A 55,661-nucleotide genomic window follows, 5' to 3' on the forward strand; every position below is an offset into this window, starting at 1 on the left:
CCATGGTAGATACTAGTGGCACTTAAGTGATACTTATAAATGCCACTACACCATGATAGTTTTGAGATCTTTTGTGAAATTTACAAGTGCCATTATTTTTTATTTATTTTTTGTATGAAAACCACTCAAGATTATTTCTCATTTGAGAACAGGATTTTTTAGTAATTTTTTGACTAAAATATGATGTAAAAAAAATTAGTATATTTGGGATAACTTTTTAATTTTTTACGAAAATATGTATAAAAGTTAGAGAGAAAAAGAAATCTTTGACTTTTTAGTATAAGTCGTTGACTTTTTAATTTTTTTAATGACTTTTTGACTTTTTAACTAAAAAAAGTCACTTATCAAACGAGGTCTTAGTAGATACTAGAATAGCACCATTAGTGGCAATTGTGGCTGCCACTGAAGATTAAAAAAAGTATTATATATATAATATTTGGAACACTGCTGATCAAAAAAAAAAAAAAATTGGAACACTAATATGCAAATCTTGTTCTTTTAGAAACTAAATAAATAAAAGTTGATTTATAAAATATAAATACAACATCCATGAAACTAACAACATAAACTCATAAAATTAATTGTAATCTGACTTACATATCCCAAATCAAAAAAATATAAAATAAAAGTTACAATGACATCTACTTTAGACAACTCAGTTGCTTCATATATCTTGAACAAGTGGATGTATATCAATCCCATTTGGTTCAACCCAGCCCCAAAAAATAAATATTGATTTCCTTTCACTGTTTACTCTGTTTGCTTTTCTGGCACGATTGAAAGAGTTTCATACTTCCAAAGCATGTACAAACATAATGTCCATTAGTAGTTCTACTTTCGCAATTGCACTTTATTGATGATTATACTCAAATAATTTTGTTTCCTTATGCAAGAACTCAAATTCATCCTTCAATTAGTTAAAAGATTAATATATTTCAAAAGCACATGGCAATGGATTTATTGTGTTCAGTAACAAATTGATTAATAAGAAATAAATCAAGTAATAAGAAACAAGTACCTCAAGATCATTGAAGAATTTTTGAAGTAACACTCTGAGCAATAGTTCCAAGACAGTCAATGAGCTCCTCTTTGGTCATTCCAATACTAGTATGTTTTTATGAACAAATAAATCCATTTTAAGGAGGCACTTTTGTTATCCATAAAGTAAGAAATAGAAAATATGCTAGGAAAAAAAAAGGGTCAGCAATAACAAAAGAAATCACCATACATTATAGCGATTGTCATATTATCTATGATGAATGTTTGATGTAAATCTCTGGTTTCCCAACATCCCCACATTCAGAGTTTACTATTTTATTGAGTTAAACTTTGCTGTATATGAATCTTTAATGTTGTATTTGATTGGAGGATTTGGAGAGGGATTTGAAAAAAGAAAGGGAAAATGTGTGTGAAACTAGGTGAAATGTATTTATATTTTATTTACATTTCACCTAATTTTTCCCTTTCCCTTTCCAATTCTTTTCACAAATCCCTCAACCAAACACGGCGTAAAAGATTGGTTGATTAAATCTAAACCATTTGAACTAGTTGAAAACACAGAGTTGAGTGTCACAACAAAGATAAATGTAGATGGTACATTGCACACTCCCTTTCCTAGATTTAAAAGACTTAACTACCTTGCACACACTCTCACATTGACACTACAACATCAATTAAGGATATTCTCTAATGATAGGACAACGTTTTTTCTTTTAAGGACTTAAACCCCGTGTACATTATCCATTGTATATGTTTTAAGAATATAAAATATTTTGTATGTTGTATCACTTTTGGGAGCATTGTATATGTCGTGTAAATTAAAGAAAAAAAAAACTTGAATTTTGATTAAAAATTGCATATGATTTGGAAAAATATAAATTGTATATCCAGCATTGAGGCATTGTTTACCTTATTGTTGAGAATGGATGACCGGTGAATGGGTCATGGTGATGGAATTGAATGGTTATCGTTGTCATAATCAGTTTTAATTGTATTTTAAAACTTGATTTGAAATTTTGGAGACGAAATTCTTTAAAGAGGGGAGGCTATAGCGTTCCTAGTTTTGACCCAACACTTGTGGTAGTCAGAACTTGGGTTTATAGTTTCTGAATGTTGTTCATTATCGTTTTCCCCTTAATCCTCTTTAAATTTGGTTATTGGATTGTTGTTGTGCATTTCAAACAGGTTGCTTGCTTGTTTTTCCAAACCTTTGTTGTCTAGATTTTTATTCTTCTGCTTGAGCGAGCTTTGCAATTTTGCTCCTCCGCTCGAACGGCACTTCTCGTGCTCAAACGGCACTTCTCGCACTCGAGCGGGCTTTGTAAACTCTCAGTACTTTGCAGGTCTGCAAAATTACTGAGAGAGTGTTTTCTACGCTCGAGTGGCATTTCCTACGCTCGAGCATTAGTCTGTTGTTTGCAAAACTACTGGATGTGTGTTTTCTATGCTCAAACGGCCTTTCTTTCGCTCGAGCAGTGAGCGTCTTGTTCATTGTGTCTTGGAGATCGAGCAGCCTTTCTTGCGCTCGAGCGGAACAATTTTTTTGTGTCTGACGCTCGAGCGTCAACTCTTGTGCTTGAGCGGACTGTACGTATATCAAATCGTGAAAATAACTTTTTATCTCACCTTTTCATATCTTTTTTTCCAAAAACCCTAAAGTGAGACACTCTTTCTCGCTACATTTTCTCCTAGATCCGTTGATCTCTCCGCCGTAGTGTCTTTGGGAAAAGGGTAGAGCATCTCGAGAGTTCCATTTTGATCCGATTGGAGTTTGGTTTCCGCGTCGTTAATTTTCGTCCTTTCTCCATTGATCTTCTAAACTTGAGGTAAGGACTCTCTATACCTTAATATGAGTTTTAAATTGGTTATAGGTTGTTGTGTGAAAATGGTGAGATTTGGAGATGTTTTGAGCAAACCTAGGGTTTGGGTTTAAGTTTGAAAAGAGGGGTTTCTATGTAAGTGTTATGTAAATGATTACAGGGTTTGGATATGAAGTCATCTTGTGTTAAAATAGTTTGGGTTAATATTTGGAAAATGAGGAGCTTTATCCTAAAATGTCTTAAATAATTATTTTGTATAAATAATGAAATTTGTATGAAAAATATGAAACTGGGAGAATGTATACATGAATGATGTTGTTGGATTTGTTTAATCTCTCACCTGTGGAAATTTGATGATTTATCTGTTATAGAGATTGTATATCTGTTTAGAAATATCTGTTTTGGACTATCGGTGGAGGATAGTCATGATTGTTGTAGACATCGCATGTGGATTAGGCGAATTGAAACTAATCCCCTAACCATTATCATTGAATATGATTATAAATGATATACATTGTATATGTATGATATTTTGGAGAAGAAAGGAGATGTACTCCATGTTTTGAGGAGAAGAAAATGGATGGACTCCATTGAACTAAGTTGGCCTGTGTGTTCAGGGTGAAAGTCCCGAAAACCATTTGTATACATGGGTGTCGATTTCCGCAGACAAAATTTCATAAAATGGTAACTAAAAGTGAATGTATTTGTATAATGATTTTATGTGTTGGAAACTTTTGAGGTGTAACCTCTGTTGATGGGTTAAATGCAGTGGAGGTGTCTATTGAACCAAAATGAATGAATTGAGATGCGAGTTTGGCATAACATGGTTTTGGAAAGAATTATAAAGATTTTGTCGTAGGACAATGAACACGTGCATCATACTTATATCTTGTTAATTCTTATATATTGTGTTAGTATGTTTCTAGTAGGCTTTGGCTCACCCTACTTGGGAACCATTTTCAGGTGTTGGAGACACTACAAGAAAAAACACCTTTAGTGACCACCTATTTTTAGTTGGTCACAAAAAGTATAGTAATCTGCCACCAAAATTTATTTTGGTCACGGATGATGGTGTTTTAGTGACCAACATTTTTTTGGTGGCTAATAGTTAAGTATTTGTGACCAAATAGAAAATGTGGTCGCCAAAAGTGATGGCGGGAGCGCGAAAAAAAAAGGCGGGACATCAAATCTTTTGGCTACCAGAGATGTTGGTCGCGAAAAGAAAAAAAACTACGTCGTTTGAAAAAAAAATAAATAAAAAATGTTTCCTGACCCTTGATCTTCCCTCATTGTTGCCCTCTTCCTTAATAAAAAAAAGTTTCTTCCTTAATAAAAAAAAGTTTCCTATTTCCTTGAGCTTCCGATCGGTTCATCAAACCCTACCCACCATCTCCTCACTTCGTCCCTTGGGTTTGCCGCTCTTCATCTTCGCCTCCGCCTTGTACTTACCAGGTTAGTGTCTCTCTCTCTCTCAATCTCTCTCTCTGTTCATGTATATATATATATATATAATCGATCGATTTATGGTCCCCTGTGTTCCTGTTTTTCATCGTTGCAACTCCATCTTTGGTTTTTTTAACAATTCCACTTCGGTCAATTCTGAAAATCCCAAAAAATTGTGCATAATTATACATTGGTAAAAGAAAAACATTTTCAAAATTCATTTGGGGTCAATTGATCACACTCACCTCCTTGTAGCTCCGCCCATGTCTATATGTAGTCTCTTTATTATCATATTATTATTTTTGGTTACTTTATGTGGTTTACAAGCAGATTACTGCTTTTACACATCCTTTAATTAGTCATATAAATATGGTAACCGTGGATGCCTGTAAGTTGCAAAATTTTCTTTTGTTGCTAAGTATTGTTTTAAACCTAGTCTGTTTATTTGTCAGCCTTAAAGGAGGCTTGTAATTGATGGTCAATCTGGTCCAGTTGAATATTCTAATGGAATTCTATTACTACTATGAGTACACAAAAGGAATTATCCACATTTTCTGCTAAATTTTGCATTGATACACAATTGTTACATTAATAGTGTTATGTAGTTGACAAGATATTATGGAAATTTTTAATAGAAAGCAGTCGTAGTCTTTTTGGTCCAGTGTTAAGGCTTGAGTCAGATCTTTTGAATGTATGTTTGTACTTGAACTTTTAGATTTAGCAAGACGCAATGCCATGGAAATTTATTGGTCATGCTTTATTCTCATTAATCATGGACATCTTCATTATCATTTTTTAAAATTATTGTTTCTAAAAAGTTTGTTATTAACTTATTACAGAGCTCTTGACCAGGCTTTCCTTGTAGTTGTTAAAGCTGCTGTTGTTACATGCCTTCGTTGATTTAGTTGGTTTCCCTTAGTGCCAGGACGCCCAAAATTACCTACAACTTTGGCTAGTGATTTGGTATTCATCGGGACCAACTTGTTTCAATTACAAGGGATCGTGATTTTTCTGTTCTGGAGCAATTTGGAGGGGCAAGTCTATTAGCAGCTCATTGTTTTCTTTTTCTTTTTTATTTTATTTTTTATTGTTAGTTCTTAGATCATTTCCTATGCTTCTTTTGCATATCTGAATGTTTGTACTACCCCATCAGGTTAAAGGAATTGCTGATATTTTACAAGCAGATGAACAGAAGGGATTACTTGGAGATGATGATGATTTATTGAAACGAAGGAATGCATTTGGATCCAACACATATCCTCAAAAAAAAGGACGGAGTTTTTGGGTATACATTGCCAAGATTACAACTTTTATGGTCATTGTTATATTCTTGTTGATTTTTCACTGTGTGTGAAAATGGAAAAGGTGCTGCTATACTATTTTTGTGCCTATGTCTTGCAGAACTTTGTTTGGGATGCTTTCCATGATATAACCCTGCTCATCTTGATCATAGCGGTAGCTGCTTCTTTGTGCCTGGGTGTAAATTCAGAGGTGAGCATAGAGTGGAGCTTATCATTATATAAATCGTTTCAAGACTGCAATTGTAGTAGAATCTTGTACCCACTCTAGAATTCTGTGCTTCATCATACTATTTAAATTATTGATATGTGAATCCCCCATATTTCCTTGCCTTTCTCTTAAATCGTAAAGAAAAATGACGGCGGTGTATGTTGAACGGTATATATGCTTAGTTGTCTAAACTGGGTTTTAAGCCTTGAGACTGACAAGCAGTTGCTTGAAATTTATAGTGATTACCTAATGTATCTGCTGCATGTTTTAGATAGTTTAGTATATATAGATAATCTAAAATGAATAAATTAAACTTAATATGGGCATGATTTTTTTTTTTTAAATTGCATAAATTAAGCCTTGAGACTGACAAATATGGGTTGTTTATCCATCCTTTTAGGGAAGTTTTAACTGAGTCCATTCTCAATCTTGTTTCATCGAATGCTCTCTGCAATTTGTCAACTCACTGCCCTCATTTCTATTTCTAGTGAAGAATCCATATCTATGTCTATGTCTATATCTATATCTCTATCATTTGAGTTTCATACATACTTTCTGATTTTTTTTTTTTTTAATATCTATCATTTGATTTTCATACATAGACTTTTAACAATTTAATAATTACATGTTTTTAATTTATTTAACTTATTCTTACCTCCTATGTTGTAAAAAAAATTATCACTTCGATAATTCCTTTAAAAAAAAAAACAAATAATCCTATAAATTGTACACAACAAATAATTTATTTGACAAATCTATAAGATGAAGATATGGTTCATTGAATATATCTGTACACTTTATTAAAAAGCATTCCCACCATTCCTTTCTTATGTATATATTGGATATTCTCTTTTCTCTCTCCCTATTGGATATCCATAGTGTTGGTCCTAGGTGATCTATTCTCTTTTCTCTATTCTCTTTTTTCTTTTCAAATAATCCATATCTATTCTCTTTTCTCTTTTCAGTTAATATAATTTGGTTCTTTGTGCTGTAGCAGCAGCTTCATGCTGCAGCAGCAACTTCCTGTTGGTTCTTAATATTTTTTTTCTTCTTTTCTTGGCAGCAGCATTAGTGTTCAATATTATGCTTATTAAATACTAAAACAACCATAATGGAATCAATAACTATTATAGTTGAATAATATAGGAAGGAATGTGAGATTTGATGCTTGCCTAAAGCGTATAAATAACTTTTTCACCTTATAACAAAATTAACCTCCAAAATAGGAATAAAATTCATTTTTAGTTAATTGGTTTTTGCTTTATTCACCTAACATAATCTTCACTTTGTAGGTCACCAAATATGGACAAGAGTTGGATGTCAATTAGGAATAGATTGAGTTCGGAGTATAGAGAAGGGGTTAAGTCATTTCTCCAATTTGCAATGACAAATGTTGGCGTAGATAATAGAATTCGTTGTCTGTGTATGGATTGCCTAAATTTTGAACATCATACCTTTAAGGATGTGGAATATCATTTGATCCGAAAAGGGATATCACTTTCATACAAGACTTGGGTGCACCATGGGGAAACTGTTTCTGTCAATCAACCTCGTGTGTGGAATAATGACAATGACATTGAAGGTGTTGGTGATGAAGGGACAACCAATGAATGCCTTCACGTGGAAGATGAATTGTATGATATGTTAGATGACTGTCACATGGCGTATATTTTTGATGATGATGAAGAGGGTGAGCAGAATGATAATGAGCAAAGAGAAGATGGACGAAACTTTGATAAATTGTTAGAGGATGATTGTGCTCTTTTTTGGAAGGAAAATGCAAATTTAGAAAATTGTTCGATTTGTAAGGAGCCTAGATACAAAATGAATGATGGCAAAGGTAAGAAGATACCTCATAAAATTTTGAGATATTTTCCGTTGACACCAAGGTTGCAAAGATTATACATGTCGAGAAAAACAACTGGAGATATGCGATGGCATAAAGAAAAACGTGTTGATGATGGCATCTTAAGGCATCCAGCCGATGGTGAGGCGTGGAAGGATTTTGATAGGCAACATGTTGTGTTTGCCCAAGAACCACGTAATGTGAGGTTAGGGTTGGCCACCGATGGTTTCAACCCTATTCCGAATGATGTGTTCCAGCAGGACGAGACCACTGAAATTGTCCAAATCAACATTGCAAATTCCATTAGCAACACTTTACGTAGGACTGATATTGCACCTGATATTATTCCAAGTCAAGTGGTTCTGCAATCTAGTACAAGTGTACATGTAGAGGGTCCAAACAGAGATGATTTTATCTGTGATGATAATGATCAACATTCAAATGATCCTAGTGATGATGAAGATGAATTTCATAGTCATAGTAACTCGGATACAGATGATGATATAGAGCCTTGATTGTAATATCCTTTATTTTTTGCATTATCAAGTCATTTTCATTGTAATGCTCTGGATTGTAATGGCATGCACTTGTTAATGAAGACATGTTTAGTTACAACAAGTTTGGAATGTTGTACCTATTGCTTCATTGTGGTCCATTTGGAAACATCGGAATCTGTCTGAATCTATTTGAAGCTGTGTTTGTTCTACTGTCTCCTCTGTGTGCTGCTGCTGAAGTGCTCTATGTTTTTTTTTCTCTTCTGTTTGGTGATGCTGCTGAATCTGTCTGAATCTGTGTATTAATCTGAATCTGCTGAATCTGTTTTGAATCTGCTGGTGTAATGCTGAAATGCGGCTGCTGCTTGAATCTGTTTTTTATGCTTCCTGCTGGTTTCTCCTCTGTTTTCCTGTTGGTTTCTCACCAACGGTTATATTACTAGCGGATGTTTGGGCTAGCTCATTGGCACCAAGTTTGTTTGGTTTTAATAGCTATGCTCCTCATGTATTTGTGTTCATTATATATAATCTTATTTTGTTTGTTGATAAAAAAAAATTGAAGACATGTTTAGTGATGATTCAAATTGTAATGAATTTTTTTGTTGATAATTTCTTGACTTGTAATGTGGTTCTAATATTACACTATTAGGTTATCTTATAATTTCATAAATTGTCATGCATTTTAAATTTTTACTTTTGGTTGCTTACAATTCATTTGTTAGATACAAAGACTACACAGATGCCACCTGGGCAAGCCACTAAGAGGAGGTCGACGACCTCAATGTCAGAGGCAAACCTGGTTGAGCTCCCAGCTGCATCTCCTGTGGATGCATTTGCAAGTCTATCTCTTGTGGATGAATCTCCATCTTCGCAAACAATTGATATTGGTAAGTGTTTCATCCTTTGTATAGAACAATTTGTTTTTTGCTCCTGAAACTGTAATCAATGTTGAGTAGTTACTACATGCTTACTCTTTTTTGAGTGATTATGATTAAAAATTTGTTAGTATTGAAGTATGACTCTGTGAGAGACAATCTGTGAGAGACAATGAAAAAAGAGATCTTTGAAGTCACAAACGGCACCTAAAAGATAAAGTGAGAGACAATTAGTCAATAAAGAGTGCAAGGCATTTATTGTTTAGTAATCCAGACAGTGTATCTTCAACTGGTTGTCAGCTGGTGCTGTCCTTTTTGTAAATTAACGAAACTCATTTCAACTATGTGTCATATAATGTATATAGGTTGCTGCTACTGCTGCTATATCATGCACGTGTTGCTAACAGACTGTATTGTTATCATTAGGCAAAATGCAAAAATAAAAAACTGACTACTTACAGATGTATACGTACACATGTAATGACCAACAGGAGTATTAAGATAAGTACAGTTACCTGACCATCAAAGTAAGCAACCAGTATTGTTGATGATCCTGGAGATTGTGCTTCAAGAGCACTTTGATTAAGAACTTCCACAGGATTACTTAAGGGAATACTATTGCACCGTGAGACAATCTTTCGACAATTCTCCATCAGTTCTTGGGCATAAACTCCTGGGTTAATCCCTGAAAAATGAATGAAAAATGACTAACTCATCTAAAATCTTAACCTAACTAAACACAGGAATAAATAAAATATTTATGTTTTCAACATGCTCCCATATATTTGGCCAATCTCTCCACCACTAGTGGACCAAACACATGCATGCATTTTAGTAGTATTATATGAATATTATAAAGAAAATTTTATAATAAAACGATGCTAAGGGGGTGCCACTTGTATATAGAAGAGAAAGTATTACAATTATATCGGGTAGGTGGTGATGTTCGAACACAGATAACTATTGCCTACAATGATACTATGTTTGATAATTAATGACCTAAAACTTGTGCTGCTAAGAGATGTGAAACTTAAATATTTATATTCTCAACATGTAGAACAAACCAACTATGCCTGCACAAAACCTAGATATGTCAAGATTGTATTTTTGGAAGAGAAAAATTAGGAAGAAAATAAAGAAAAACAAAGATGAAGATACAGGTCTGTATCAAACAACTGCAGATTATTGCCTATTGGGATATCTAAAAGTTGACTTAGGAACAGTTGTTGATTGAATAGGTGTACATGTGCATCTATTAAGATATTAAACAACAAAATAAAGATTGCACACTATAGGTAAAACCATCCACACACACAAAGAAATGGGAAAATATAAGTTGACATGGACACCTAGGAATAGAAAGTGTAGATTGGTATGCACACTGCACAAAATTATATGAAAAAAAGGGTTACCTTCTAGTGACCACTGACCAACTCCATCAGCCACACCTAACCACTGGGTAGCAACAAACTTGAGAGTTCCATGAGAGTTCCATGAAATGAGTTCCATGATGCTTTAAACTTGAGAGTTCTTAAAATCTACAGCAACCTATATAGCAGCAGCAGCAGCAACCTATATACATTATATGACACATAGTAATCTTCATTCACATATGCTATTTAAAGAGAGTTCTTAAAATCTGCTCTGTATATACAGCAACAGAAGTTTATTTAGCAGCAGCCTATAATAGTGTTTCATTTTGTGTTTATAATATAGGTCCATCTGTAAAGCGAGTACGAGGTCCAACTAGGGGTAAGAACAGTAGTCGACTCATCAGCCAACATGGTGGGAAGAAGCTTTTTGTTGGAGTTTCTATTGAGAGGAGGACATTTGTGGGGCGTAATGCCACCAAGGCCGCTAACGAATTGGGGGCACAAATTCGATTGCAAGCCCCATTGCAAGGAACAAAAAATTGGGAGGACGTTCCACCAGTCATTCGAGCAGCTATTGTACAATCCTTGCGGATAATTTAATTTTTATAGTTGTTGAGATTGAAGTAATTAATATATAAGATGTTTAATTTTCATTTTATGTTTAATTGGGACAGAATAAGTTTGAGATTGAAGGATATGATGAGAGTCCACTTCCACAAGAAATCATTGACACAAAGGCCACACATTTGTTTAAAGGCTGGCGATATCATATGCATGAACATTACAAAGAGTTGGTGAAAGAAGGTACAGATCCTTATAGTAAACCATTTGTTGGGGTGAGCGAAAAAGATTGGAGATACATGATTGATGAAGTGTTTCTTGGTGACACACACAAGGTAATTAACTTAACAGTCATGGATGTTTCTTTTAATTGCACTACAATGAATAACTCAAAGGTCCCAAGTTTCTTTGAAATTCAAATAATATACAATTATATATGAGACAAAGTAAGGAAATTGCAGAGATGGAGGGAAAGCTATAGGAACCATGCTTGGATATTGATTTTTAAGTTAATATTTCTATTGCATTGTAGGAACGGTCAACGAGAAATATAGCCAACAGGAAAAAGTTACCCTATAATCACACCATGGGTTCAAGGTCATTTTCAGCAGCAATCTCAATTGAGGTAACATATTTTTTGTTTTAAAACTTATAGTTAATGCTGCAATTTTTTTATTAACAATATTACTAAGCTTGCATTTTATATGTTTCATGTAGGGAATTGAAACTGGGAAGGAGCCTCACATTGTAGATTTTTTCAAGACCTCACATTGGAGTAAGAAAAAAAAAGATTGGATTGAACTAGTTTGTGCGGAGTTATATGTAAGTATACCTTCATTATATTTGTTATTCATAGTCCTATATAATGCTTAACTAGTTAGTGTACTTGTAAAATAGGATAACTGTTGATCCTTTTTCTTTTTTTTTTTTTCTTTTCTTTTCTTTTTTTAACACAAACAGGAAAAGATGGACCAACTTCGCGAGGAATCTTCACAGCCTGGAGCAACCCCGCTAACACAGGAGGAAATTACTGTTCAAGTCCTTGGGAAGCGTTCAGGGTATTTGAGAGGTTTCGGGGTTGGTCCAAAGCCGTCTTCTGCATTCAATTCTACAACTAGGTCACAAGCACGTGATGAAGAGGTTAAGGGCCTTAAAGAAGAGGTAGCATCACTGAAAGGGATAATTCAATCATATGAAGGACGCTTTGAGCAGTTTGAACACCTTATGAGACAAATGCAGGGCAATGGTAGTGGATACGACTCTTTTGATGAGTAAGTACTATTGCTTTTGATGGTTTGTGAATACTTCTGGGATTTGCTTTAATTTATCAGCTCATAGATCTTATTTTGACAGTTGATCTATGACTGTCGTGTTGGCATCCATTCATATGATGGTCTAATATTGATTTGATTGGTTTCATAGGTTAATTTCATTCGGATTTAGGTACATAGTTGGATGGTTGGGGGACATAGGTTAAGGTGCCTTATTTTCAGTACATGACTTGGTATTAAATTATTGGATTTAGGTACATAGTTACATAGTTACATAGTTACATTTCTATGACTGTCTTGTTAGCTTGTTTGGTTCAAGAGGCTTTATCTTGTTAAAGGCTACTTTATGTAAAGGTAAAGTTAAGAGGTACTATGTGTATAAAGGAGTAGGTGCTGTTTGCAGATGATGGTGTGTTTTTCTAATATTAGTTTATTGGTTTGTGTTGCTTTGGATTGCTGGTTGTTTGTTTTTTTTTTCTCTGTTGGTTTCTCACCAACTATTGAAGCTTGTGTTGGGAAAAGACATGGCTGAGAATCCTGAATATCCACACACAAATAAATAAATACATTGTATCTCTCCTGAAAATTTGAGAAATTATAATTTACTCTCAATGTTTGGCAAAATTACACTATGTTTTCATAATATTTTGATTCACATTACAGTTGTCCCCACAATGTTGGCTTAACAGAATATTCTATTTACAATATATACATGGATAATAATTCTATTTACATAGTTAGGGATTGAACTAGTGATGGAGGAGATAATACACGAACTGTAAGGATGGTAATAATGTGGTGGTGTTGTGGTTTTTTTTTTTTTTTTTTTTATTTAGAAATGTAAACAAATATATTATTATTAACAACGCTTTCTTCAAATTTTTTTTTTTATTGCAGGTAGCTAGCTAGAGGCGTAGTCATGCATGTTTATGGATCTGAGTTTGCCGATGCATTAATTCTAAGTTGTGCATATATATATGTGGAGTTTTTGAGATACTTCGCATCGGACAAATATGACATGCATTTGAAATCTTTGATGTTTTGTTAAATATTTTTTGATGTGGTGAATTTATTGTAAGGATGGATGGTTATTTTGGACGTGTAATGTGTTGATATTGACAGGTGGTTGTAAATATATTAATTATTATTTTGACTTTATAATTGATGGTTTTTTTTATTTTTGATGTGGTGAATTTATTGTAAGGATGGATGGTTATTTTGGGCATGTAATATGTTGATATTGACAGCTGGTTGTAAATATATTAATTATTATTTTGACTTTATAATTGATGGTTTTTTTTTTTTTTTTTAGATTGGATTGGTATATTAAAATTGATTGGATGGACATGAATTATGTATTAATTGCAAATGTATTATAGGTATTACAAAAAATTTAGCATTATATAAAAGAATCAATTTTGAAATTAAAAGTTTTTTTGCGACCAATATGTTTTTAGTCGCAAAAAGGTTCTAGGAATTGCTAATACACCCTTTCTGTGACCAACAAAAATCTGGTCGCCAAAAGTCCACTTTTCGCGACCAAAAACTTCGTCGCCAATGCTCACTTTCTGCGACTAGAATTATTCTGGTCGCCAAAAGTCCATTTTTCGCGACCAAGAACTTGGTCGCCAATGCTCACTTTCTGCAACTAGAATTATTCTGGTCGCCAAAAGTCCATTTTTCGCGACCAAGAACTTCGTCGCCAATGCTCACTTTCTGCGACTAGAATTATTCTGGTAGCTAAAAGTCTACTTTCTGCGACCAAATTCTTAGTCGCAATAGGATCAATTTTGACAAATTCAAGTCCCCTTCGGCGACCAAAGAATGTTGTCGCAAATGATGATTTTCCGCGACCAACTTCACTTTTGGTCTCCAAAAACCTTCTGTGACGGACTTTTGGCGACCAAATTGCGACCAACTTTTTTTGGTCGCTAAAAACTATTAGCGACCAGATTTGACCTTTTTGCGACCAGAAATGTTGGTCACGAAAAGTGTTTTTTCCTGTAGTGAGACATGCTTTCGCCGAAACAGTAGTTTGAGGAGACTTGGAGCAAGAGCTTCCTTTTATTTTATTTATTTTGTATAGCAAAGGGCTAAGTTGTATTGAGTTAGACTCTTCCTTTTGTTGTAACCAAGCAATATCTTGGAAAGATGTAAGCCTGTAAGGTATTTATTTTGTTGATTACTAACTGGTATTACATGTTATAAATTCATGATGAACATTTATGAATGTATATTGCATGTGTTATCTTTTGTAATGCGAACTCTGATGAATGAAAGTATATCAATTCTATCATACTCACTTCTCTTATGAGTTGGATTAGTTGCATTTATTTTGGGGCGTTACGTCCCAAATTATGGAATGTTTTTTCTTATGCACCATTTGATCCTATTTTGTTGGTAAGGAATATTTTAAATTGGTAGGGTGTGGATGGAGTTTACTTTTTTACCCATTGTGGCAGATTTTGGGAGATTCTGTTAAATGATGTTTGGGTATCAATGTGGAAGATAAGTTTTGACATTTCCATTTCACTCGCTCAATCGTATCAACTACTCTCTCAACAAAACCTACAAAAACATATATATAAATATTAAGTTCAACACTTACAATTTGGTTTCCTAACTAGAAGATGCTATTTTCTGCTAAAATCAACAATGGTAATTTTGCTTAGACATTCAACTCCTTATTTTACTAAGAACCATCATATTAGCTACAGCACTCGGCCCCAACAACAATTCTGAACACCATACAGGTACAACCAAGTCAAATTTCTAAATCCATATGCCAAGACTCATTAGCAAAAAATTAACAATTTAAGTTCCAATAAAGTTTGGACCTCTAGAAAAAGAAAAAGAAAAAAAAAACAGATATCAAAAAAAATAATACATGAGTATATCTCAACCTCAAATCCTAAATTCATATATGGACCCAAAAAAAAGATTACATAAATTAATCATGGCAAGATTACATAAATCAAAGAAATGCAAGAATTTTTTTTAGAAAGGGGAAAAAAAAGTTTCAGAGGACTCAGAATCAATCTGCTACCATGTGATATACTCGACAAAAATTGGTAGATGACAAGAGGATCTATTTTGAATGTAAATATCACCCAATTCTCTTTTAGAAAGCGGATTGAAAGCATATATATTTTGCAAACATTGTTTTATGGAGCATGGGTCAGACATCTCCACTAAGAAAATAGCATCTTGAATTTAATGTACAAAGACACTAATTGTGCAGATATTTGTCATGTAATTTTTTGATAAGTGTATTCGTCATCCATCCATGGGACAAAACAAATCTAACACCCATCCATCAAAATGTTAACTTCCCTGTCAATCCCCATAGTTTTCCATCTCCACCTAAGTCATTCTCCACAAAGCTAGTAAAAATAACAAGTGCTATATCTAAACATCGTTGTAAAGAAAGATACTAGTGAAAGTACAAAAAGCCAAAGGTGAAAATGGGAAAGAATGAGCAACTGAAAGGTGAATCAGTAATACAGCAAACTCAGAGCAAGCTAAACAAATGAGGATATTTTAGGACATGAAAGGTTACCACAGTTGCCTATCATAGTGCCAACTGCATCCTGATGACATCAGTGGCACAAACACTGTCGTTCTGAACTGGTTAATCCGCAGGAGAAATCCTCTTCCCTCTCAAGGGCATTCCTTCACTGTGAAACATGTTGCATTCTTTCAAATCAGCTGATGGTATGGTGCTGGGTTTACCTGAACATCTAAAATGATGCATCCTTGGACTTTCTATGACCACATGAGAACCAGCTGCACCATACAGTAAAGGCTAGTTCCTCTCAAAATTGATCTTCTTCCTAGAGCCATCACGTAGAAATGTGAACTGGAAAGAAATTACGAACATAAAAAAATAAAATAGGTGATAAAGGTGTCATGGTTAAGAATGAAACACAACTAGGAAAAAACCTATGTGACAATGGAAGGAAACAATATGCCACATATTAAATGAAGTCATTTAAGTGCCTAACCTGGTCAGAAGAATAACCAGCATTGACAGGCAGTTGCTTGGATGGATTAGAATCAATTGTGTTCTATTCTGAACGCTAGGATGGCATACCCAGGGAATGGTGTAACTGCTTAATGAATGATGCTTCCAAAGCATCAAGATATGAATTATGCTTCTCATCCGTCCATGTCGTGTGTTGTCCCAGCATGAATTAACCAGTATAAGAAATTTAGAATTTTCAGGAAAATAAAGAAAGAAGATGTGAAGAACAACTTATGTAGCATAAACAAATAAGTGTTCAGAATTTGTCAAACAAATTTATAAATAAATTTTTTTCGAACAATCATAAAACTTACTATTCTCTTGATAATAAATTTTTAACAAGGAACTTGCCGTTTAGTTTTACCATCTTTCCCAATAATTTGTTTAATTATTTCAATCTAGCTGTGAGGGTGTTTATAGCTCAAAGGCATGCTTTATCCAAGGTCCGTGATATGACCTCCAGAGGAAATTACCTGTTAAGCTAGTACACAAAACATGGAGAGGACCTACAGGAAATTTGATAAGACGGTAAAATTAAAGCTCATTATTTGAAATATAGTAATTTCATAAATAGCTATGAAGAGATCTCCATTGTGGAATTGAACAAGAACCTGCATACCCACCTACAGTGATGTCCATATACTTCCAAGGGAAGGAGAAGGGGAAGGGCCGAAACAGGGATAGACATTCTCCACTACAGAACCGCAGCATTGCCAATTGAAGGAAAAGCAAACCTCTAACACATTATATGTAACATGGAAACACAGAGAGGTATATATATAAAGAGACAAACACATGTTAATATTAATCTTAGAAATGGAGACAAATTTTGTAAGCATGAAAATTTATAAGACTTGCGACACAGAGAGACTTTATTTGGTTCTATAACATCTAAGTATTAAGCACCAGGTCCATTGATCTCATCCTAGCTCTTTTTAGTTCCTGAGATGTTCAAAATCCAACAAGCCACCTTAGTATACAGCAATAGAAGGGTAAGATAAAATGTTGGACTAAATGTACAAACCTTGAACTCTTTTTTACACCATGAGTTTTGGCCCCACTCATCTGCCACCTTCAAAAGAATGACAACATATGGTGTGTGTTTATGGACAACAAAATCAGGCACTTTCAAGTCAATTGTTTCAGCAAAGCTATCGTTGGTAAACATGCAATCAGCTTTTCACTTAAGATATAAGCTGTTAAAAAAGAAAGAAAGCAAAGCAGCTAATTAATATGAATGTTATCATAGTAATAATACTCAAACCAAGTAAACTTTGTATAAGTCTCTCCATACAACATTGGTTCAACCTTCCAATACAAATGCATTAGAAACCTGAAAAATCAAACAAGTACCTTTTAGTAAAAGTTCTAACTAGGGTAAGGTACTATTGCCCCCTTTTCTTCATGAATATATATATATATATGTGTGTGTGTGTGTGTGTGTGTGTGTGTGTGTGTTGGGAGGGGGGGGGGGAAGGGGTTGAAAAGTTTAATACTATTTTTAATGATTCATTTCCTTGTATTGAGAATAGGGTCTGAATTTTGTATGCTGGTTCAATTTCCATTTCGGTTGCAATTTCTATCTAAGAAAAATTACTAAACAGATTTTGACAAAAACAAAGGGGTCTTGAACTATATACCAAGAGAAAGGAGTATCTGAAAACTCTAAGCTTTCTACTTTGCTCTGTTTTAAACTTGATTCAAGCTTTCTCTGCTTCAATTTAACAAACCTGAACTGAAAATCCCAAAAGCACTAGAACAACTATAGAGAGAGGAGGGTGAGAAAAACCCAAAAATAAAGAAAATGAATTTAGGATGGAACCTAGGTTCTTAAATTACATGTCTGATATATCATATGCCTTGTCCAAATTATATCTAAAAAATGCTAACTGGACTTACATGTAGAAGAGCATTTGCAATCATAGGCTTCAATACATTAAGCTCAAAATGGAAATTTCATCCACCCATTGTAGTGACCACATGGTTTCTCACTACTAGGTTCTCCAATTAATGTCTATCATCGAAGTAAACTAGAATAAGACAGTAAACCTTACCTGAGTGCAAACCATAGTAAAGGCCTCACATTGATTAGGGTTCACTTTCCCCTCAAATAGAGTGCTCAAACAAAATAAGATTTATCAGGTAAAGAAATAGGACTTCAATCCTGAAGTAGTGTGCAAACTATTGTCTTAATCCAGCTTTACTTAAATTCTTTAGATTCTAAATTCTCTATCCACAATACTATTACAAAGTTTACTCATCTTACATCATCAACTAAAACTATACAGTCTACAAATAATACGATCTTAAATGTTCCTAATAGATTCATTTATAATTTATAACTAATGCAAAAAGATAAGGACTTAGTATTGATTTTTTGATGTCAACAACTTTATTGCGTATTTTTTTTTTTTTTAAAAGGACTTTGAAGCCATTATCACTCATCTATTGACTTCATAAAAAGTTAAATATTCATTTAACAACACAAAACATCGTAATCAAACAGCATACTCATACAATTTGATAAGGTTTATAAGAGATCCCATTCTCTTCTACCAATCAAATCACATTAAAAACAGAATCCTAAATTGACATCCTCATTGGATGTTCAAAACACAAAAAAAGAAAACGAAAAAGAAAAAAACAGCCTAATTAGGTATCCAAAACACAAAGCAAAGCACTAATTCATAACAATTAGGATTGGAGTGATAATGAGGTTAGATCTGTGAAAATATGGTTGGTTGGGGAAATTGATAAGTGGATTATTAGTCTAGCCGAATTGATAATCCCCCTATGCAACCAGATTAACAAAGTTGAAGTAGACATGAGATTGAAAAAATAGTGAGGACATTAAATGCTATTTTATTATTTTTATTTTTGTTTTTTCACTAAAGTGCAACTTGTTATTTGTAAAATAAAAATATATTCGTTTTAGAATTTTTTTAATACATTTTTTTTTATATAAAAATAATTTAACAATCTCATCACTAATCATCACTCGCACTATCATTAAAACAAACACCCTTTTACTTAATCCCCTCACTAACAATCTCCATATTAACAATTTTTTCACTAACAATTTCATCAAACCTAATCCGCCAAATAAACGTAGCCTTAGAATCAACTCATTACTAAAATTGCTTGATTATTGTATACATATAAGTTGTTTGATAAAATACTTATACGAGCCGTCCTTTTGGAGCTAGAATTATTGGCCGTGTGGTGATTTAAAATTAGGTGGAATAGCAATCAGATTGCTTGTTTTTATTTTTCAAAAAACACTTTTCAAAAAATTTTACATTTTTATTTTTCGTGTTTTTTTGTTTTTACTGAATTTTTTTAATATTTTAAGCAATTTTTTTTATTTTTTAGACCCACTAACATAAATACAGCTAAAAAGTAAAAAAATTGTAAAAAAAATCTTTTAAAAATTCACTAAATACCAAAAATATAAAAAAATACAAGAATTCAGTACATTTTTTATATTTTTATGTATTTATTAATTTTTTAAAATATTTTTTCACAATTTTTTTATTTTTTAGATACATCTAACTAAGATGCATCTAAAAAAGAAAAAAAAATGTTTAAAATTTAAAAAATATTCACTAAAAATAAAAGAATACGAAAACCCAAAAACTCAATTTTCAAAAAATTTAATTTAAAAAACTCAAACCAAACACACTGAAACTCTGTACCGAAGTTGTAATTGTTGTCCATTCATACTACATCCTTTGTAATTTGCTAAATTTGAATAAATATGGAACTAATTATTAAAGTGCAACATTTTTTTTTTCCCCCTTCCAAATACAATCTAAGAGACTAATTAGCACAAAAGTACTAAAAATTAATGGTGAAATTTTTAGGAAATGTAGTCATGCACTCCCCTTTTATCTTGAGAAAAATTATGGTGTGTTTGGTTTGTATTTATAGAGTAATTTTTGAGATAAAAAGTATAAAAAGTTGTTTGATTTGTCTTTTTTTAAAAATAATTTTAAAAAATTATTTTAGAAAGAGAATTTTAAAAAAAGTGATTGATTTGAGATAAATTTGTGCGGTCTTAATTACAAACAATTGTGTAGCTACAAAGGAGAGAATTAAGAATAGTTCCAGTTATGAATTATTGTAATTATGTCATGAATATTAAAAAGTTATAAATCATTATAGTTTTATTATGAAATAGAAAATGTTAAGAGGGTGAAATGTTATTATCCTATTTTTTATTGTAACCTTTTACCAACGTGGCGGCATGACATCCTGCAGGCGGGAAAATGCTAACCCTAAACATTTTCCCAGAGACTTTCCCGCTAAAACTAGAAAGTGATCGCCTCGCCACCATTTTTTTTAATTTTCGAACGTCTCTGGCAAACCCTCGACGCAACGAACTTCATCCTTCACTTGTCCTTGCGAATTCAAACACGTCGTAAGCATCATTCTTCAATTCTTCGATAATCCACTCTGTTTATATATATATATATATGTACGTGTATGTATTTTGTTGTTTGTTTGCCGAGAAAGTGAAATTGAAGTACTGAAGACTGTCTTTTTGATTTGGGGAAAAAGTTAGAACTCAAAAATGCCTAGAGAAGAATCTGAGAATGGTAGAGATGACATGTTAATTGACGGATGTGAGCCTGAACAGCCTCGAGGAAACTCTGTTCCGGATGGGTTCAATACGAATTACCTCAAAGTTTACTATGGTAATTGCTTCTCCATTTCGATTATGAACTGTTTGGTCAATTTGGGTTTTAATATATCAGCAGATTTATCCTGATTGAGACTTAATTAGCTTGCCATTGATTGTTAATTAAATTTATTTGATGAAATAAAGAATTGGGTAATACTGAAACTGGTTTACTGAATAACTTTATAATTGTGTTGATCTCTTGGTTGGCTATTTCATGAGATGTTTGGTTTGGGATCATATATTTGGTAGTAGATGTGAAGTTTTTGTAGATCTATCAAATGTAAAATTATGCCTAATGTTGGGGTTTACGGATCCTGATAGTACTGAACATGGGGCCCTGGGGTTCGGGGGGACCTGCCCCGAGGGTAGGGGGTCTCGATTTTTTCTGAGCTTCCGGATGGTAATCCTGAAGTGCGGGTTCGAATCCCGCTCGTGAGCACATGCAAAAAAGTTGTGAACTGAGAATTAAATAAAAAAAAAAGAGTAAGCGTCTAGTTTTCCAGCTCCAAAATATAGGTCTGATTAGAAAATGAGTACTAAGGGTAGCTTGGTAATTGTTGATGTAACCCTAGCGCTATATAAGGTGTTGCTTTTTGTAGTAGTTGATTGTACTCTCGTGTCATTCTCTTTGATATAGTGAAACTGGCCTAAGCTGTGGACATAGGCAATCTTGCCGAACAACGTAAATCTGTGTCATTTCTTGTGTGAGATTTTTCATTTTCTTCTTGCTATTGTTTGTGTGTTTGGTTATTTCTTAACACCTAATTCTATTTGTGTGAGTCTATGATTAATATACTGATGATTACTCACGACGGTCTTGATGTTAAATGTTTGCTAATTTATTGTCATCTCTTGTAAAAGGTTTAATTTTTATTTATGGCAGGGAAGCTTTTTCCACATCATGATATATTTAAGTGGATGTCTTATGGAAATGGTAATCCAAATTCCCTGTTCAGCCCCTTCTCTCTCTCCCTCCCTCTCTTTTACTTATGTTTTGTTGATATTATTATGTTTTATAACCATATGTCTATAGATGGAAAGCATCCTGCATGTGACCGGTCATACTTTGGACGGAGAGAGTTCTCTTTCACATTGGATAATGACATATATCTGCGATTTCAGTCTTTCAACAGTGCATCTGAACTGGAAAATTCCATCAACGAGAAGTGTCCAGTTAAAATAGATATTGGGCCCGTATACAATGTGGATGTAAGATTTGTATACTTCATTTTTGCACCAGCTAAAGCTTAATTCAGTTTTTCAGCTGATTTTAATGCTGTTTATAAGGTTCCTAGGTTTAGTGTAGATGATCAATAACTTTAAATGAATCCCTTTGCTACTTCACATACTTCATTTTAATCTTTTAAGTGATTCCATATTGCATGCTGTCACTAGTGTGTGTTGCAATTTATAATACGAGATTCTTATTTTTCCTGTTCCTTAATTTAGAGTTCTTCACCGTTCTTGCTAAAACTTTTTGTTCATTGCTTGTTTTTGTGTTCCACAGCCTGCAAAGAGGCATGCCTATGCACAAGCTGGTGATAATGGTTTTGCTCCAGTGGAGAGGGAACTTATTTTTGATGTAGTAAGTTAACCAGTTTCTGAAAAGTTGCAACCTAATTAATTGTGAATATAACATCTCGGTCTGTGACAAGCTTATGGTACATTTTCCACCCAGGATATAACAGATTATGATGATGTTAGATATTGCTGCTCAGGCGCTGATGTTTGCTTGGATTGCTGGCCACTAATGACGGTTGCTGTTAAAGTGATTGATACTACTCTCAGAGGTTGGATTATTGTGCATTTTTATTCCATATTTTCTTACAAAGGTTTAGCAGGGTTGCATGTCTGTAAGATCTAAATACCACTACAAAAACACTGTAACAGTCATGATAAGTGACAAAGCACTTGTGACTTTTATGTTACACAGATAAATTACTTTAAAGTAGCTGTCATTTGAAACAGAAATCATCAATGGAAGCCGTTAACTTGTTATCTTACGCTGCTAATGGTGTTACTTTCTGCTAGATGAATATTTAGTTCTCTCTTTTCTGTATAGGATAACACAAGTACAGTGAACTGTTTTTAAGAAGTACATAGTATATATGCTTTGTATTTCTCTTTTACACCTCCATGGCTCATATATCGTACTGCATTTGGTGTTGGAATTGATCTGATGCTATTTGAGTTTACATTCTTTTACACAGGTTTTATTGTATTTTTACTTGTGAGAAACTTCTACATGGAGAAAACATGTTCCTTACTACATTCCTCCTGATGATCAATATTTGACATTTTTGTCTTTTTAATTGATTAAATCATATTACCATAAATATATCTTGTGCTGCTAACTTTTTCTTTTGGAAAACTGTTGTAGATTGGGAATTGTAGTTTTAGCTTTTTTATATCCATGTGTATGTACCTGTTAGTTATTTATTATGAGCTCAATTGTTTGCTAAGATTACAATTCTCACTAATATCTAATGCAGATGACTTTGGCTTCAATCACGTTCTGTGGGTGTACAGTGGCCGACGTGGTGTCCATTGCTGGGTTTGTGATGAGAAGGCCAGAAGGTAAATGCCTCAAATAGTTTGGAAAGTGAAAGTTCCATTCATTTTGTTGCTATTTGTGTTATCATTTTTCAAGGTTTAAAATCTACTGCCGTAATCCCCAGGTTGAATAATGAGCAGAGGGCGGCTATTGCCGATTATTTCCGTGTATATAAGGTTGCTTGCTACTGTTTCTGAATTCAATAAGGTTTTCAGCAAATTGTCTGTAGCATGAGGTTTAATGGAAATATATCTTTGACACTTTTGTTCAGGGCAATGAGAATAGTCATAAAAAGGTTTCTCTGACAGGTCATGCACTTCATCCTTTCCTTGCGTAAGTGGTTAATTTATATCATTGATCTTCTCTCTCTGTATTTGTCTATTATTATATTCACCAAATTTCATTCAATCATTGCAGAAGATCATACACTGAGGTTTTGAAAGGTTTCTTTGAGGAGAAATTGCTATCTAGTCAAAATTTGTTTTCAAATGAGGAGAGATTTGAAAAGATCCTGGAGATGATTCCTGATGAATGTACACGAATTTGATTTGTATCAATTTTTGTCTCTGTTCTTTTTCTCAAATAATACACAGTTCTGTCATTTCCTGCAAACATTGTATGCATAATTAGAAGTAATCTTTGCAGCTATTACTTCAGAACTTCGGGGAAAGTGGCAGGAAAGCAGGCGTTCCTCCATTTCAAAAGAAGACATTAATGTTGTTCGATGGGGGCAACTAAAACAGATGCTGCAATCTGGGAAACAGAAGGTGCAAAACTACTTTCATAATATAAACATCTTATCTTAAAAATGGCTGACTTTGTGGTGGACTGGTGTTATTTTAAATTGATCGGCCTAGACTAGACTAGACCAATGCTGATCCATTTTGTTGCTTGTGTATCTCTTTCTATGACATTGATCGGCCGATTCGGCCTATACATTAATGTTTTGTGCCTTTTCTAAGCAAGACTTATATATAGATTTTGCATTCCATCTCTCAAGTTTCAAGAGTTAGTTTGACAATGTATGTGTGCTGGGATGAGCATTATTGTCAAAGTTACAAACAGAACAATTTTGTTTGGCACCTTATCCTGTGCTTGTTGTAATTTATAAGAAAATTTTTGTTTCATCCATTTTCATATTCAGGGTCAGGGGCTTCGCCGGTGTGTTGAAGAGATTGTGTTCTCTTATGCTTATCCTAGACTTGATATGGAGGTTTGTAGAACATTTCCATCTTCCTCATGCTCTTTATGGTCATCCACTGTGTGTTAGTTTAGTAAGAAGTGTGTACTCCATAGGAGTTTAATTCTATTCTTTATACATCTATAGTGTGTACTTTACATGGAACTTATTTGGATATATTTCAGGTTTCAAAACATATGAACCATTTGTTGAAGGCACCATTCTGCATACACCCCAAAACAGGTTGGTATCTATTACTTGCGATAGGAATAGCCAGGAAATTGGAAGGTATTCCCTTGCTATTTGATATAATGCTTGACAATAGCAAAAAACACTGAAAGTTGTTTAAAGATGAGAATTTTAGTATTATTTTCTATTTTTCTTGTTTGGGAACAGGTTATTTTAATAACTTTTTGACATTTTCGTTAAAATATGAGGTAAAAAAAATTAGTATGTTTGGAATGACTTTTTAGTTTTTTACGAAAAGATGTACAAAAAGTAGAGAGAAAAATGAATCTTTGACTTTTTGGTATAGTTTATAGGCTTTTTGATTTTTTTAGTAATTTTTTAACTTTTTGATTAAAACCCTCGCATAGTATACTTTTTAGCAATTGAGGGGTTCGTAGTATTAGCATTACATATCTTCGTTGCCATTAATTTCCTTATCTTTTTTCCAGGTCGTGTATGTATTCCTATAGATCCAAATCATTGTGAAGAATTTGATCCTACAACTGTACCAACCCTTTCCAAGGTATGCATGTACCAAATATGATACGCCAATCAAATGCTTACAACACAAGATTCAGTAGTTTTCTACTCACCTCACCTCACCTCACCTCCAAGTGAAAAGATGTTGATAAGGGATGAATACATCCTGGTTTGGTTTTAATTCAGTTTTTTATTTTATTTTATTTTTTTTATACCCATTAATTCCTGCTTGATTTTGTCAAATATGCAGCTTTTGGGCGAGCTTAACATGGGAGGTGTGAAGGCAAATGGTGGTGACGGTACTTCAACTTAAATTCAGATATAATCAGTTTTTTATACCCATTAACAGAAGCAATAATATTAATATATTTTTTGGTTTAATGATGAACAGAATGGGATAAAACGTCTCTTGGAAAATCAGTCAGATATTTCAGGTCATCTTTTTTGCAGCCTCTGCTAAAGTCATGCAAGGTATGTCTCATTTATTTATATTCCAAACTATATTTCATGTTTAATAATTTTTTTCTCAAATTTTATCTTCTTTTTTTTTACTTTAAACAAAGAGTGGTTTAAAGGAGAAAGCAACAGCATTGAAACAAGCAATTTACGATATATTGCAGGAGGAGATAGAAAGTTCCTACAGTGCAAAACTTCAGGAGTCAAAAAATTCACTGAGCTGGTAGTCTTTTCTGAGCTTCTAGCTTTCTAGGATTGTGCCGTAAGATGTAAGTGAAAATTATGTAATGTAGTCTTACTCTATTTTTATGTTGTGAAATTGTCTTGAAGAATCCAGTAGAATTAAAAAGAACATTGACAGTCGAGTAAATTATCATGATGTCAAACCATTACAGTTTCCCTCTCTATTTGTTGATCTTGGTCTTTTATTTATTTATTTTTTTTTGTTGATAAATCTAGAACTGACCACTTTTGAGATTGAAAGAAATGATTTGATTAACTGTTTAGCAGAATTGGAATGGATTGAAAGTAACCAAATAGTGTCTGTTGTGTTGAGAGTTGAACATTGCTTTCACTTGTACATTGCTTTCTATCTCCGTCCTAGTCAAACCACTGTACTCTGCCAGTCATGGATTTTATGCTTCTTTAATGGGCTTCATCGGCCCCACCGACCATGGGGTTCATCTATCCAATCATTTTTAATTCAAAAAGGTTAAATTTTGACATTGTTTGTCATAACTTAAAAAAATCAAAAAGTAAAAATGATCCGTTGTTTGAAATTGGCCCGAATATTCAAAACAATGTCATTTTGGTCTTTTTTTTTTCTGTGCGTTCAAATACAGAGGGGAGAGAGAAGAGAAGAGAAGAGGAGAAGGAAGATCGGCGGCGATGGCGGTTGGTGATGTCAGTGATCGGTCGGTGATGGCGGTCCCTTTTTCAGTAGATCTAGATTTGAGGATGAAAGGAATTTTTTTTTTTTTTTTTTGTTGATGAAGATGATGATGTTCAAAATCTAAAGATGAAAGGAAAAAAAAAAATTGTTGATAAAGATGTTGATGATATTGATCTGGATCTGCAGACCCAGATCTTGTTGATGTTGATAAACAAAAAAAAAAAATTGTTCAGAAAAAAATTTGTTGATGTTGATCAACAAATTTTTTTTTTTTTTTGTTGATGTTGATGTTGATGAACCCAACAACGCAACAGACCCAGCTCCTTCTTCTCTATTTCAAAAATTTCATCATCTTCAGAAAAACGCAAAGAAAGGGGGGGAAAAAAAAAAGACACCAAAACGACGTCGTTTTGGTGTCAAGTCACTCTCGAGCCACACTCTTTCGAGCTACAAATCGGAACTGATCAAAAAGTTACTATCTTATTTAAGCACGTCATCTTATTTAAGTCACAGTACTTCTCTATTACATCATTTCAAACTCAATTCATATTCAATCTATATTTCATAAAAAGTTAAAAAATATATTTATTTAAATCATCTCAAATCGTCCTTATCTATGCGCACAAAAAAGGTACATTAGAATGTGTTAACTGTGAAGTGGAAAAGGTGCATTAGGCCTCCGTTTGGGAAGTGGGTTGGCTTTTTGACTTTTTTGGCTATTTAAGTCTGGGCTCAAAAGCTTAGTTTGGGAAGGACTTTTTGGTTTTTTTGACTTTTTTTATAAAAGAAGAGTAATGATTATGGGTTGGATGTGATGTTTTGTCTGTTATGACTCAAATAACCTATTCTGTCTTTTGTGACTCAAAGAGCAAAAAGAATCTAAAAAAACTCTTCCCAAACGACACCCTAAATCGTGTTAACTGTGAGGTGCTTACGCGTTAGCCAAATATCACAAAATTTTGTAACCGATGTCAATTTTGGATCATAATTATGCATGTGATACACAAAATTGCTATACAAGCCTAGCAATTGCTGCACATCTTGATAGCAGTCAAATCTAATCCTAAATAATAATGTATGATGTAACTTGGCAAGAGGGTTATAGCTTGTTTGGTTGCACCTATTCCATCAAATCAAATTAAAGGATCGTGCGAACAAAGTGAATTCTATGTATTAGCCCTATTTTGTAAGATTTATTTTTAGTTTATTTCAATTTTTAGTTTAATTTAAGTTATTTTGATGTGTTTGGTTCAGCTTAAGAATACAGATTATAACTTTTTGTAAGTCAAAAATCAACTTATTCTTTGAATGGGGGAGAAGAAGCTTAATTTATAAGTCAAAAATCAGTTTAAGCACGCAGTTGAGATATGAGGGGTAAAATGACTAAAATGCCCCTCATAATTTTAAATTATTACAAGTGTACTATGTATATAAACCAAAACACACTCATTTTTTGTCCCTCACACGAGCCAAAGAGGTTATTTCTGGCGAAGGGGATTTTCAGCGACAGGGTGATTTCTGGTTATCTCTCTCTCTCTCTCACCAGAAAGGCAAATCCCTAGCTCGCCATCGATGAACCAGAGCTCGTCATCGATGGCGTGACGATTGAAAGGTAACAAACCAGAGCTTGCAATCGACAACCCTAACCACACCCATCGCAATCGCAGCAGATCTCTCTCTGGCGTCGCGATCTGAAACACTAGCACCCCGTCCTCTGTGGCGATTGATCGCAACAGATTCTTTCTATGCCGTCGCGATCTCAAACCCTAGCGTCCCGTCGCCACTATGCCCACTACCGGGGCTGCCGGAGAAGAAGGGTTGTTAGTGTTTTTTTAATAATAAAAATAATAATAATAATAATAAATTTTATATTAATTAATACTAAAAATTGTTTTTTTTATTAAGCTATTAATGAAATAAATTTTATATTAATTTACACTAATTAATAATTTTAGTATTAATTGATACTAATTAAGCCATTAATTGATAATAAATTAAATTATCAAATATTAATAAATTAGTATATTTTGTAACAATTTTGTAATAATTTTATAAACTAAAATGAATATAATTTGAAACTAATTAAACCATTACATTTTAGTATTAATTTAGACTAATTAAGCCATTAAATTTTTAGTATTATTAAAAGAAACAAGGAAATGTATCAATTTTTAAGAAAAAAAAATTATTGAGAAAAAAAATTAAGCCATTAATAATAAAAGAAAAAAAAATGTATCAATTTTTAATTGAAAAAAAATTACATTTTTATATCATTGAGACTAAATTAAGAAAAGAAAAAATAATAATAAGTATTAATATTAATATTGATTGATACTAATTATTAATATTAATTAAGAAAAGAAAGAAACAAGAAAAAAAAAGAAGGAAATGTATCAATTAAGAAAAGAAAAAATAAATAAAAGAAACAAGGAAAAAAATATATTAATATTAATTGATATTAATTAATAATTTTAGTATTAATTGAGACTAATTAAGTCATTACATTTTTATCAAATGTATCAATTTTTATATAAATTGATACTAATTAATACTAATTATGTTAATTGAAAAAAAAAATGATAAAATTATCATTTTTATATCATATAAGGGCAAAAGAGACAATTACACAAAAAAAATATTTTACAGCTTATCTACCAAACACTACTTCATTGCTTAAATCTATAATTTCACAGCTGTATCAAACAGATTAATAACTTATGTTCCCAAATATAAGATATAATATGTTAAGTTATAATTTATAATTACTTTTTCACAACTCTACTAAACGGATCATTCCGCCATTCATGGGCGATGATCTAAAGGGGCATCATAGACTTTTCAAAGACATGAGAGAGAGAGAGAGAGAGAGAGAGAACTCCCCACACAGCCCTGTTTTCTTAAATTTTCTACTTAATTTTATATTTTCTTAGAGCCTATCCAAAATGACGCCACAGTTTTATAGTGATAATTATGACAGTTCTGAGAAACGAGAATTGTTTGGCCGTTAAACAAGAGAGAAACCATGGTTAACACATGGAAGAGTTTCCAAATAGATGCATCTTTAAATAACTGAAATCCTTAGTTAAGACTAAAAGGGAGTTATTAGAAGGTTGTCTAATTTAAATTGTGTAATTTAAGTCTAATTAGAGTTGTGCAAAAGACCTATCCAGATTCGAATTATAACTCGATATTGTCTACTCAAATCCGACCCGAACTAAACTCGAATTGTAAATGAATTTCAATTTTTTTTTGCAGCTATATTATTAAATTATTAAAATTTGACTCTATTTATATTTTTTTTAATTTAGAAAATCAGTAATATCATCAAAACAAATAATTTATATAATGTAAGAAATATGTCGTTATAGTAGTCTTTACAATTTATATGTGAAAATAAGCAATTAAAAAAAAAATTATGTTATTTGTATATATATACTATAAATAGGGCACTTGTTCATATATCTTTTTTCACTTACTTATATTCTATTTAGTTCATATTATTTTCTTATATTCCAATAAGTCTTATGAGTGACATAGTTACCAAAATACCCTTAATGATATTCACATTTACAGTGTGAATGTTCCGTGATGTGAATGTTCACACCGTCAATGTGAATGTTCATACCGTCAATGTTAATGTTCATATCGTCAATGTGATTGTTCACACTATCAATGTAAATGTTAACATGTCAATATGAATATTCATATTGTAAAATACGAATGTTCATATCACCAAATTACTAATCGTTCAAAAAATATTTGTAAGGGTAAAAATGTCCATAAAATACCTTAAATATGAAAATTAAGATTTGATAGATCAAATGTCCAAATAATAGGACTTATTAGAATATAAAAATATCTTATGGACTAATTGGGATACAAACACATGAAAAATGATTTTTTAAATAAATTTCTCATATTAAATATGATTTAATAATCTAAATAACTTTAAGATCATGTAATAGCTAATAATTTATATGTATATTTAATATTTTTATATATTTATATATGTATAATTCAGGTTTCGGATTGTTCTGGTTGTTTGACATCTTTGTGCAAGTACGTCCAAATTTAATTTGGGCTTCTGAATTTTTATCCAAGCCCATACCGAATTTAAAAATATCTTATTCAAATCCTAAAAAAATTCAATCTGTGTTCAAATTGCTCAGATTGAACCCACTCAAATTACACCCATGATTAAGACATGGAACAATTTCTAGGCTAGGTTTAGGAAGATGATTTTTGGTTATTTTAGCCACAAAAGACAAAATAAATTATTTTAGTCACAACAGACAAAATATCACATCTAATTCATAATCATTACACTCTTTTCTCACAAAAAAAAAATCATAAAATCATAAAATCTTTTCCAAACCAATCTTTTTAATCTAAACTAAAAAATTAAAAAATCAACCCACCCCCTCAAACAAAGCACAATATGTACACTATTTTTATCACAACAACTAATCCCAAGATAAGTCATCATGACTTATACAACCGAACATAGCCACTACTACGTACTCAAATTTCACATAAACTGCATAAAACAAGAACAACAAAGCATACCCAAAATTACCATTTACAATAACCAGAGCCTAACATGATGCTACTGATAACTTAAGAACTTATCATAGTTTTTGGATTAAGAATTTGGATAGAGCTTTGTAGAAAAAGAGAGGGAAAAAAAGTTAAATATTTCCCACAAATCTCTGCTTAAATATTTAGGCCAAGTTTGGGTAGTTTAAAAAAAGTCAAAAAGTCAAAAAGTTACTCAAAAAGTTAAAAAGTCATTACTATTCACCAAAGTCAACAATTACGGCTGCACAATTCCCAATTCTAATTTTCTCCTACAAACTAATTTTTACAATTTTTTATTACATATTTTTCCATAAAAAGTCAAAAAGTTAACACAAACATTCATATTTTCAACCTCAACTTTTTAGTCTAAAAAGACAAAAAGTGCACTTATTTAGTCTTCCCAAACTTGGCCTTAATCCAAACACAGTCTACGAAATAGAATGCTATGCTAAAGAGCGAGAAGTTCCCAAATCAACTCCGGATCAAAAGACGGCATACGCTCGAGCGAACACTGTTCGAACTCTGATTCCCGAGCCACCGCTACCGGACTCTCGCCGGAAACAGAGGCCAGCGAATTCTCCCCCTTCCAAACCCCATCTTCCAAAATGGTCGGCGATACCACCATTTCATTACTCCAACACTGACTACCAACCACTGGAGACGACAACGATGACAACGGAGAAGAATCAATCTTCATAACTTTCTCACAAACCCCAATTTTCTTCTCACTCTTCTTAGTCTTCTCTCTCCTCACTTTTTGGCAAATTGCTTGAATCTTGGCATCAACTGCACTCTTCAGAGCATTCAGTCTTGAACAATCTCCGAATCCCAACTTCGTCACATCGTGAAGATTCGGGAAATTCAAGCGCGCGTATTCACCGCGCAGCTTATACGCTGCGCGGTCATACGCGTAGGCTGCAGCCTCGGCAGTGTCGTAAGTTCCCAACCAAACTCTTACTCTGTTCCGAGGAAGTCTAATCTCAGCTACCCATTTGCCCCAATGTCTCTGTCTCACTCCTCTGTACAGCTTTTGCTTCCCTGGACTCGTGTTTTTGGCTCTATGTACGTAGTTTTGAATTGGGTTTGTGAGGGAAAGTTGTGAAATTGAGAAATTTTTTCTGTTTTCTTCAGAGAATTTTTTAAGTAAATCTCTTTGTTGAAGATAAACAGAGGAGCCTAAGGGCTCAAGAACAGGGTTGGTGATTGGAGTTGATTGGGGAGAGTAAGAGAAGATTGAATCAATGGTGTTGGTGTTGCCACCTGTTAATATCAGCTCTGATAATGAAGATCGAATACCGGCATCGCTGGAGAATGTGAACGGGACGTTGTGTTCTTGCATCCTGGGAATGTTTCTGGGAAAGTTCTGATTTTCCGGGAAAATAGGAACAGGGGAAGAAAAACAGGGTATTGAAAAATTGGACCCTTTTTCGTTTTGAAAGTTGGAAATTTATGAGTGAATAGGTGGTGAAATTTGCTAAAAGTTCACTGATCTGAAGAAAAATTTGGAACAGAGAAGAATAATTGGAGAGAGATTGAGCTCGAAGATGGGAATTGTTGTTGGGTATGGAGATTAAGACTTGAATTTGAAACACAGAGGTAGTAGGGAGAACACAAAGCAACCATTGAAGAGAGAGAAGATTGAAGAAGCTCTTGGATGCAGAGAGTTGGTTTCAAATTTTTTATGTGTCTGGATTTGGTCCTTTCTTGGTGTATTTATAGGCGTTAAGATCCTCTAGAGTGTATTATCTAGAGTGATCTCCTATAGTGGTCCATCCAATGGTTGGGATTAAGTCTCACCAAAACGACGTCGTTTTGGTGAGCAATTTATTAAAAAAAAAAAAAAAAACAGATTTCAGGGGCTTTGGAAGAGAATGTGAAGGAGTTCCCAGAACTTAGTGAGAATGGTTTGGTTGATGAATTCAGGGGCTTTGGAAGGGAAAAGAGGAAGAAGAACAATGCAACAAAGAGAGATTTGCAGAGAAAGAGTGAGTAGGACTTACTTGGATTTGGGTGGATTGGAGATGTCAGATCTGTAATTAGAAGATGGGGTTTGTTTTGTTGGATGAGTCTGGTTCCTTTATTGATGAACGGAGATGGGCTTGTTGTGAGATTAGGTGTGTGAAGTGGAAAAAGGGTAAAGACTTGGGAGCAAAAGAAGAGAGAGAAAGAGAGGAGAGAGAGGGAGGAAAACATTTCGACCTGTAATAAACCAGGATGCTCACACGCACCTAACAACAGTGCCGCTAAATCACGCTTTTGCAGAGAGCATATTGAACCTGATTTCAAATTCCAGCGATGACCCTCCATAACCAAAGAAAGTAGCAGACCCATGGATGGTTTCATTATAAAATTATCTGAAGAGAACCAAAAAACATGAAACTCATCACAAACCATTTGGTTCGTACTCTCTCCCTCAAACTCGTATAATCTATAAAGACTAGAACCACTCTCACTCACTTTCCTAAACACAGTAAATCACCATTGTTACACCCACGGGGAGTTTTATCTCTCTAGATTCTAGAGAGAGAAGCTCCTAGTAGTGAAGCCTTGAATGGGGGAATTTTGAAATCTGAATTTTATTTTATTTTTTGAATTTACTCACCAAAACGACGTAGTTTTGGTGAGACTTAATCTCAGCCATTGGATGGACCACTCTAGGAGATCACTCTAGAGAATACACTCTAGAGGATCTTAACGATATTTATAGTGCAGAGGAAAGGATTTTCCATGGATCCATAAGACTTTCTCTGTGTTCAAAAGTTTGTTTAATTTCATCATAATGTAATTAAGAAAAAGTATTTTGAAAATTATCAATAAAATGTGAAGATTAACGGATAATATAATTTTAAAAATAGCCCATTAGTTATTTTTTAGACGAATAAGATCTGATCAAGTAGTTTTTAATGTCTGATCGCCCTAATTTTTAATGGGAAAAAGACAGGACCCCTACTGGGGTAGACCCCAGCACTCCCAATACCCCCAATGGGTGCTGATTGGTCAATGATTTTTTTTTTTTATCAAATCACCAACCCCTACATGTGTGTGTGTGGTGGGGGGAGGGGAGGGAAGAGTTGGGGTCTCAATCAAAGTCTTTTTTAATGTGCATGATCTTTTTAAAAAGTTTTACAAAATAAATAATTTAAATTATCGAAATGAGTCCAAAATAAATCCACATGTTAAAATGTCCAACTAGAAAGGATTCATTTTGAATTTGTAAAATTTTTATAAAAGGGAAAAAGGAAATAGATTACCCTGTCTCTTTTTTATAAAAGGGATTTGATGATGAACTTGTCACTGTCTAATTTATCTTTCAAAAGGATAAGAATTATATAGGTACTTTCAAAATCCCCTAATATTTTAAAACTTGTTTCTTTTATTATACTACCCTCATATTTATTAGTTCTTCTATTAAGCCATCATCACAGTATATTTCAAAGTAAAATTTTACTTTAAATCATAGTAGAGTAAAATTTTACTCTGATTCAGAGTAAAATTTTACTCTGATTTGAAGTAAAACTTTACTCTGAAAGTACAATTTTACTCTGAATCAAAGTAAAGTTTACTATGATTCAAAGTAAAATTTTATATCGTTAAACAAATCAACATGTTTTTAACCAAAGTAAAATTTTACTGTTACAACAAATAAAATACATACTAAATGAATGAACCAGAGTCCAATTTTACTCTTAGATCTATTAACAAATAAAATAAAATAAAAAGGCAATTGAAAACAATAAGACGACATCTACAACTCAGATTGTTTTCTGGCCTTTGAGAGAGAGAGGTGAGGAAAAATATAATAGAAAATAGAGAGATCTACGAAAGAGGCAGATAAGGAGCTACAATTGGCTTTTCTTATCTCTATATTTCTTATCAACTTCATGAGAGAGTTCCAAACCCTAACCCTTCAATGATCGTCAATGTCTGTAGTCTATTGAAGCTTACAATGACGCTATTAACGTCGTTGGTAGTTGCGAACGACAGCAGGAAGAGAGATGGAGGGGAGAAAGAGAAAGAGAGAACAATCACGATTTTCGAAGGTGGCGGTGGTGTGGTAGAGAAGCTAAGAAGAGTAGCACCGCGGCAACAGATTAAGAGAGATCGACAGGTGGCGGCAATGAATGGAGGGAGTGAGACCAACGGACGGCGGTTACAGTGGGGAGAGACCGACAGGTGGAGGCGAACGACGAAGGCGATGGTGGAGCCATACAAGAAAAAACACTTTTGGCGACCACTTATTTTTTTTGGTCGCAAATAGCTCACTTTCTGCGACTAAAATTTAACTTTTGGTGACCACAATTTTTTGGTCGCGGAAAATCACCTTTTGACGACCAAAAAAAAAAGTTAGTCGCGGAAAGTATACTATTGGCGATCAAAGGCTTTTTTGGTCGCGGAAGATCGCTTTTTTGGTAGCGGAAGATCACTTTTTGGCGACCAAAAAAAAAGTTGATCACGGAAAGTATACCCTTTGGCAACCAAAAAAAAAAGTTGTTCGCGGAAAGTATACTATAGGCGACCAAAGGCTTTTTTGGTCGCGGAAGATTACCCTTTGGCGACTAAAAAAAAAAGTTGGTCACGGAAAGTATGCTATTGGCGACCAAAGGCTTTTTTGGTCGCGGAAGATCACCTTTTGGCGACCAAAAAAAAAGTTGGTCGCGAAAAGTATACTATTGGCGACCAGAGGCTTTTTTTGTCGCGGAAGATTACCCTTTGGCAACCAAAAAAAAAAAGTTGGTCGCGGAAAGTTATGGCGGGATAAATTTTTAAAAAAATGATACTACAGTAATTACATGCTATTTTTCTATTTAGACATTAAAAGTTTTATAAAATAATATATAACCCAATTTTTATGGGTTATATATTTTTTTTGCCAAATATGAACAAGAAGTATGTTATTGGCAGAGTGGCAGAGTGGATTGGGTGCATGGTGACTCCTTGGTCAAGCTTTCAAGTCCTAGGGAGCACAAAAGAATTATTTTTTTTGGGTCAAGGCGCTGACTTTTGGCGACCAACTTATCTTTGGTCGCTAAAAGTTTACTTTTGGCTAATATGAATTGGACTTTTCACCACCAAAAAAGTTGGTCGCGAATAGTCACTTTTAGCGACCAAAGGGTTTTTTGGTCGCAGAAAACTATCTGTGACGAGGCTTTAGCGACCAACTCGCGACCAACACATTTTGGTCGCGAAAAGGTTTTAGCGACCAAATATGGTACTTTTCGCGACCAAAATGTTGGTCACGGAAAGTGTTTTTTCTTGTAGTGAGATTTAGTTAAGAGTATAATAGTCTGATAAAATATATAAATAATAAATTTTGTCATTTATACAAGATTTTATAATTATGAGGGGTTTTTGAAAGTATAATTTGTTTTTTAATCATTTTAACAATAAAAAGAAGGTAAGAGGGGTTTATAGCCAAATTTCCCTTGAAATAGTCTCTCCCTGCACTTGCAAATTATGCATTACAAATAATTACCACATTACATGTATTGTTTCCTCAAATATAATAATAATTCTTTCACTTTAAACTACTTGTGAGGAAGTATTTTGATAATAACGCTCTGTGATCAAGGTGCCTTCGAGATGTCGACTGAAGTGTCACATGAGCAGGTCATATTTGCCGAGATGATTGCGGCGTTGCCGAGGTTCCGTGCGGTAATGCCGAGATCTGTGATATCTAGATAGAGGGCAAAAGTCCTAAATAAGAGAAGGCTTTTAGTCTGGATAATGATAAGACTCTTGAAGAGTTTATCCCCATCTAATTGAGAGTTCGATATGAGCATTGTGCTTGAGTCCTATAAAGTGAGACTTCTAGAGGACTAAGACACTATTGGCTATAAAAGTAGAACACCATCGTAGGTTTAAGGTACACTTTAAGTTGTGCATTAAGTATTTGTGCGATGTCTTTGAAAGATTATTTGATTAACTTGATTATCGGAGTGCCCTCGGGTGGACGAACCACCGTGGTGTTCTCATTCTTGTTGGCAGGTTGTTGGCTTAATATTTTTTGCCACGTGCTTTCCGATTAAGTTCTCTGCTTAGTTGTGTGGTTAGAAATCAACACCCATACTACTCTTAACTTTTTCTTCCTTCCACAAATTCATAATTTAAAAACAGTCTTAAAGGAATAACAAAAAAAATCACTAATTGGAATTAATTCGATTAATCATAACTCTTATATGTCTTTAGGAAATGAAGGGTTTGATTCTTGCAACAGCTAAAACTACTCTTCTCCAACTACGTCGTCCTCCAATTAGTAAATCAAAATCAAGGACATGTTAGTTTTATATGAAAAATAGAAGGATTCACCTAATAATCTTAGCACAAAGGAGGGGATGACAAGCCATATGACATGAAGCTAAATTTCAAAAGCTCAACCTAACTGGACACACTGCTCATGAATGACTACCACCTAAACCTAACCTACCCCTCTTCTAGCTACTGTGGAATTCATTGATAATGTGGAAAAACAAAACAAAACAAAATAAAACTACGAAGGGTCCAAAGTTTGATAATGTGGCAAAAAAAAATAAAACAAAACAAAACTGTGAAGGGTCCAAAGTTTCAACACCCTTTTCTCACTCACACCCATGTGTTAACAATGGAATTTTGATTCTGCTACGACACGTAAATTAAACAAGAAAGAAACATAGAACATTGTAAGAATAGAGATAATTTTTGGTAAGTCTTAATTTCAAAAATTTTATCCATTCCTCCACATATATTTTGTGTTTAATCCTGTAACTAATTTATATATTTTTAAATTTATTCAACTTTTTTAGGAGAGTCCTCGTGGATGAAAATTTTTTGTCAACATGCATGCATTTTCACAAATTTGTGCAGGCAAATTCTTGGAATAGCCCTAACCCTAGAGATGGTCTAGGTGAGGGACTGACACATATTGTCTATCCTAAACCAGGCCAATAAATAAATAAATAAATAAAATAAAATAAAATATGAAAAGCTTGTTTCTAATATCTGATTTGCACTCGACGTTATGATGCTTTAAGTAAAATAAGATATTTACCCAATAATATCTTTAGAACTCTTTTATATATCACCCTCTTTTTTCTCATTTTATATATTACAAGATTAAATGGAAGTATATAGTACTTACTTTCATTATTTTCTCAATGATTATTTCCAAACAAATAATATTATCGTATTTCCATGAATAATGCCGATTAGATTATGAATAAAATGTCTTGATAGAAATATTAGATGAATCAAATCCCATCTCCATTGGGATTTTTATGTTAAAAAATGTTTTCCCTTTATATAAATCATCCCTATTAAAACATATAAACGTAATGAAATTAAAGGAAAAGATTAGAATGTACGTCTCAACACAATAATGAATATACCTCTAGGGTCTGTCATGCTGATAGGTACATATTTGTTATTTTGCATAATTTAATTATGTAAAGGTAAACATAATTACTCAAAACAAAGGTCAAAAGAATATGGCTTACTCTCTGAGAGTATATTTGATTAGAAGATTTAATGAGAAAAATAGAAAGTGAAAGGGAAATGTATTCTTATTTTTTGTTTGATTATAATGGAAAATATATGAGAAAAGAAAGTAAGAGGGAAATGTAATCTCACTTTGTATCTTTTGGTTAATTTAAGTTATTTTCTTTCTCCATTCCTCAACTCAATCAAACATAATTTGGAATTCGAATCCTATCAATTATTTTTCTTTTTTTTTCATGTTTCTTATCAAATCTTCTAACTAAATACAGCATAACAGCATCTCTAAGGAGATAGTTAAGCAAGGCTTGTTAGGAATTTTAGCCAATGTAAGTCTAATTTTGAACTCTAATGGGCTAGCTACTTTACCATTCTATTTTTTTAGTGGCTACAATTGAAGAGTCTCAAAGGCTCTGCAAACAATTATGTATGTATATATTTTAGATTTTTGTATATTTATGTCTTAGATTTGAAATTTTATATATTTTATATATATATATATATGTGTGTGTGTGTGTGTGTGTGTGTATGTAGCAATTTTATATGTTCTTTCAATTCTGTTTGATGAATTACAGAATAACTTATTTTGTATTTTGTATTTTTTTTTCTCCTCATTCTATTGGTTTTGTATGTTTGTATAGGAAAATTTATTATTATTGCAAATTTATATTAGTAAAATATCAACAATTAGTATTTTTTTATTTTAAAAATTAATTAAGTTAGTCTAAATGATTAACTAAAATAAAGAACGTGGTTGGAGAACACAATAACTAAAATAATTAGATAAAATAAAAAATATATTTTTTATATTTTAATTAATAAAAAGTAAAAAGTATGGTTGAAATTGCTCTAAAAGATAGTCTGTCAATGTGTGCAAAAGGTCAACTTAAGCCGAGCCGACACCACCACCTTCGTCAAAACACTTATCAAGGACTCATTCAAATGTTTGAGAGAGATAGAGCAAAGCAACAATCAACTACTTCCACAGATTAAATGGAGAGAAAGAGAAAGGCCAATTCTTTGGTAGAGCGATAATCAAATGAGAAAGAGGTAATCAAACGAACCAAAAAAAGGTTTGCTAAAAGTTAAGACGTAACGGTGGTACTACATGCACTAATTAATATATATATTAATATATTAATTAATGTTATGTCATTATTACTGATCTTACCTGTTATGCAAATTATAAATATTTAAAATTTTTAAAATTATACAATATTATCTGTTAGTATATTAATTAATATATATAATATTATTCAAGACGTAAAGGTAGTGTTTGATAGATACAACACAACACAACTCGTGCTGGGGGAGAAAGAGGAATAAGATGAAGATGAAGAGGAAGAGGAAGAGGAGGAGGAGGACCCCCACCATCACTCCCACCATCTTCTTCACAAGGCTTTTAGAAAGCTTTTTTGGCAGATTGCATGCATGTGAACAAACCTAACTCACTTTGTTACAAGTCAAATCCCCCAAATAGTACTGCTACTACTTCTCTCATGCACTGTTCTCTCTCCACCACTCTCTCCACTATCCCTTTGATTTAACTTCTCCCGTCACTTGCCAATTTTGATTTTTTTTTTCATTTTTGAAAGAACTTTTTAGCTTTTAAATTATTTTTTATTAATAAATCTCATTTAGAAGTCTTTTAATTTAAGAAATTCATGAAAGTATTTTTTAATTCATTTAATCTTATATATGTATAATTTTATTTTATAAAATCTTTTTTCTTGATTTACACTATTTTCTTGGACACTTATGCCCCTATATTTAATTTTGATACCCTTATAAATATTTTTTGAACGATTAACAATTTTATGATGTAAACATTCATATTTTGAAATTCACATTGGTAGGAATGTAAAATTGGCTCGTGGACTGCCCGAAACCCGCCCGTGAGCCGGGGCAGGCCTGACCCGATGACAATGTGAATATTCACATTGATAGGAGTGTAAAATTGGCCCGCGTCCCGTGGCAGCGCGAAACCCGCCCGCGGCCCATGGGCGGCCCGGGGCGGGCCCGGTCCGGCCCGTTGACAATGTGAATATTCACATTGACATGTTAACATTCACATTGATAAGAGTATAAAATTGGTCCGCGACCTATGGGCGGCCAAAAGCCCGCCCGCGGCCCCGGGCGGGCCCGGCCCGGCCGGTTGACAATGTGAATATTCACATTGACATGTTAACATTCACATTGATAGAAGTGTAAAATTAACTCGCGCCTCATGGCTGCCCGAAACCCACCCACGGCTCGGCCTGTTGACAATGTGAATATTCACATTGACATGTTAACATTCACATTGATAAGAGTATAAAATTGGTCAGCGGCACAGGGCGGACCCGACCGAGCCCGTTGATAATGTGAATATTCACATTGACATGTTAACATTCACATTGATAAGAGTATAAAATTGGCCTGCGGCCCATGGGCAGCCAAAAGCTTGCCCACAGCCCGGGGCGGGCCCGGCCCGGCCCGTTGACAATGTGAATATTCACATTGACATGTTAACATTCACATTAATAGGAGTGTAAAATTTGCCCGCTGTCCGAAACTTGCTCACGGCCCGGGGTAGGCCCGGCCTGTTGACAATGTGAATATTCACATTGACATGTTAACATGCACATTGATAGGAATGTAGAATTGGCCCGCGACCCGTGGGCTGCCCAAAGCTCGCTCACGGCCCGGGACAAGCTCGTTTGGGTCCGGGCCCGAGCATATCCGAGACCCTAGGCTAGGGCCTAGGCCATCACTTTGAAACCCGGCCCCGCCCATCGGCCTGCTTAAGGCCCATTCAAGGCTCGGTCCGAGGCCCAGCCTGCCCGAGGCGCAATGTATTTTTTTGTGGAAAATAATAAAATTTTGGTAGAAAAAATTAAAAAGAATTAAAAAAAAATGGCCAAGCCCGGCCTAAGCTCGAGGCTAGGCCCAGGCCCACCAGCCCGACCTGAGGCTCGATCCATCGGTCCGTCCAAAGCCTGAATACCCTTGTGCCAGGGTTAGGGCTTGGGCCTAATTTTTTGGTCCGTGGGCCGGCCTGGCCCAGGAAAGGCTCGTTTGGGCCTAAACTCGAGCCTAGTCCGAGACCCTAGGCTAGGGCCTGGGCCATCACTTTGAAGCCCCGCCTGGCCCATTGGCTCAATTAAGGCCCATTCAAGGCTCGGTCCGCGTCGAGACCTAGTGTTTTTTTTATGAAAAATAATAAAATTTTGATAGAAAAAATTAAAAAGAATTAAAAAAAATGGCCAGGCCCGCCCCAGGTCGTGGGCGGGTTTCGGGCAACCACGAGGCGCAGGCTAATTTTACACTCCTATAAATGTGAATGTTAACATGTTAATGTGAATATTCACATTGTCAATGGGCCGGGCAGGGCTTGTCCCGGGCTGCTGGCGGGCTTTTGGCTGCCCATGGGCCACAGGCCAATTTTATATTCTTATCAATGTAAATGTTAACATGTCAATGTGAATATTCACATTGTCAACGGGTCGGGTCGGGCCCGGCCCGAGCCGCTGGCCAATTTTATATTCTTATCAATGTGAATGTTAACATGTCAATGTGAATGTTAACATGTCAATGTGAATATTCACATTGTCAATAGGCCAGGCCGAGCCCGCCTCGAGCCACCCACAGGCCGTGGGCGGGGTTCGGGCAGTCACGAAGCGCGGGTTAATTTTACACTCCTATCAATGTGAATGTTAACATGTCAATGTGAATATTCACATTGTTAACGGGCCCGCCCCGGGCCGTGGGCGAGCTTTTGGCCGCCCATGGGCCGCGGGCCAATTTTATACTCCTATCAATGTGAATGTTAACATGTCAATGTAAATATTCACATTGTCAACGGACCGGGCCCGCCCCGGCCCGCTCATGGGCCGCCACAGGACGCGAGCCAATTTTACGCTCCTATTAATGTGAATGTTAACATGTCAATGTGAATATTCACATTGTCAACGGGCCGGGCCGGGCCCGCCCCGGCTGTCAGCGGGCTTTTGGCCTCCCATGGGTCGCGGGCCAATTTTATACTCTTATCAATGTGAATGTTAACATGTCAATGTGAATATTCACATTGTCAGCGGGCGGGGTCAGGCCCGCCCTGGGCCGCTGGCCAATTTTATACTCTTATCAATATGAATGTTAACATGTCAATGTGAATATTCACATTGTCAACAAGCCGGGCCGCCCACAGGCCGTGGGCGGGTTTCGGGCAGCCACGAGGCGCGGGTTAATTTTACACTCCTATCAATGTGAATGTTAATATGTCAATGTGAATATTGACATTGTCAACGGGCCGCGGGTGGGCTTTTGGCCACCCATGGGCTGCGGGCCAATTTTATACTCTTATCAATGTAAATGTTAACATGTCAATGTGAACATTCACATTGTCAATGGCCCGGACCGGGCCCACCATGGGCCACGAACAGGTTTCGCGTAGCCACAGAACGCGGGCCAATTTTACACTCCTATTAATGTGAATATTAACATGTCAAAGTGAATATTCACATTGTCAACAGGCCGGCCCGGCCCGACTCGAATTTTTTCGGGCACCCACGAGAATCGACATGGGCTGGGCCCCTACACATTGATGATATAAACATTGACATTGACGGTGTGAACATTCACATCAGGGGTATTTTGATAATTATGTCACCCATAGGACTTATTGAAATATAAGAAAATAATGTGAACTAAATGGAACATAAGTAGATGAAAAATGTATTTTGATCTTCTTATCTCAAATAAAACTTAATGAAATAGTCAAAAAAAATATAAATTGAATGGAATAAAACTCTTAAAAATTAGATTTATCAAAAAAAAACTCCCTTTAAATTAATTGTCGAAAACAATCCTTAGTGATGCTACCTGCTCAAAAGCATATGGATGCGTATCGTGTGTCGTAATTGAAATGGGAGCCCATATGTGCACATTTTTAAGGATGTATATTAGAGGTTGGCTCAAAAAAATATATATTTTTGAAAACTATTCCATAATTAAAATCGTAAAAACTTTTTAACTTTGAGCTATTTAAATTAATTGTCAAAAACAACCCTTAATGATGCTATGTGTTCAAAAGCATATGGATGCATATCGCGTCTTAGTTGAAATGGGAGCTCATATGTGCACATTTTTTAGAATGTATATTTGAGACTGACTTTAAAAAAATAAAAAAAAATAAATAAATAAAAAAATGAAAACTATTCCATAATTAAAAATGTGTTAATTTGATTTATTTCTACTTTCATGAGTCGGGCCACAACTATAGTTTTCTCATTATTGAGCAGTTAAAAATTTTAAGTCATGGAATAAATATTGTGTGGATTTTTTTTCTTTTTCCAATTGATAATAATTTAATTATAAATATAAAAAAATTATATCTGGATAATCACCACAAGAAATAATCCAAACTAAAAAAAAAAAATAATAATAATTCAATACAACTCCATAATAGAAAAAAGAAAAAAAAAATCTTTACTTTTGACAATTCCTGATGTAATTGACTTAACAGCAAATAATCGTATTTGATGATAATTTTTTATGGTAGGCAAAATATGTAACGACTTTGCTTTTTAAATTCTTAAAGATTTTATATTCTCTTGAAATAAAATTGAATTTTATACTTTTAATACGATAGGTAAATAAAACACTTGTTTTTTTAAACTTAATGCAATTCACTTTTTTTCAAAAAAAAAATTACAATATTTTAATCAATTAAAAATATTTTCACTCATACACTATATTTTTGTTTGGCAAGTGACATTTTTAATTAAAAAGTCAAAAAAAATATTATAAATTATCAAATAAAATTATTTATTTTTTATACATTTTTTTAAAAAAAATTAATTAAAATAATCAAATTTTAAATAAAATTTAAAACAAATTAAAATAATCAATTCTCATGTGAACCTTGATGAGGTGAGCAAATAATTTTGGAACAACAATGATACATTCTTTTAAAATTAAAACTTTAATTGAGCTCGAGTGAGATGATGAAAAAAAAAAAATCTCAAAACATTATATCAGATAGATTTCACATACATAGCTTTCGTTTGGGAAGTGGGTTGACTTTTTGAATTTTTGGCTTTTTTGACTATACGAGCCTGGGCTCAAAAGCTTGGTTTGGGAAGGACTTTTAGCTTTTTGGCTTTTTTAATTTTTTTGTGAGAGAAGAGTGTAATGATTATGGGATTGGATGGAATGTTTTGTCTGTTGTGACTCATGAGCCTATTCTGTCTTTTATGGCTCATTGAGTCAAAAAAAACCCAATAAACCCTTGCCAAACCAACCCTAAAACTATTAAAGCTCACAAATTAAGGTTTTAAAACATTTATGATTTAGGAATAAAGATGGAATTTTTGAAAAATAAAACAATATTTTAAAAGGCTTGCTTTGGCAGCTTTAGAATTGGTCCCACCAACACATGGCAGTCTCTACGCCGACTTCACAAGTGTGGTCCCTCCACCTTGAGGCTTTGACGCATCGCCACCTCATCCACTTGTTTGTTTATACACTACGTGTCGTTTTATCATAAATCCATCAAAAGATTAATTTTTATTTTACCAATATCTCGTCAATATAACAAAAATAAAATAACTTTTTTTTTTTTTTTACTCACCTTAACATCTAAATATTCCATCCAAGACAACTTGGACAGCTATATGAGAATAAAAAAACAAAAAACAAAAAATGCTTAACATCCTTAAAATATTACTATTAAATCTATTTTCAATTTCGTAGAATGTAACATCTATGAATTCTTAATTTATTTAATAATAAATAAAATTTAATTCTGAATTGATATTTAAGGACAGGATAATAAACATCATACATTTTTAAATATTATCCTTTCCAAGTCTTTATATTTAATCCAAACAATTAAATTGAACGAAGAGAAAAATGGGTCAAAATATAGTTGGACTAAAATTATGAGAAAAATAATTAATAACTAACTATTATCTTATCACCGCCAATATATATGACTTTAAGTTGGTAAAAAGTTGACTTTTGACTTTTTACTAAACTTTTTGACTTTTTTGGAGATGATTTGGGAAGTTGGTAAAAAATTGATTTTTTTTATTCTTGATTTAATATTTTTTAAAAGTGTCACATCACTCTAAAATGACCAAAATATGCGTACCTTTTGATTTTTGTCCGAGGCCCCAATTTACATGAGATGAGGATGGTCTGGTAAATGGCCGAGTTGCGTTTTTGGATCTTTCCAAATGGTGTTTTCAGCGTTTTTACACACACCAACGTTTTTTCCCTAGCCTAAAAATGTAGTTTTTTGTCAAACTTTCCAAAACGGCACAATATGTGCTTTCAGGAGCCTACGTTTAATTTGGAAGTAGTTCGGTTTGACAAATGTGTTTCTCAGCTATTTTGGACTTACAACCAACTGTTTCAGATTTAGAACTCTGACTTTTTTGACACACCATTTATTAATTATAAGTTTTTCAATGATAGAGATGTGTGTAGTTGAAATTCTTCTATCTCGGTAATGAATTTTTATTGGATAAACTACATGCATGTGGAATGTACGTGGGAGAAGGGAAAAAGAAATTATCAATACATTAGGGGTGTAAATGTGTTTATAGTGAGGTGTAAATGAAAGACTGTAGTCTAAATATCGCTTGTTTCTCATATGTTAATTATTTTTTTCCTCTTCACCCACCTATATATAATTTCCCATTTTTATTTATGATTTTTGTGGGTTGTTGTTGTTCTTGTTGTAATGCTCTTCATTCATCAAACCCATCAAACTGGGGTAAGTTGACTTCAGCCGCTGACTTTCATCACCGACGGTACCAAAAATTTCCCATATTCCCTTCAACTAGCTGATTGTGAGACATATCTGTATTTGAATAGAAATTTGAAGAAAAAGAATAAAAGGTGAGAGAAATGAAGAAAAAAAATTACTTATATACATTTTCTTTGCTTTTTTTCTTTTTAAATTTCTACACAAATTTATCATTCAAACACAGTATAAATAGTCCAAAAATACCATATGTGATTTGAGTCATCATAACCTAGCCCCACCTTTGCATGAAATATCTACCAATCGGTCTAGTGGGCCGCCTTCCATTGCAAGGCCTTTATTTTAGTTTCAGGCCCAGCCCAATGCTCTTTTTAGCCTTAGGTGAAATCCCAATACCGGGAATTTTATGTTTAATATAGATTTTCATAAGACCAAGCTATGCCTTTTTTATTCAATTGCAGGCTCAGCCCAATGATATATTGGGCCTTAGCTGAAATCTCAATATTGATTTGAATAAGACCATTCAATGTCTTTATTTTAGTTGAAGACCCAGCCCCAATGTTCTTTTGGACCTTAGGTGAAATCTCATTGCTGGGGATTCTATACTTAGGCCTAGTTTGGCATACCAGAAAAAATTCAAAAAGTCAAAAAGTTATTCAAAAATTAAAAAGTTATCACTATTCACAACTTAAAAATATAAAAAATTTAATTTACACAATATTTTAATACAAACCAACGAGTTGACAGTACTAGTACTGAATTGATGGTTCATAAGTACGTATTGGTCTGTCAAAGGAACAAAAAAGAAAATTAGATATATATATATATATATATATATTCATTAAGTTTGAGGGTAATGTTGGGCCCATGAGGGCCTACCGCAGGTCCCATTTTGATAATTCGAACCATTCAATGTATAGAACTCGTCAAGTACTATATACCAGTAAAAAATCACATTAATCGGATATGGATAGCTATGTGATCAAATTAGATTTTTTTCAGCCGTTTATTTTTCACCGTCCATTAATTTCATACAAAACTGTTTTGATCACATAGTTATCGATATCCGATTAAAGTGATTCTTCATAGGCATATAGTACTCAACAAGTTCTACACATTGAACGGTTCAAATTATCGAAACGGGACCCATGGTGAGCCCCCACAGCCCAACAATACTCGTGAAGCCTCATGCACCATTTCAACCATGCCGTACTATCCTTCTGCCGCTTGTCACTGATGAGTCTACAATGTAGGGGTAAAAACGTAATTTTTCTATTTTATACAATATTTTAATGCATTTTTTTTTTGTAAAAAATAAAAAGTTATCTTAAGCAACCATCTTTTTTTCCTCAACTTTTTAGTCCAAAAACTCAAAAAGTGCACTTATTTAGGGCACCCCAAACAACCCCTTAGTATTGATTTAAATAAAATTTTATTAATTATTTAAATTGTAAAAAAATTATTTTTTTCTATTTTCATATTTAGACCAAGTTTGGCATGTCCAGGAAAAGTCAAAAAGTTACTCAAAAAATTAAAAAGTTAATACTATTCACTAAAAGTCAACAATTACGGTTGCACAACTCCCAATCCTAATTTTCTCCTACAAACTAATTTTTACAATTTTTTATTACACATTTTTCTATAAAAGTCAAAAAGTTAACCCGAACATCTATATTTTCTTCCTAAATTTTTTAGTCCAAAAAGACAAAAAGTGCACTTATTTAGGACATCCCAAACAACTCCTTATTTTTAATATTCAAAAATACCATTCGTTTATTTTTTTTATTTGATATTTTTTAAAACAACAATGCTACATCAACCGAATTTAGTGTCACTCGAATTGCCTGAATTTACTCATGCCGATCGTCTGACAGGTTAACCGGCCAATCGTTCGGATGACAAGGTGACGATCACGGTAGTGAGGGTAAAGCCAGTCGTTCGGTCGATCATTAGGGAGTCATTCAAGTCTTTGTTTAGCTGGCACAAATTTAAGCAATTCAGGCGACAGCAAATTCAATAAACAAATCATTTCACTTTTTAAAATTCAAAGACAATTTTCGTATAATTTGTAATTTTATGCATTTTTTAAAAGAAAACACAACCCTTCGCCACATGATAGAACATTTCTCTTGTTTCACAACCAGAGCATATTATCATTGAATGAACACATGTTAAGAATATTGTAATCCATTTCTAATCAATGATTTTGTCTAGTATAATAGACAAAATACACACTGATCACGGCATCTCCAACTCTTTCCATTGAAAAAATTATTATCTGATTCAATATATCTGATTCTATACATCCGGCATAAGCACACTACTAATATAATATTCTTAAAATACAAGATAAATATCCTCTCTATTCTCTTACATTGACTTTTTTTTTCATTATTATCATACTTTAAAAATAAGTAACAATATATAAACGCAATTTCATACAAAATTATATACAAAAATAATATAATTTCTTATACTTTTTCTTCTTTTTCTTTAAATCAACATAACAACTATTCTTCTCATAATTTTATATATGTCATTAACACAATTTTTTTACTTGCAAATTATTTTTCATGCTAAATTTCATCATTATTCAGCGAAAGCGTGGGCAGTTAGAGCATGTGAGGCTGAGCATAACTACACACCACGCGTCATTCATTACTTGGACAACCAAAGACGGAACACGTGCAGTGGGCGGTGTTCTGCTTTTTTCTATCCTATTTTATTTTTTAATTATCAGTTGCGACGGAATTTTATTATCGGATGGATTAAAAGAAATTTAATTTTTTTTCATTATATACACGAAACACACATGTATATATAATATGATATATATAAATTATATATACATAAAAAAATTAAATACCATAGAAGTAATTTCTGTTGGACGATCTTTACTGTATTTAAATAGATTAATTATGTTTGTGTACTTAACAACAAACAGAATACAAAAGAAATAAATACAGCAAAATGCAGAGATATAATTGCAGAATAAAATGGGCGAAAATTGTGTATCCATTCATCAAATGAAACCTGCCTATTTATAGATGGATTGATGGCTGCTGGTTTTGAATTAAACAGGTAACATACCAATTTGAACGGGTACAAAACCTGTTGGTTTGAATTGGTACTATTTGAGTTCAAATTCAAACAGATAAAATCGAATTTGCACAGATTTGAATCTGTCCGGGTTATTTGAATTTTAAACAGAGTCAATTCTGTTCGGGTGGGAGAAAACCGGACTCAATTTTGAATTTAAATTCTGAAAATCAAATTGGAAAAATTAGAATTTAATTTTAGAAAAATAAATTCAAATATTTTTAGCCCAAAAAGATAGGTATTGGGCCGGACAAGCCCAACCCAACCTCACACCACGCACCCACGCACAAGCCTAGGCCCAACCCGTCCAGACGACGCGCGCGCGCATGTAGTAATTTTTGGGTCCAATGGGTCTAGCCCAATTTGCCCATAACCTCTCCCTTCTACAAACTTGGGTACCCCTTGGGGCACACCCTAAGTTTCAATCCTAGACCTTATAAATCCATTTAAAACTTTCCACCAAATTAATGTGGGACAAGCCTTATTCAAACCTTTAAGGATTTTTCACTAAAACTCCCTTTTCATGGAGCATACTTTGGCTTCAATTTTCCATTCACTCGATAATGGCTTTGAGCAACCAAATATACCATGTGAATCATAATGTGGCATAGAACGCGTTACCACTTTGACCCGCGAAAAACGACGCACGAGTCCCACCTAAATAATAGACCAAAGTTTAGGAAAAAATTCTGTTTTACCCAGAATTTTTCCAAACATTTCCAACAATCTCCCACATGAATGGAATTTGATGACAACAGAAATGCAACAATATGCAGACTTTATCGAAAGAGTATAAGTCGAAAATATCTTGCATCAGGATAGGTAGCTTTTGGCTTTGAATCTTTCTTAATGATAACCTATCGGACTTACTAACTAACCAATTGACACGATGCCTTGAATTGTTCAGCTGTTTATGTAAGCCAAGACAATAGATTTCACACAAAATATCTTCTAACACATCGTGGTTCTCACCGTTGTGTTCATTTTGGCCCTGAACGCTCCTGATTTTTATGAGTGTTTCTAGAGAATTTAGCATTTTTCATTCTCATAGAACTGGCCCCCAGTTCGACACTCATATAAGTGATTCTTATTGTGAGTATCGCCTTATACTCGCCTTAATTTTATGTCTTAATCAAGATATAAGTAATCATTAAAAACAAAGCTTATCCTTATACCCCTGCATACAACATATGTTACAGATATCATTCTCACCATAGGAATGGGTAGGGAGATTTTAATCCCTCGGTGATTTCTAGCAAGCCACACATAACTTAGTTGTTCCTTTGAATTTAGTTCTTGGGATCTCCAGTCATATAAGTAGGGTTACCATTATGATGACTCTTATGTAATAGGCTTTAATCCCATCCCTTTTGATGAACTATACACTTGCTCTTTGGTCAAACCTTTTGTTAATGGATCCGCAATATTCTCTTTAGATTTTATATAATCTATTGAGATTATTCCATTTGACAACAATTGCCTTACGGTATTATGCCGACGACGAATATGTCATGACTTACCGTTATACATATGATTCTGTACCCTGTCTATTGCAGATTGACTATCACAATGAATGCAAATAGCTGGCACAAGTTTTGGCTACATTGGAATTTCTTCTAAGAAGTGACGAAGCCATTCTGCCTCTTCTTCTTCTTTGTCTAAAGTAATGAACTCGGATTCCATTGTGAATTGTGCGATGCATGTTTGTTTCGTGGATTTCCAAGAAACAGCGTCCCAAAGTAAAGACATATCCACTTGTGGATTTTGAATCTTTAGTATTCGATATCCAATTTGCATCACAATAACCTTCGAGTACTGTTGGATATCGAGTAAAATTCAAACCATGATCACGGGTGAATCTTAGATATCTAAGAACCCGAATGATCGCCTTCCAATGGTCTTCTCTGGGGTTACTAGTGTACCTACTTAATTTACTGATAGCATAAGCTATATCAGGACGAGTACAATTCATTAGGTACATTAGGCTTCCAATAATTTGGGAGTATTTTAACTGAGACACCGCATCACCTTTATTTTTCGATAAATAAAGACTAATATCTACAGGTGTTCTTGCTACATTCATATCATCCTTGATAAACTTATCAAGAATTTTCTCAATAAAATGAGATTGGGATAATGCATATCCGTCTGATGTTTTAGTAATTTTCATTCCTAATATAACATCTGCGACCTCCATATCCTTCATACCAAATCTTTTGTTAACCATTTGCTTAGTTGATTTGATCATATTTTGACTGCTTCCAATGATAAGCATGTCATCTACATAAAGATAAAATATGACATATCCTTGGTCAGGATTTTTAACATTGACGCATTTTTTATATTCGTTTATCTTAAACCCATTAGTAAGCATTGCATGATCAAATTTTTCATGCAATTGCTTAGATGCTTATTTTAATCCATGAAGAGATTTTACAAGCCGACAAACTTTTTTTCTTGCCCCAGTACTACACACCCTTCGGGTTGCTCTATATAGATCTCTTCATTTAGATCATCGTTTAAGAAAGCTGTCTTCACATCCATTTGATATATTTCTAAATTAAACAACGCTGCTATAGCAATAAGCATGTGAATGGATGTTATTCTTGTCACAGGGAAATATGTGTCAAAATAGTTCAGACCTTCCTTTTGTCTGTAACCTTTAACTACAAGTCTTGCTTTATACTTGTCAATTGAACCATCTGCATTCATTTTTCTCTAGAATATCCATTTATATTCAAGAGGTTTAGAACCTGGTGAAAGATCCACAAATTCCAAAGTATGATTTTGCATAATAGATTCAATTTCATTATTAACAGCCTCTTTCCACAAAGGTGCTTCAAGACCTGTCATTGCTTCCTTAAAGCTTTAAGGTTCATTTTCTAACAGGTATGTTAGGAAATCTGGACCAAAGGATTTTGATGTTCTTGCTCTTTTACTTCGTCTTAGTTCATCATTAGTTAAATCCTGTTGGTCGAGACCATTACTAGTCTCTTGTGTTTGATTATCATTAGTCTCTTGACTTGTGTACAATCATAATTTTTTTTCTGTGAACTTAATTCCTGTCCTTTCTTGTAAGGAAAGATATGTTCAAAAAACACAGCATTCCTTGACTCTATAATAGTGTTCACATTTATATCAAGTATTTCTGATTTATAAGTCAGAAACCGATATGCATTACTATTCTGAGCATAACCAATAAACACGCAATTTATTGTTTTTGGTCCAATCTTAGTCTTTTTAGGAACATGAACTTCAACTTTTGCCAAACACCCCCACACTTTTAAGGATTTGTAGGAAGGCGATCGGCCTTTCCACAATTGATCAGCAGTGTTGTTGATTTTCTTATGGGGTATTCTGTTAAGAACATAATTAGCAGACATATTGCTTCCCCCCACAAGTTCTGTGGTAAGCCTGAACTTAGTAACATGGCATTCATCATTTCCTTTAGGGTTCTATTCTTTCTTTCAGTAATTTCATTTTGCTGTGAAGAATAGAGTGCTGTAGTTTGGTGAATAATGTCATGTGGTGCACAAAATTTATTTAATGGTGCATCATATTTACTACCCTTATCACTTCTAACCATTTTAATGGTTTTACCAAGTTGATTTTCAACTTCAATTTTGTAGAGTTTAAACATTTCTAAGGCTTCATCTTTACTTCTAAGTAAATAAATATAACAATATCTTGTGCAATCATCAACAAATGTTATGAAATACTTTTTTCCCCCTCTAGTTTGAACAAATTTAAGATCACATACGTCTATATGAATTAATTCTAGAGGTTAGGTTTTCTTTTCAATTGATTTAAATAGAGCCTTAGTTAGTTTCGCTTCTACACAAATTTCACATTTGTGATTAGGATCAATTTCAAACTTTGGTATATAATCCAAACCAATCAATCTACGCATAGCATCAAAATTTACATGTTCTAATGTACCATGCCATAAATTCGACTCAAGAATATAAGCAAAAGATGTGTTATTTTTATTCATAGCAATTTTTGGTACAACTATCATTACATTCAATTTAAAAAGATCATCACTCTTGTATCCCTTACCAACATACATACCACTCTTTGTTAATACAAATTTATCAGACTCAAATACAAGTCTAAAACTATTTTTACTTAACAAAGAGCTAGAAACCAAATTCTTTCGGATGTCAGGTACATGCAGTACGTTGTTGAGGGTCAGTTCTTTCCCTGATGTCATCTTCAAAATCACCTTTCCTTGTCCAGCCACAGTAGAAGTAGAAGAATTTCCTATGAAAAGTTGTTCACCATTTGCAGCCTCATTGTAGGTAGTGAACATCTTCTTGTCCGCACATATGTGACGAGTTGTTCTAGTGTCAACACACTACTCCTTGGAATTTCCAACCAAATTAGCCTCAGACACCACAGCAGAGAGGTTGATGTCATTCACCTTGTCAGAGATGTAATCTAGTTCAGTTACATTGGCCTGATTGGTAATCTTTTTGCTTGTACTTTCACGATCCTTCTTAGGGCGGTAGCAGTCAGAAGTTCGATATCCAGTCTTGCCACAGTTATAGCAGTTTTCTTTGAACTTTTTGTTGCCATTGTTGTCGCCTTGTTTAGGACCATCTCTAGTAAACTTTCTATTTTTGTTATGTGGTTTGTGAACTTGTTCAACCACATTAGCCTTGGACTCAATGAGATTTTTCCCATTCCTCTTTTCAGCTTTTCGGTTATCTTCCTCAATTCTCAATCTTACGATCAATTCATCCATGGTCATCTCCTTGTGTTTATGTTTTAAATAATTTTTGAAATCTTTCTAAGCCGGTGGTAACTTTTCCACTAAAGCAGCGACTTGGAAAGACTCGCTAAGAGACATACCTTCTGAATGAATATCATGCAAAATTATTTGAAAATTTTGAATTTGAGAAATTACCGTTTAGGAGTCTACCATAACAAAGTCCAAAAAATTTACCGACAACAAATTTCTTCGTGCCGACATACTCTGTCTTGTATTTCTTCTCTAAAGAATCCCATAATTCTTTTGCTGACTTCAAAGGACTGTAAACATTATACAGCATGTTGTCAAGGCCATTGAGGATGTAGTTTCTGTACAGGAAATCTGAATATTTCCAAGCATCTACAGTGGCAACAACTTGCCGATCACTTTCACCCTCTTTAAGTGCTGGAGCCTCTTCACGGAGAAATCGGGCCAAATTAAGAGTTGTAAGATAGAACAACATCTTTGCTGCCATCTCGTAAACTCAGTACCGTTAAATTTTTTCAGTTTTTCTTCATGATTTATTGGTACTTGAACATGGTTCTGGATAGGGACCAGTGTTGATGTAACAAATGGACTACCACTTTCAGTTGCAGTAGCCATAATATCTGATTACAAAAATCAGAAAAACAAACCAAAAATTAATTTTCTAGTTACTAAAATCAGAAAATAAATTATAACACAAAATAAATTTTATTTTCCTTATTACTAAAACTAGAAAAATAAAATACCACAATAATTTTCTGTAACACCAGATAATATTCTGCAATTGTTAATGACACCAGTATATTACTACTAGTTGTCAAAGAAAACAGACAGTATATTACTACTATCTGTCAAATAGTTTATAATAGTTTATAAATACTATTTGTATTTTCCAACCAGAATATCACTTTGTGAAACACAGAAAGTTAAATACAATAAAGATACAAAAAAGATTATATCTTAAGATTATTGGATAATCTTCACTGTATTTAAATAGATTAATTATGTTTGTGTACTTAACAACAAACAGAATACAAAAGAAATAAATGCAGCAAAATGCAGAGATGAAATTGCAAAATAAAATGGACGAAAATTGTGTATCCATTCATCAAATGAGGGCTGCCTATTTATAGATGGATTGATGGCTGCTGATTTTGAATTAAACAGGTAGCATACCTGTTTGAACAGGTACAAAACCTGTTGGTTTGAATTGGTACTGTTTGAGTTCAAATTCAAACAGATAAAATCGAATTTGCACAGATTTGAATCTGTCCAGGTTATTTGAATTTTAAACAGAGTTAATTCTGTTCGGGTAGGAGAAAACTGGACTCAATTTTGAA

The 55,661-nt window shown here is 33.7% G+C and overlaps 3 protein-coding genes and 2 long non-coding RNA genes across 17 annotated transcripts; 1 reads left to right on the plus strand and 4 right to left on the minus strand.

Annotated features, from left to right (window-relative positions):
* Nucleotides 1-8,789: 8,789 nt before the first annotated feature.
* On the minus strand, nt 8,790-10,661 carry LOC145803357 (uncharacterized). Its single transcript, XM_082896622.1, has 3 exons — nt 10,399-10,661; nt 9,502-9,671; nt 8,790-9,047 (listed from the first exon to the last, which is right to left on the minus strand). Exons 1-3 carry the CDS (start codon nt 10,493-10,495, stop codon nt 8,823-8,825), a joined length of 492 nt encoding a protein of 163 aa, XP_082752748.1. The 5' UTR covers nt 10,496-10,661; the 3' UTR covers nt 8,790-8,822.
* A 4,774-nt stretch (nt 10,662-15,435) lies between these two features.
* Nucleotides 15,436-16,536, minus strand: LOC145803018 (uncharacterized). Its single transcript, XR_014345011.1, has 2 exons — nt 16,196-16,536; nt 15,436-16,050 (listed from the first exon to the last, which is right to left on the minus strand). It is a non-coding gene; the product is annotated as an uncharacterized LOC145803018 (long non-coding RNA).
* Nucleotides 16,537-16,587: 51 nt separating this feature from the next.
* On the minus strand, nt 16,588-17,366 carry LOC114313296 (uncharacterized). Its single transcript, XR_014345012.1, has 3 exons — nt 17,240-17,366; nt 16,839-16,951; nt 16,588-16,721 (listed from the first exon to the last, which is right to left on the minus strand). It is a non-coding gene; the product is annotated as an uncharacterized LOC114313296 (long non-coding RNA).
* A 3,045-nt stretch (nt 17,367-20,411) lies between these two features.
* LOC114313298 (uncharacterized) lies at nt 20,412-26,987 on the plus strand. Of its 13 annotated transcripts, none has more exons than XM_082896186.1 (18): nt 20,427-20,635; nt 20,780-20,912; nt 21,783-21,833; nt 21,933-22,108; nt 22,407-22,484; nt 22,578-22,689; nt 23,392-23,476; nt 23,578-23,629; nt 23,725-23,786; nt 23,871-23,986; nt 24,099-24,220; nt 24,598-24,666; nt 24,819-24,876; nt 25,311-25,384; nt 25,592-25,640; nt 25,733-25,812; nt 25,962-26,066; nt 26,640-26,987. In XM_082896186.1, exons 2-17 carry the CDS (start codon nt 20,789-20,791, stop codon nt 26,022-26,024), a joined length of 1,371 nt encoding a protein of 456 aa, XP_082752312.1. In that variant the 5' UTR covers nt 20,427-20,635; nt 20,780-20,788; the 3' UTR covers nt 26,025-26,066; nt 26,640-26,987. The 13 variants fall into 13 exon arrangements, with proteins under 13 accessions (XP_082752310.1, XP_028115472.2, XP_028115475.2 ...); XM_082896183.1 differs by having other exon boundaries at nt 25,905-26,066; nt 26,640-26,769; XM_082896184.1 differs by lacking the exon at nt 26,640-26,987 and having other exon boundaries at nt 20,412-20,635; nt 20,776-20,912; nt 25,905-26,204.
* Nucleotides 26,988-31,456: 4,469 nt separating this feature from the next.
* Nucleotides 31,457-33,717, minus strand: LOC114313266 (ethylene-responsive transcription factor ERF061). Its single transcript, XM_028259641.2, has one exon. The coding sequence runs from the start codon at nt 32,604-32,606 to the stop codon at nt 31,716-31,718; it is 891 nt and encodes a 296-aa protein (XP_028115442.2). The 5' UTR covers nt 32,607-33,717; the 3' UTR covers nt 31,457-31,715.
* Between the last annotated feature and the right edge of the window lie 21,944 nt (nt 33,718-55,661).

Source organism: Camellia sinensis, chromosome 11 (genome assembly GCF_055761805.1).
Source record: "Camellia sinensis isolate YWXY chromosome 11, ASM5576180v1, whole genome shotgun sequence".
Classification (NCBI taxonomy): Eukaryota; Viridiplantae; Streptophyta; class Magnoliopsida; order Ericales; family Theaceae; genus Camellia; species Camellia sinensis.

Coding starts and splice junctions, on each gene's coding strand:
- LOC145803357 (XM_082896622.1), bottom strand. CDS start 10,495: ATGGAACTCATTTCATGGAACTCTCATGGAACTCTCAAGTTTGTTGCT. Junction 9,672..10,398: donor TGGTCAGTGGTCACTAGAAG/GTAACCCTTTTT, acceptor TTCATTTTTCAG/GGATTAACCCAGGAGTTTAT. Junction 9,048..9,501: donor TTGCTTACTTTGATGGTCAG/GTAACTGTACTT, acceptor CATTGATTACAG/TTTCAGGAGCAAAAAACAAA.
- LOC114313298 (XM_082896184.1), top strand. CDS start 20,789: ATGCCTAGAGAAGAATCTGAGAATGGTAGAGATGACATGTTAATTGAC. Junction 23,477..23,577: donor TGTGATGAGAAGGCCAGAAG/GTAAATGCCTCA, acceptor CGTAATCCCCAG/GTTGAATAATGAGCAGAGGG. Junction 25,813..25,904: donor CTCTGCTAAAGTCATGCAAG/GTATGTCTCATT, acceptor CTTTAAACAAAG/AGTGGTTTAAAGGAGAAAGC.
- LOC114313266 (XM_028259641.2), bottom strand. CDS start 32,606: ATGCAAGAACACAACGTCCCGTTCACATTCTCCAGCGATGCCGGTATT.